Source organism: Drosophila teissieri, chromosome X, assembly GCF_016746235.2.
Source record: "Drosophila teissieri strain GT53w chromosome X, Prin_Dtei_1.1, whole genome shotgun sequence".
Classification (NCBI taxonomy): domain Eukaryota; kingdom Metazoa; phylum Arthropoda; class Insecta; order Diptera; family Drosophilidae; genus Drosophila; species Drosophila teissieri.
Window position 1 is genome coordinate 16,699,192 of NC_053034.1, and position 64,563 is coordinate 16,763,754.

General features: G+C 45.7%; 1 protein-coding gene across 1 annotated transcript; it reads left to right on the top strand.

The window, feature by feature from the left end:
• Nucleotides 1-254: 254 nt before the first annotated feature.
• Nucleotides 255-44,530, top strand: LOC122623840. The gene is made up of 4 exons (XM_043803195.1): nt 255-320; nt 36,461-36,880; nt 37,009-37,317; nt 41,405-44,530. Exons 1-4 carry the CDS (start codon nt 284-286, stop codon nt 44,311-44,313), a joined length of 3,675 nt encoding a protein of 1,224 aa, XP_043659130.1. The 5' UTR covers nt 255-283; the 3' UTR covers nt 44,314-44,530.
• The last annotated feature ends 20,033 nt before the right edge of the window (nt 44,531-64,563 follow it).

A 64,563-nucleotide genomic window follows, 5' to 3' on the forward strand; every position in this document is an offset into this window, starting at 1 on the left:
GAAGCTGTCTGATTAGGATACTAAAAGCTAGAGATTCCAATTGGTGAATGTGTGATTTTTTTTTTAAAACCAAAAACGAGGTTCGTGCAATATAAATACATAATTCAAGGAGAGTAGGTCTAGGAAGAAAGGAAACAATAACTTGAAAAACTTTATAAACGTAGGCCAATTGGAAGTTGGCATCCCAGTTGGAATTGGGAGATCGGCAGGACATTGCCCTTCGCTGGGTTTGTGTGCCTGTGTCTGCGAAGTTTTGAAACACCTTCGGAAACTGGAAACAAAAATGAGAATTAAAATGCCCGCGGTTCGAATTGCACAAGGTAAGTGGGATTGGGATTGGGATTGCTTTAAGTTTGGGGAAAAACTTTTCCAGCAGGGATTTCCCAATTGGGCTTTTTTTTCATTTACCGGCATAGCGCAAACAGCTGATGGATGTTTTTGTCAGGTGCTGATGCAATTTTTATGGGCTAAGAAACTTGGAAATGGATTATTTTTGGGATCGCCTTCGAACTCATATATGTATTTTATTCATACTTCTTAAGACGTCTTTGATTTGTACTTAAGAACCATAACTTTATAGTTAAAGTAAGTGGATAAATATGTGTTTTATTTTCTATGATCTTCAGTTGGGTAATATTTATTAAGACATAAGTGTTATAAAGCTTTATATCTTGAATGTTTCGTTTTAAAGCTCATACAAGAGTAAATATTCCACGTAGATACCGTTTAAAAAGTTGGACATTTCTATAGAACACATCTATGCCTCTATGCCTTCCACCTGCCAGACAATGAGGATGTGTTAGCCGTGTGCCGTGTGGTCAGGCCATATCAGTAGGCCATGTCACGCCTCCGCCGTACACCCGCACCCATCTTATTTGCCATATGGAAGTTCTCCTTATTGTTTTTTTTTGTCGCTTTTTGTATCTAGTCGAGTTATCGCCGCGATATCGCCATACCTAAATCAGAACTCGCCTAGGTGTGTTTTGCAATGATTTCTCAGATTTGAGGTTTTTTTTTACGTTATTACTCGCTGTACTTTCCGGCAATTGGTGCTCGGAAAGATTTGCTTTAATTTTTATATTCCGCCTGGTCATTCCGTGAAATTTCCGTACGAGTTTTTTGCGATTTCTCGGACGTTGGTCGAGTGTGGAGACGGAAAACGGCTTAGTTCAAAGGGAAATCAGGGCCGTAAAGTCATAAAGCTTGTATAGCGGGCCGCATTCATATGGCTTGGCCATATCATTGTTATAATATGGATTGTCCCGAGCCATAAAGTCATAACGTTTCTGCTTTTTTTTTTTGCTTTCGCTCGTTTTTTGGGGCCCGGTTGGCCCGTTTTTTTGCACAGATTTTCCATTTGCCGAATGAGCAAGCAGTGTTATCAATCTTATCTAGATAGCGACACAGAGCGAGTGGACAGTGACGCACTTGACTCGGCCAGTTGCCCACTCCCCAGTTATATAGGTATCCACAGTTTTTGTTGTTCTTCAAGAGCCCCTCTCGATCCCATCCCCATGTCGTCAAACAATTTTAATTGCTCGCAAAGTTGTTTGCTGTTCTGGGGTTTTTTTCTTTTTTTTTTCTTTTTTTTTCCTCCTCTTCGTTTTCGGTCTATTTGTCTTACAAATCAAAACCAACAAAGCGGGGTGGCTCTGCCGCCCTTCTTTTCCAGGTAACACCACCTATAGAGAGTGATAAGAGCAGGTCTAACTGCTGACGATCGGAGCTTGGACTTGTTTCCAGATGGAGAGCATCGGACTTGGAGTGGTGGTACCCATCCTTATCGATATCTGTTGTCCCCAAAATTGCTGTTGTTAGGCCTCTTTTGTGCCCCCTCCCCGCCCCGCCAATATCCATTCTATCATAATTAATTGCTACAATTTCAATTTCGATTCAATTCGAATCGGTTTTTTTTTTGTTTTTTGTATTCTACACCCCAACCATTACGATTCTTCTTTTGCGCTTGTTGACATTTTTCGTGGCAGTGGGAATCTTTTTGATCTCCGCCAGCAACAAAAACAACATTATGAGTTTTACAGCATTTCGTCATGCCGCCCATGGGCGGTGCACGTCTTATCGGAAACATGGGTTAAAGGGGGGGGTGCTGTAGGGTGGGACAATGGGCCTGATGAGTAATTTCCGAGAACAAGTCGCAATGTTCATGTACAACAAGTTATTGAGAGTGCCTAAAGTGGGTGGGAGCTGACAAAAAAAAACCAAAACCAACCAGAGGGGTGAAAAGTCGGGAGATCTTCAAAACTTGACAGACAGTCTAATTGGAGTTGGTTTCTGGGCCATGCCATAAGTGTATTTCCAATTCGAGCATGTAAATAAACTTGGACAAGTAAAAGTAAAAGCATTGAACCCAACAGAATAACTAACTAATCAATGAATTGATGGCAATTGCAATATTCGATTAAACAATACAATTTCAGCTGTCGGCCAGTTAATACCTGCATATCCTGCAGACCGTTGAGCTTGGTTGCACAAACATCCTGGCGCGGACACGGGGTTCGATTCAGCATTCATTCATATATGGTCAGCGGTAATCGAGCGGCACGCTTTTTGGGTCTACCAATTGCACCTGCCCTGCCCGCCTGCCCACGTGCCCACACTTAACCCGCTGTTAACCCTTAACCCCTCGTTGACCGACCGACCGACCAACCGACCGGGAGCTTGATAATTTACGTTTCATCGATGGGTGGACATCTCACGGCCGTCCTGCTGCCTGCCGCCTGCCGCCTGCCCTTGTTTTCCTTTGCTCCTTTTTCTTTTTTGCCATACCAATTTTAGCTTTTGGCCTTTTTTGTACCTGGGTTTTCTTTTAATTTGATTATCGACCAAACAGTGTCCATTAAATGAGCGACCGACCGACCAGGCGACCGCTGCCACTGCCGCTGCCGCCTTTTTTGTTATCCTGCTCCTGTTCGCCATGGCAACGTCCTCCTCGCGTTTTCAGCCGTTTGCAATTGTTATAACAAATAACAGCGGTGCCCCTGCCACCGATACCCCCGCCCCGGAAACCGCCCACTCCCCGAGGGTCCTGCACCCGCAGTGTCAACGTGTCGTCATGTGGACGTCAAACTTTTGTCCAGCTGCGGCCAAAACAGTTTTGGATGTTGGCTCCCAAAGGGGGTATGGGTATGGGCATGGGTATGGGTAGGGGTAGGGGGAAAATGACCCCGGGCTGAATGCCAACTCTCTGGTGTTTATGTATAATTAAACTGCTCGCTGATATGAGAATATATGCTGGAAACTACTACCCAAAACCTTAAAGTTGTATCTGTAAAACAGAAGGCAAACGAATCAGACCATTTCTTCTAAGGTTCTTACATTCTATTATTCTTATTTTCCATTTATAATTTTATAATTGATTTGGGATACGGATTTTGATTTATGTCATACACAGTTTGGGTTATCATTTTGAGCTTTCCCTTCTTTTCTTGCGGTGTAGCAAACTGCTGCATTTGAATGCGCGCGGGGGGGCAAGGACATGGCGGATATAAATTGAAACTGGCCCGTTCTGGGCTGCTCAGCGGGAGAGACGCCAGCGTCGCTCACATGGTCCAGACACCAGTGCCCCCCTCCCCCCACATATGAAACCCCCACCGAAGCCAACTGGAAACGAAGCCCACTGAAAACTGCTGCCCCCTGCTAAAGCCCCTTTGTGAGCCCTTTTCCCTACTGCCACTGGCAGCATAATCAGCCACAACAGCGCTCAGCGAGTTACTTCCGCTGCGGCGAGTCTGAGAATCAGACGGCGACTGAAACTGGAAATGGAAACTCTGATCCGCAGGACTTGGTCCAAACTGTCTCGCTAGGTGCATCCGTTTTGGCCAGCCCTGCACTGCATGGCATACTGGCAGAGTCCTGAGAGTCCTGAGAGTCCTGTATGTGTGTCCTCGCTGCCCTGGGAAGCTGGGAGTCCTCCCTCTTTGTGCATTCATATTTCACTGAATTGTTTTGCACCCGCCTTTGTTTTCCACTCGCTTTTCGGCTTTTGTTCGCTTTTTGTTTGCCGACTTTTTTAATTTTTAAAGTTTTTCACCGGCACATAAAGCGCGCATGAAGTGAATAAGTGTGAATGCTTTCGTTATTATTCGCTGACTTTCAGTAACCAGTTTTGCATTTCGGACTTGGGTTTTACACTTTACAATCAGGCCATAAAGTTGTGATTGAAATCGAATAAGTATTTACTACTTTGTTTTTGTTTTCTTTATCTTGGATCTTGTAGTAATTTTGTATACCCACACTTCACCATTTCGTTGAGGCAAAATAATCTAAAAGCAAATATTTCAAAATGTTGACATTGTGCTGCAAATTGCAAGCTTTAATTCTCCCTAATTCACGTATAATTATTTTATTTGGCCAGCCAACTTGGCGTATACTTAACCTCTAGCAAGAGCAAACAAGCGAAAAAAAAAAAGAAACCTTGAGAAACGGGGAATCCCAGAAAATGACTTAAAACAGAAGCTAACAAGTTAATGAATCTTTTACTCTTTTGCCTGCGTTTGTTTTGACGCGCATTTTCTTCGGAATTTTTCTCGATTTTTTGTGTGCCGGTTTTTCTCTTATATTTTACTTGTTTTTTTTTTTTTTTTACTTTTTTATGATGTCCCGCCCCGCACTTTGGCAAACTTTTCACTTTCAATGGCGAACGGAGGGTGGCTGGCTGGCTGGCTGGTGCGGCGGAACTTGGCACCTTTGTCATAGTTAAAGCGCCACCCTCCAATTTTCCCCCCTTTTTGTGTCTCTGCAAACACGATTTCTTTTCCTCTCTTTTCTTTCGTTTGCTTTGCGTTTTTTGTTTGTTTTTTTTTTTCCTTTTGCTTTTTTTCTATTTAACGCGTAGCCGGCGAGCAAAACAAACCGCAAAATGTTCGAAGGCGAACATCTGACTGTGAGTGATGATGGGGTGGAGTATCCTGCCACGCCCCCGCCGCCCTACGCCGCCCCCTTTTCTGCCTGCGCACGCGCTACAAATTTGCCTAGGCGCGAACGAAAATTTCAATGGGTTTTCCTCCTCGGCTTGTTTTGTGTTTACTATTTTGCCAGCCAGCAGCACATCTGCTCGCCCATCCCCGTGCAGCACGTGCCAAAAGCGAACCGGAAATGCGGAAGATCCCCCCAGCTGAAGAAAAGCGGGTAAAAACCGAAAAAATGATTGCTGGATAAAAAATAAAATAATTATTTCGCATAAATTAGGCCAAGATCAAATAACTCAGCTGCGCAAAAGATGGGCGGGGTCTGCTCGACGATGGGAAGCTGCAGCGTGATTAGTTTCGGGCCGTGGCAGTCATTTATTAAGATCCACGGGCTTGGCAGCGCCTACGCAGTGTCAAAGAAACCCAAAGACACCCAAAGAAATCTAAAGAGATCCAAAGAAGCCTGAAGAGACCCAAGGAAATCTGAAGAAATCTGAACAAATCCAAAGAAACCCGAAGAAACCCAAAGACCACAGAGGAAGGAAGCGCGAAGAAGCCTCCAAAGCTCTATGTTGACGGTCTTTTGTCTTTACATTTCCCCTCCCCCATCCATCCCCCCCTTAAATAGGTTCGGCATGGGGTCTTGGTCTGCGTCGTTTCTTTGTTTTTAATTGAGCCAAGCAATTATTATTTTGCTGGCTCAGCGCACTAGCTCATTCATTGATCCGTTTGCTCATTCATTGCGTTTATAAATAGCTCGGGCGACCAACGAGCAGATTGGAAATGCAAAGCCCACGCAATCCGTTGGATTGCCGGACCTCCAAAACCTCGAAACCTCCATTCCATTCCGATCCCCCGAGAAGTCGAACCCAGTCGGTGCACACACCCATCTATAAGGCGGAGTACAGTGCGTCCCCCAATTGTGCTTCTCTCTTAGGTTACAACAACAGTAAAATATTAAGAAACTATTTGTAAGCCATGCCATGCACTTATTGCACTTCAAAGTAATATTAAATATATAAAGTAATATTTAATTACCTCGAATTACTAGCATAGGTTAATAATTTGATAGCACACTGTAGCCTCAGATATTGGTAACAATTTTCGGATTTGGATTTGGGATCTCGGATTTTGGATTCTACACCGTGGGCCATGTGGGTGTTTTGGCAGCGAATTCAATAAAAACTTCACAGCCAATGAGCTGGAGATAGAGATGAAGATGGAGATGGAGATGGGGATGCTGGCTGGCTGGCTGGGTTGCTGTTGTTTCTGGATGATTTTGGCATGTGACCAACTCCTCCTCGATGATTGCTGTCGTCTCCAGGTTGTGGGTGTGGGTGCGGCCAAAAGGCTTGGACGAATATGTGTACCTCCAGATGGATGGTTGGATGGATGGATGGATGGATGGTTGGATGAATCTTGGTCTCCTCCCCTGCCCCCTCCCCCGTCCCTGATTTCGTGTTTCGCCCCGGCATAATTTAATTCAATGATTACCGATTTAAAACGAAACCAAGATGCGAATCCCAATCCAAAATCCGTATATGCGTTGCCCCGGCACAAATAAATAAATCAATCAAAGGCCTCTGAGCGTAAAGATTGAGGTCCCCAGAGGGATTTCAAAACGGGGGGGGCGGTAGGGGCCCCACCTCAAATGCATGCGATGGTTCTTTAGGTCCACGGCACTCCCCATTTCCGTTTGCCAGCGATTTATATCAGCGCTTGGATGGATGCCCCATTCCCCAATCTCCAATCCCCAATCCCGTTTCCCCCATCATCTCTCTCTCCCAGCGCCCCACGCATCTTATCAGCATAATTATTATCATTAAGATGCCATTGTCACATTGCATTGCACACCTTAAAGTGGAGCTGGCTCCAGAGTCATCGAAGGGGATATGCAGCTGGGATGGCTGCGATGCGTTGGACGATGTTGGATGATATCCCTCCCCCGGGAGTGGAAAAAATGGAAAGAACTTGTGAGGGAGGAGCCGTGGAGTATTGACTTTTACCTGTGGGTGGAAGTGGGATGTGCGGAGATTTTCATATAAAGTGCTCGCCTTATTTCTGGGGTTAATAAAGCTGTAGTCTTTAAAAGTATTACAACTTTATTTTACCATGTTGATAAAAGGATGGTTTTTTTATTACCAATAAGCAAGTAAAATCCTTGTTTGTAGATCTTTAAACTTCCAACTATTCCTTTCCCCATCTTCAAGTGCAGCTTCATTGTTTTATTTTCCATGGGCACGCGTGCGTTTTGCTGCGTTTCGATTGCCTCGTTTCTCGTTTCTCGATTTTCGATTCGCTTGCTCGCCATTCGCTGTGCCTCCCCACCTCTTCCCCAACTCTTTCCCGGCCCTCTTTGCAGGCCCCCATCTACCACTTCTACACCGTTTTCCAGCCCACTCTCTATTGGTGTGCGTAAGTGGCTCTCTGCAGTGTCCAATCAACGGTTTCTGCACAGAAAACAATGTTTCAAACTTGTAAATATTACATTTTAAAAGATTTGTTTCAAAATGGAATGACATATATTTTCATTGGATCTTAACGAAAAACATGTAAATATTTAAAGTATAATAGATCATTATATATTGTGCTAAATTTGCTATAGTTTATAACACAAACACCATCCTAAGTCCAGAACTGCAAAGGGGAATCCTTGTATAATATTAAACCTATAGCATAAGTTTGAAGACAATCATATTCTTTCTCTGTAGATTCTCTCCTCGATCCCCAAAGACGCGCTCTGATCTTTGCTATCCGTTCGCTTTGCTCTGCTTCGCTTTGCTGGCTTTTGCTTTTGTTGACGCCTCCCCTTTTTTTATTTATTCATTCAGTTTCCAGTTACAATTCTGCTGATAACTTATTTACTGGGGGCTTTGGGGCTTTGGCGTTGGCTTTGGCTGTGGCTCTGGCTTTTTTTTGACCGTTTTCGTACCGGTTCGGGCCCGATTCGCCTTCGTGTCGATCGGTGGCGTCTTCGTTGGCGATCGGGTGTGTGAGCGAGCGAGCGAGGGAGATGGAGAATATCGGTTGGGGGAACAACAAACCCAACAACAACAGGTTTACTAGTACCTTACCCCGTTTTTAATACCCTCGTGCTGCCTTATCTGCAACTGTATTACGATATTTGTTATTGTCTTGACTGCGAAAAGCTAAAACTGCTTCACACCTGTCTGTTTGTCGATCGCCGCTGTCCCCCTCTCACGCTCTCCTCGTCTCCCCGTCTGCCTATCTCTCTCGCTCACGGTATATCCCTCTCTCTCTCTAGAGATCTGCCCACTCTTTCTCCATTTGGCGTGTGCGTCTGTGTCGTTGGACTTTTTGATTGGCCAGACCTTGATAAAGCCAACGTAAAATGGGAAAAAAAACGTATATATAAAACTCGGGCCAAGCCCAGCGGTCTCTCGTCCTCTGTCCCGCTCACTCCCACCTACTGCCCGGTCGCCCCATCTCTTTCTGGGCTTGGCCACAGCATCGTCATCGTCTGCGATTTTCGATTGAGATTTTGCGATTTTGCCTGCTGTTGCGACTGCGACTGCGACTGCGCAGCTTGCTCTGCTCTGCCCTGCTCCACGCACACTAAAAAAACACGCTCGAAAGTCAAAGCGCCATTTTCGTATGCCTACAACAAATACGTATTACAATAAACAGTTTATATGTATGTATAGAAAACTACATCTTTAAGTTCCAGTCACAGCTTGAAGTCCCAAAACTTGATTGGCTGAAGAAGTAAAGGGTTAAAGTGCTCGACTGGTCATGATCGCAATTCAAAGGAGTCGGCCTGGGTCCAAAAACCCCCATGGAACTTGCCTGTATTTAAATATATACTTGTGAACTTATACAAGAAATGCATATTTTTCAATTGCTTCTGTACAGCAACTTGAATTCCTTGTAATTGCTGTTAGAAAAAAATATGAGTTGTGCTGACCTCGGGAAGTCGGAGGTTCCTAATTGAATTCCCCGTTGGACTGTTGGTGAGTTGTTGCCAACTTAGCCGCCGGTTCTGGCCAGTTTCCAAGACTGGAGAGCTCGGGCAACAAAGTGCAAGGGCCTCTTCCTTCTGTGAGCATAGCATATGGGAAACTTCCTGCAGGACGAAAGCACACAGTTCCTTGTGTGCGTGTGCGTGTGCGTATGAGTGATGTGCCTGCATGTGTGGAGGGAATTTATGCATCAACAAACACACAGACAGTGCCATGGGTACGGCTACAGATACAGATTCAGTGAAAGATGGAAAGCCAAGGGAAGCGGAGGAGCGCAAATGATGAAGGTGGTGGATCCTTTTGGTCTCTTCGTCCTTTTGCAGCCTCATTTGAAGGGAGAAGCGGCGGAGGCGGAGGCGGGGGCAGCGCCATTGTTGGGCGCAAGTTGCGCATAATTGAAACATAAAACGCTTGGACACCAATTCACAAAAGGCCAAAAGCACCCAGCACCACCGCCGCCCCCCCTTTTTTGCACCGCCCACTTTTGCATTGTGCGAGGCCAAAGAAAAGAGACAATTGTGTGTAAGAAAATGCAAGCAGAGGATCCAACTCACTCTATTTACATACACATATGTATATGTATGCATTTATCCCCATGTGTGCATGTGCATGTGCGTGTGTGCATGGGTGCCCAGAATGTGTGTGATTTATGGTGTTGTTGCTGTTGTTTTGAACGATTTGTTGTAAATTGAAGAGTGCCAAACCGCATATTTGAATATGGCAGCTGTGACTGGCTTAGAAGGCAAGACCCGCTGGTGGGTTAAGTGAGGGCATGCAAGGGTTAAGGGAAAGAGTGCAGAGCAAACAGCTAATGGCTAACAAGAAACTCAAGAAATGGAAACAAGAAAGCTTCGCCTTTCAATAACTTTAAAGTAAATACCAAGAAATATAATGTGGTACTGTTTTAAATTATTTTTGGAGAATAATATTCCAACTTCCCATCAAGGAACCAGGGAATGGCCAACGTGTATCGCCTAGAAGAGCAGAGGGATGTGTCAGCAGATTGGTGCGATTCATGGCTTACAGTGCCCTCTTGACCTCCAGTTTAACTGCCGAAAAAACGAAGCCCGCTGATGGCACAAGATTGAAAATAGAGGAGGTGCAAGCGGAAGTCGAAGGCAGTTGAAACAGAAACTGCAGCAGAAACCGAAACAGCAACAGCAACAGAAGCTGGGCTAAGACCCACGGCAGAAGAACACATGTACAACCAGAAAGACACTGAGCATTTTTGTGCTCTTATTTCAGAAGCTTTTATGATTTTAGACTAACTGAACGTCTCAGCTAGGTGCATAGTTAAGTCAGCTGAATACATAAATGCAGAGCATTAAAAATATTTAATTAAATAATCCCTGTTTCAAATGGAGCCGCAAAAATCCTAATTAAAATCGGGTCATTAATTTCTTGCTGTGCAGTGGATTCGCCGCTCCAGTCGAACGTTTTCGCTACTTTCATTTGTTCGCAATTTGTGTCCTGCCCTGCGGTGTCCTGCTCCTCCCGATTCCCCTCCTCTCCCCCTCCCCTCCGTGGCAGCCCCCTTTCAGCTGCCAGTTGCGGTTAAGTTCTCCAAATTGCAGTCAGCAGTCTGGCCATAAACCCCCTTTTTTGGGTTGGCAATCGGTGGGGTAACATGGACAGCAAATACATAACATCCTCGGCTGCAGCGGAGGCTGTGGTGGAAGTCTGGTCCTGAGTCTGAGTCTGAGTCTCGGATCCTGGATCCAGGATACTGGAGACTGTCCAATAAGTGGCAAAAACGACGCGTGCTATCTAGTCATCTGCAGATGGAGTTGGGCGTTCGATGGGCGAGCTGTTTTCAGAATGGCAACGGGAATGGGAATGGAAATGGAGTCCTGCAGTCCGGAGTCGATGTCTCTCCGCCAGACAACGTCCAAGGTCCATTTTTGTGAGGATATAAGTTTGGGTAGCAAAAGAGGAGACTCGACTCGACTCGACTCGACTCCAACACGAATCACTCAGCCGCAGCGCATAAAGTTCAAGTTGGGCGATTCCCGGAGAACCGTTGCCAGGCAGCCGGCAAGAAAGGATGAGGAACGTACAAGGATGAGGATATGGAGCTGTGTCCTACGTAGCTGGATACCAAAAACCTCCTAGCCGGCAAATAAAATCAACAAAATTCAACTTTTTATTGTTGCCCTGGGGAGGAAGGATTCGAAGGACTCGCCTGCAGTTCCAAGCCCAAGCACATATGTATCTGTATCCTTTCAGGAGGAGAGTGCAGGAGCAGCGGCTGCAAATATATGTATGTATGTGCATCTGGAACGTGTACTATCAACGTCATCGGCCACATTTGGACGGCGTCTGTCCCTGGCGGGTTTCTCGGTTTCTCCGCCAGCAGTTGCAGAACCACCGAGCCACCGAACAACCGAGCCACCCTGGACGATGGCAACCATCCTGAACCACCCACTTTGCCTCATCTTCATCGGCATTGCACATCGTTTAAGTGTAGCATCCGGCTGTCCGAGTTCGACTTCAACTTCCACTTCCACTTGTAGTTCGAGTCCGAACGAGAGGACCTGCGCTGCTCCAATCTAGAAGCAAACACCCAACCTCGCAACCATCCAGCCACCCAACCACCGAAAGGACCCCCAAAAGCAGCCCACTGAAAAACCCCCCTACAAGCAAACATAACCCGACATTGGGGCGCTATTGATTTTGGCCAGAGTTGTGTGCTGTCCACAAGGGATGCGAATAACGCCCCCGGGGTTGGGACCCAAAAAACCCGGCGACTAGTGGCGATTGAGTTTGAGTTTCAGATGGCATTGGAATTGGAACTGGACGAATGGGCTTGAGCGGTCAGTGGGGATGTGTGCTATATATACGTATGTATATACATGTGTATACATGCATATATGCGAATGTGAGTCCGGTTTGGGACTCCGCCCATTCGGCAATTTCGGTAAATGTAAGTCCATGTCTTGAGTGGTTTGGCAAACGAAGTAATGTGCTCAGGAATTCAGTGTGCATAACTCAAAGAACATTTCAAATATTACATTTGAAGCAACAAAAAGGTATAAATGATATTAAAGATGTCAGCTTGAATACTTCTATTTAACTCATGCAGAGAATTCCAAGTTAATAGAATCGATTACCATAATCACCCAGGGATGCAAAATTCGTTTCGTTGGCATTCGCGTTTTGCCAGATAGTAACCGCAATGCAACCTATAAATAAAGGTGCCCGTGGCATCGCCCGTGCCCTGAAGCCATTTAATTGCCGGCAGACGGAACTCCTGACCATTCGACCTGTGGCTGGCGGAGATTAGCTCTTCCTCGCCATTGCCATCGTCATCGTCATCGCCAGCGGCTAATAGCCAAGCCATAAAACAATACCAGAAGGCAAATCGAGGTGGGGATCGTGTAACCAGCAATGTAACTGAGACCCTGGACCACGGGCCACATGCGAGTGCATCTTACCTTATTTCTTCAATCCTCCCGAGAGCTACCAAGTGGCAATGTTGCAACTTGCAAGGGAGTCAAGACAACTTTGACTTATTGCTGCGACAGATACAATTACAAACGATCGGCTATATGGCCTGGCCTGCGGGTCTTGCGGTCAATGAATGAATTGCTGGCTGGCTGGATGGCTGGCTGGCTGGCTGGTTGCATGAATGAATGAATGAATGGTCCACGCTCCACTCCCGAAACCCATCCCTTTACCAGACCTTCCAAGACTACAGACTACAGACTACAGACTACAGACTTCAGACTTGAGGCTTGAGGCTTCAGACCTCAGGGCCAAAGTTTTCTCACCTTTGTCTATGCGATCGATCGGAAGCGATGCCAATCGCGATTTGTTATCACGGCTAACGATGGACTGCATAGAGCGAAAACAGATTGAGAAACCCTACATATATATACACCACTATAGATCTATATATACATATATATATATCCATATCCGAGTTGTCGGATCATCGAACTCTTTATTTTCTTCATTTTTGTTTTTGTTTTTTTTTTATTTTGCGGTGGGGATGCGGAATCTTCAGCTCTTGGCCATTGTCTCACCTGGAGTCTGGGGCTCAGCTTATTGCGGTTAACCGAAAGTTGTCTATAAATTATTAAAATTGTCTCATTATTCATATGGAATACAATAGATTTCATTTACGTTTCATTTTATTGCAACAAACAAACAAACAGCAGAGCGGCAAGAGCAACGAGAGCCGCAAGAACCGCAAAACCGGTCCCAGCGACTCAGAACTCTAAGGTGAACTAAAACTTAAGCCCAAACCCAAACTCAAACCCATATCCAAACCCATACCAATACTCATACCCAAACCGAAGCAAAGCAAGCCAACGCGATCTGAACCAGACCAGGTCCAATTGCCTTTGTTTTGCTGGGTTGTTGCTTGTTGTTGTTGTTCGCTTTTGTTTTTGCTTTTTAGGGGCCAACTGGGGGCTTGAGATCTTGGCCAGGCGGCCACTTCAGACCTGACACTGAATGCGTGGGAGAATCTTAATGACACACACCTGAGCTTCGAGCCCTCCAGATGCCAAAGCCTTTCTCGCCCTGTGGTCCGAGTAAAAGTTTGCCCCCATACCCAGTTTCGCATTCATAGGCAGGGAGTTGTAGATATTATAAGGATACTTTGCACAAATTGCATTTTGCCTATTTTCGGACTGAAATTAAACCTCTTACTAATTCGGAAATTTCTCCCACTTCTCTCTATTTACAGGTGAGTTTCTCTCGTTGGAAAACTGCCCAGTTTACCATCATTTTCATGGATGTGGATGTGCATGTGGATGTCATGGGGATAAGTATTGGGTGTATGGGGTCCTTGGCCGCGGTCGCTGTGTCAGTTGTTTTGGCATTTCAATCAGATGAGCCTGAACATGGCCCCATTACATGGGCAGCGCGTGTAATCGTCTGGTCTGGACCAAGTCACTCGGCTCTTGGTCTTTGGGCCCTGCTGCTTGTTGCCTCTAATTATGTAAGTCCAGAAACCAAAACCCAAACCCCAAAAGCCGAAAGCCAACAGCCAAAAGCCAAAAGCTAAAAGCCGGGACTCGTTAGCTTGTTGGCCGGGTCGGTGTGTTTGAATCCCGATGACATCTCAATACCATGGACGAATGGAGGAGCAGCCATGTCAAAACCTCAGAGGGCGCATTGTCAATGTCCGAGGTGGATGTCAGGTAGTTTAGTTGCTCGTGTTCCTGATTCTGATTCTGTAGCTTTTGGCTTTGGCTTTCCCTGCTGCTGGGAACCTATCGGAATTTTCGTGCAGCGAAACGCAGGATTTTCCAGAACAACTTTGATGCATCGTCGCTTAATTAGCATCGGAAAAGTTGTGGCCAGTGGGCGCGAAGGGGGATCGGATGGGTTGGAATGGGCTAGAATGGGCTGGAATGGGCGGTGGGTACTACACCTAATTAGTGGCCTTGACTGGCTGACTGATGGATGGATGGGTGGATGGATAGATGGATAGATGGATGGACTGCATCCACAAATGAAGCAACGTTGAATGGCATTCAACTTGCCCCGAAAGTCTTCAACCAGCAATTTGAAAGTACACACGCACAAAATAAATAGTTTTTGAACAGTATTATTATTATTCAAAGCACACAAATATCGTTTTAACATCTGAAATTATTTGAAATGTTCTTGTTTTTATTAATAACTTATTAAAAGGTTTCCCAATCTCAAGAATATGTGTCGCTCATTTTTGCCTGTGCATTTTATTTGTCATCGGCTGACTTACACCGCACTCAAGCAGCTGGAAAATGCCGGGGAAAAGCAGTGACACTCGGGGAAATGGGCGGGAGTTGCGGTAATGTTGCGTGCATGTCTTACACAATCCAAATCCCAATGACGCCGTACGCAAATTTTCCAGCGACGAGTCGACGAGGGCGAAAACTAAGTGAAACAAATCGCAGCTGCATCGCAGCTACCTGCATGCCACACACACACACATACACACTAACACACACGGAACCGCCACCCACTGCACCACCCAACCATCCCCCCAAACTTGCCCCCCAAAATTATTGGAAGGTGTCAATGCAGGGCGAGAAGTTGTCAGCCGGCTGAATGGGGGCTGTCATGGGTTAAGCTTGTGCGGCTGGCGGTTGCGGAGTGTGCAGTGTGGAGTGTGTAGTTTCGCAAATGTGCAAAATATATACGAGTATGTGCCAAATTGTCGGTGGGTGTGTGTGTGCTTGTGTGTGTATCTCGGTGTGTTCATGGGCCACAAAAGCCAAACCAACACCAAATCCAAATCCAAAGCCCCATAAATACACACGCTTCAGTTGGGGCGGCTTACTGTTGGCCAGTAATTTATGCTGACTTGGCTTAAGTTTGGCTTAATGTTTAATGCGTGTGGGGCTGGCCAATCCATATATAATTCAATTATTCATAGCTTGTCAATTAAGCTGTTAAGTTGCTCAGTCGACAAATAACACAATTACTCAGTCAGATGAATTACGACTTTGCTGCACAGTGAAATATTTTAATCAGCCAATTTACAGTATTCTAGATCGAGAAATAGGCTTTCTATTCCTAGTTTTTCAAAATCATAAGGCTGAAAGGGTGATAAGTAACAGGCACATATTCCTTAGTTAGTGTATCGATAGCCACATCGGTTACTGTAAAATCCCTTGCCATTCCTAATTCAAGCCTCTTGCGGTGCACAATGGACCGTGGAACTTAACCCACTCACCCTGCCATTTCAACCATTGTCCTGTGGCCGCTTTCAAAGCTCAAATCCGATTGATACCCGCGGCGAGGATGAGCCACAAACTCTTTGTCCTGTTCGTCCTGTGGGTGGGTTTTCGGTTTCGGTTTCGGGTGTGTGTATACCCAACTGTGGCATGTCCAACTTGCGGCAAGTGCGTGTAAATGCAAATGTTTCCAATGCTCAGCCGAAAATTGGATTGACAGCGAAAAGGAGGCGGAGAATGCGAAGAAACTGGAAATTGGGTGCTTGGAGTCATCCTCCAACTCCATCTCCTCCTCCATCTTCTCTACCATCTCCATCTCCTTCCCGTTGGACTTAGTTAAATGCGCTATGTTCGTCCAGACCGCAGACGTGTCCCTATTTGCTATCCCTGCCCCATTCAACTGCAAATCCTTAATACAAATTGCAAAAGTAACCACGACCAGAGGGCTCAGCTTTTGGTCTGTTCAACATTGGTTGATGTTTTGCTGTTGTAACTATTGCCTCTGCGGTTGACTCTCAAGTCGGTTGGTCGGGCATTCAATGAATTCAATTGCCGACGACGACCGCAGACGGCAAGAGTCGTCGCCGTTGGATGGACCTGGGCCTGGACCCAACCAAATGGCACTGGGTAAAAATAAACTAAAATAAAATAAAATAAAATGAAAAATCAAATACAACGTAGCGTAGACCCATGGCGGCAGAGAGCGCAGCGACAAAATCGAAACAACAAACTAAACTAACACGACGCCATCCAAGCTGCACTTTCAATGTTACCCTGAGCAATCTGCCAGTTTATGAGGCACTGCAGAAAAATAGCACGTTTTTTTAACATTTTGCATAAGTAATAACTTGGATATATCTTGTAACTTGTTCTTAACTTTATCTTTACTGAAAATCTGAATAGGAACTTTCAAATTTTAGAGGCAAGGATAAAAAAACAGAAAAATCGGAGGTTTTTTTTTGCATTTCTTGTCTACTTGAAAGGACTTTTCCTTGGCAATCCCTGACAGATTTCTGTCAGTGTCCTCGATCGCTACTTTGTTTATTCTACAATGCGGTGCCGTCTTGCATTGCGTCACAGGCCGACAAGCGACGCACTGGGCGACTCTGTGATGCATCTGAATCTGTATCCAAATACGTATCCGAGTTGCATCTGCACTTGTGCCTGAGCACATGATGCAGTCTCTTAATCGTGCAACTCGAGACGTCACATTTTATTTTCGGCCACATTGATATGCAAGTGACGACAGCGGCAGCGATGGTAACGGCAATGGCAACAGCTACAGCAACAGCAACAGAAATGTTGCTGTGGCAGCAGCAACGTCACAGCAGCAACACTGCAGCAACAGATACAGCAACATCAACGTCGGCGGGTGGCAGCAGGTGCCCGAAGATATGCAGATGTACGAAAAGTATCTGCAACATGACTTTCAAACGTAATACAAACAGCTCATCCATATGGATGCCCTATGGCTGGCACCTAGGTCGCTCTGTCCGCTTGTCCGACAGTTTGTCCGTTTGTCCGTATGTCCGTATGCCCGTCCGCTTGTCCGTCCGCTTGTAAACCCCTTCGACAGTCGGTCGATCACGCGGAGCAGAGTGCGCATCGTTTCAAGTACGAGTATCTTTCAGTTACAAGGCTTTCGGCTCCGGCTCAAGTGTCGACTTCAACTTTCAACTTTGCATCCATGCGAATTTGAATTTATTTGAGTTGTTTATTTATTCCCTTTTCGGGTGTCTCGGCTCTGAACATTTTTATGATTTGTAGGTTAGACTGCTTAAGTCCGCAATAATCCGTTAGTGTGCCGCCAGATGCCAGTTGCTAGTTGCCAGTTGCCATTTGCCTCTTGCCTGTTGACTGTTGACTGTTCACTGTTGCCGACTGTCCGTTTGTTGTGTATGTTGCATGCTATATGCTATATGCTATATGCTATATGTTGCCCGTGGCATGTTGCAGGTTGCTCGTGGGTCGCACGTCACTTGGGCCTTTGTTTGCTGCCGTTCGAATTGAAGGAATTGAAGGCTTCAAGTGCAGCTCTTTTGGCCAGAAGCTGCACAAACACTAAAAGATGAGAGAGTGTGCCACATTTTCGATTCTCACGTTGTGTGACCTTCAGTCCGCGGGCCGCCCCCTTGCCCCCTTGCGACAGGTTCCCATGACACCTGCCATGCCCTGCCCTCACACTTTCGGCTGACATTCATCAATCAGCTCTCAAAAAAAAAGCAACACAAAAAAGTACAGGAGAAAAATACAAAAACAGAAACACTCTGGCTTCTTTTCATTCATGGGCACAATGGCCTGCGAGTTGTCAACGGCTCGTTGTTGCTGTTGATGCCGCTGCCGCTGCTGCTGCTGCTGATGATGCTGCTGCTGCTGATGCTGCTGCTGCTAGCTAGATGTTGCTCTTGGACTGGAGACGTTGCTGCTGGCCGAGTACTGAGTACCGAGTACCGTTGTCTCGCCGACTGTGGGAATCTGTTACCCTTTCTCTCAGCGCGACTAAGCAAATACGAAATGGCTTTCTGCAACAACAACAATGAGCGACGACCAACCACAGAGCCACAAAGCTGACATCCAAACACTTTCCAGTATGCACACTGCGCAAATGATACACATTTAATATATATTTGATACATATGCTTGATATAGAACTTACTCCATGTGAGACATCACATTTCTTTTCAATTCATACATTTAGCTACTTGCAACGTAAAGCTATTACGCTCAAATTAAGTAGTTTTCCCATTTCCAAATGTAGAGCACTAGATTTTCAATTAGATTTTCGCGCAGTGTGCTCCAGCCTGCGCCTCGGCCGCAGTCGACGTCGCTGCCTGGACAGAGCGACCGTCAGGTGCATTTGAGTTGAGTTTGCCATTGTTTCAGGCGGCTTTTCGAGGCGCCCCCGCACACTGTCAATGCCTTTGGCCGTCCCAAAAGGGTGAGACCCCATCACCTGCCCACCGCCCGCCTCCTCCTTCATTGCCCTATTCTCCACCCACGGCGGAATCCGCTCGAGAAACGGAGGCAGCCGGAGAAGAAAAGCCAAACCAAACCGAAGCAAACGAAACGAAAAGCAGATGAAAAGAGAGGAAAAGCCGGTGGAAAAAAGTTTGAACGTGTTGTTCGGATTATCCGTGAGATAATTTCTTTTTCTCTTCGACTGGTTACTGGGTACTGGGTACCCACCGAAAAATAAAAGACGGGCTAAAAAAATAGCTGTCTTGTTCGCATTTGCTGCCTGTCAACGCCTCCCTTTGATCCCCCTGTTTATTCGCCCAGTGTATAAGTACACATACATACATATGTGTATGTATGTATGTGTGTTTGTCATGTGCAGGCCATAGCCATTATTCCTAATTTCGCTTTAAATCAGATCTAGCTACATGCTCTCAACGAACTCTCCACCAACGCCGCCTGACATTCCCCAAAATCCCGATTGCCTGGCGCTTGCCACCAGCAACTTGCCGCCGCCAGCAACTGGCACAACTGGCAACTGGCAACTCGCAACCAGCGACTCGTCCCCAAAAAGTTTGGGAAGACAGCTCTTAGGGCCATTTCATTGTCCGTTGTCCATTGTCCGATTCAATGCTGCTGCTGTGCTCTTGATGTTGCTGCTGCTGCATCTGCTGCTGCTAATGTTGCTGCCGTTTCCATTTAGTATTTGTTATGGCTTTTCTCTTAATTTGAGGTCGTGAGAATCATGGCTAATTAATTGTCCAACCAACACATACACATATGCAAAGGCACACACACACACACATGTGGTTGCATTGTGCACCATTGTGCTTTTGTATTGGCCAGGACTTCGCATTGACAACTTTATGAAATGGCAAAGTTTGTGGTCCTTTTCGTGGGCAAAGGTTTCGCCATATTGTTGCCAGTTTAGTGTGGCTCATAATGGAAATCTTGTTTGAATGTCCTGCAAATATATATAGCCCTTCTTAGATTCGCTGATATGCCTCATTGCTGCCGCAGTGCTTCCAATGTTGCTATTGTTGCTGCTGCTGCTTTTGCTGCTTTTGCTGCTGCTGTTGCTCATGTTGATGGCGTGTTATTTAAATATATTTAAAGCAGGTAGAGGAGCTCGACACAAAATTACAGTTAGACGAATTGGGGGAAAATTCCTCAGCCGAAAGCTGCAACAACAAGGGTAAAACAAAGTAGCTAGGGTAAATGTGTTGCAGTTGCTGCTGCTGCTCTTGCTGCTTCTGCTGCTGCTGCTTTTGAAGTTGCTGGTGTGCCCTTTCTGTGTTGCTGCTTCCGCATCGATTTTCACATTGGCCACTGTTGCTGCCGCTGCTGCTGCTGCTGCCACTGCCACTTCTTCTGCAGCCTCTTCCTTTGGTTCATTACAATTTATTTTTATGTGTAATGCAATTATTGTTGTTGCTGCCGCTTGAATGTTTATTCGCGCTACTTTGGCGGGGGCGTTTTAGAGGGCGGCGGAGGGGGAGGGGGTTGGGGCCTAGCGGTGGGCGGGGCACTTCGCCGAGGTCTTTGTTACACTCTCGGACATGACAACAAAGACACGACCACGACACGTTGCGAATTTGCCATGAACATTGCAGTGGCTGCAAGTTGCTGCTGCTGCTGCAGTTGCAGTTGCCGTTGCCGTTGCTGCGGGGAAGCTGCTATTTGCAGCAAGAGTGGGAGGTGGAGGTGGAGGCAGTGGGTGGCTGGGCGGTTGGTTGGTTGGTTACTTGGCTGGGTGGTGTACTGACCTGGCGTTGCACTAAATACAAACACACACTTACGGACACGGACACATCTGGCGCTGAAGATCGCGCGATTTCTTAATATGAGAATATTCCCACCATTGTCTCTTTCGCTGATGAGGCTCCAGAGCTCCTCTATTTCTTCTGTTTTCCGTTTTTTTTTTGTATTTTGTTTTTGTTTTTTTTTGGGGTGACTGACTTGGCGGGCTCTGGAGTGGGTTGTCCACTTCGATTGCATGCGAGGATCGGTGGCGGCTCCAAGCGGAGCAGCCCTCTCCTCTTGGCCCATTTAGCACCAGCTACAGCTACCACTATCTACCCACGAGCTGCTGTTTACCGCTGGCGCTGCTTTAATTCCAGTTATGCGAACTTCTTTTGTCTTTTCCCAAGTGCAGTGTGAAAAGATTCCGCATTTGGCATTCACATGGAATCGGTGGCGCGGCCCTTTACTCTGGGGGTCATTACTGGTCACCAGTTGTAGTTGCAGTTGCAGTTGCAGTTGCAGTTGTTGTTGTTGTTTGTCGGTGGGTGAAAGAACGGTTCTTGCGTGCAGCACACGTGGCAGTTCCCACCTCTCCACTAATTTATTTGCTCTGGAATCTGCTGGCCGTGTGTATGTGTTCCTTCCCTAACCCCTACTCACATTTTAATTAATAATTTATGCATGGATTTTCTCTTTGCAGGTGAGTCTAACGGTAATGGCAGCACCACTGACACCACTGGCACCGCCAGCACCACTTGCACCACATTGTGCGTCCACCGAATGTTCCCAGGCAACGCGATCAGTCCGAAAGTTAGAGGAACCAGTGAGTAATGAGCAAGTGCTGCTAATTGGCAGTGATTCAAGTAGCAGCTTATGGAACACAAATCAATTCTTTAGTGTAGGAGTAATACCAAAGCTTTCTATTAATCGGTATCACTCAAGTCTTGATCATAAACCCAAGTTATTGAACGACTTACGATCCTTAGTGCTTTGGATTTAAAACTAGTCTTTACCGATTTGCCAAGGAAAAATGCCAGTGATCATTTGAAATCACTGTGGGTTACCTTAAAGGGAAACTCATTTTATTTTCCCCATCGCCTCGTCTGCGATCCTCGATAGTTGATAGTTGATCGCTGATAGTCGATCGGCGATGGGCGATCGGCGATCGCAATTGTGCAAATCGAGACCAGAAACCCCAGCTTAGCCCTCACACCAACGGCAGTGAAGCTGCTCGATCTCGTTTTGCGATCGAACAATGGGGCTGCACCTGCAATCGATCGAACAATTCATCAGGCGGGGATTAACAAAGATTTTCCCACAATTTCCCAGCAAAGTACCATCGAAATGCCCAGTGGCAGGAACAAGTATAAAATTTCATTATCGCGCACTTGCAAGACGGAAGGGCAAGGGAAATCGAACAAAATAAAGAGCGGGCCTTAGGCTTATCCCATTACACTAAGCGCATATGCAGGAGTCCTGTGTCTGCACTCCTGGGGCTGGGGTATTCACTTTTGAATCCTGAATTCGGAGTTCGGAATTCTGGGTTCCTGTGTCCTGCATCCTGAGGCCCGAGAAACACTTGTTGGCCGCTTCATGTTTCAGCAGAAAAGGCGGCAGACAAAGCAGCGCCGGTGGAAAATGCGAAAAGATCCTGGGACAATGTCCTTCGCGCAGCTACGCTGCCACTTGATTAGCTGCTACATGGCAAGAAAATCTGTATTATATTCTATAAAGAAATTATATTAAATTCCAAGGAAATACGTTGATTTAAGTCGCTTGATATAGGATGAGATTAATGCAAATATTAATGCCACCAGTTTAGGCAGGTTAAGTACCTTTAAATAAATATCTTTTTTAATTAGATTTATAACAGTCTTCTAAAAGTATAAACTCAATTACAAATTCAGTTTTTGCCAGTGCGTGAATAGCAGACCGCGAATAGCGAAAAAGTTGCAAAAATAGAATCGAAAAACGAAAAACGCCGGCATTATTTGTCATGGGAAAGACGAGCAGGTGACTTGGCTCCTCTTGCGATGCTGCGCAGATCCTGCGAGATCGTCCTGCTTGGGGAGTTGGTAATTGAATTGATCGTGATTCGGATTTGTGGCCATTGTCGATCGATGAGGATGCAGATGTAGCCACGATCATTATGATAGCTGGCTACCTGAAGGCAAAGGCAAAGGCAGGGTAACAAGGACAAGGACCTCGGGTACAGAATTCGAAATATCAGGACGCAGGACGCAGGATTCAGAACCCCGAATTCAAAACTCAGTACAGGGTGGGGAGGGGAGGGGGCAGTTGTAGCGAAATCGCCAGGACAATGAGTGCGCATTTTGCAGGCTGTCCAATATTTGCGACGTGTCATCGATCGAAGGATGCTTGAGAACCTTCCCGCTCTCTCTCTCTTTTTATTGAATGTTTTTTGGTGCGTGAGAAAAAGGATTAAGAAGGACATGCATGTATATGGCAAACTGTCACGTGAAAGAGGTAGATAGATAGATAGAGGTGTGCGAAAAATTGAGGAAAACGGCAGTGAGGAGGGTTCTGCTGCGGCTTTTGGCCAACATGAAGAAGAGAAGGGCCAGCTGGCTGGCGACTGTGGGAATTTCTGGGAGCGAGCATCGGTGTCTGATTTTGATCCATTTCAGGCTAATCAAAGCGTTCGAGCTGCGGAGCACCCCGCGTTTTCCACCGATTTTCCCCGCACCCCGCACCCCGTCCCCTTTGCTTTTTCCTGGCCAATTTCCCGACTGGATCCCGCTGCCCACTGCGGCATTGTCTGCAAGTTCAGTTCGATAAGCATCAAGTTCTCACGAACTTTTATTGTCCTCAAGACGACGGCGAAGACGCTGGCAACCTGGAATTGCAACTGGCAAGCTGCACGACCACCACCTCCCCACCTCTGCCCACCAGCCACCCACCACCCACTCGCCGCCCCCTTTTTGCAGGCAGAGCGACATTTTGCAAGCAATTAATGCCAAATTTAGACAAGCCTGTGCGCTCTTTCTTTTTAGCCAAACAAATGGCTGTGTTCAAAATAATAGTGGCAGTTGCTGTTTTGCGAGGGAAATAAGAACTCGAAACTAATCACAAACTTTGGAAATTTTTTACTTTTTTACCTTTACACATCATTTTCAAAACATTAATCAGTTAACGCCTGCTAAAGAAATCGAGATCCTTTGGGGTGTTTAAAGGCTGCTTTGGTTCCTGTTTCCGGAAGTTAACATCTGCCAGTCGAGCAACGCCCATCAGTCCAAAGAACGTGGCCAAGCTCTTGATTCCATAGTTATCCAGACGTTTTGGGCACTTTTTCGATTGGACCAGCAGAAAAACACCAATGCCTAGTAGACCCATTCCATTGGCCAAGCGACAGTTCACACAGCCAAATTCGTTTCTCAGCCAAGAAGATAGTTTTTCAATCATTTTGGAATGTTTTTAACTCGTGTTTGGACGCTAGAAAGGGATTATCGCAGCCCACTTGTTAGAAACTGAATGTAATCACTAGATTTTGAACTTAACTGCAAATAACTGTAAGCATTTTATTATCATGTTCGAGGAACGCACTCTTCAACTGTATGGAGCGAAATTTTCCACCTCAATCAGGCGTGAAATATGAGCTAAAACCTCTAAGAAAAGAGGCCGGAAGTGAGTACGCCCCACTCACGCATGACAACAGACTGCTTTCGTTGTATTTTATTTCTCATTGGCTTTTTTAGGTTTTTTTTTTAAGGCGGCCCAGTTAAATATATTTCGTGGCTCCCTGACCCAATTGCCGGCCTTACCTTGACTGAATCATCCAGCCGGAGACGGCGATAAGACCCCGGACCTTCGACCAAGCCCAAAATTGCCGAAAACCAAGAAGCAAACAAACTGAAAAGGGGGCAATACCAGAAAAGAGGAGACGAGACGCATGCGCGCAGCAATCGCTAATAAATTCACTCATATGCGGGACATGTGGAAATTCAAACTAATTAAATTGTAAAACGAAATTAGCTTAGATAATTTGTAGAGTGCGATGCGGCTTAACCCTTTGCACATCGCCATCGCCACTGCCATTGCACTGGGCCCGCATACGCGACTGACATAGTGCACATAATAATGCATCAGATCGGCCAGGCAGGCAATTCGATATGCCATTGCACACTCGCATCTACGAGTAACGTCGATTATCAGTTGCAAATAATGTGATTAATGATGTCGGCCTCGAATTGGGTGAGATTTTTAAGGGTTATTGGATAGGAACGCTTGAAAACGTGGGACTTTATTTTAAATACGCCTTAAATGAGCTGTTAGAATGAATATAGTTTCTATATTAGCTCTAATTTGTTATTTGCACTGCATTCGATTTTATTTAATGCTCACATTAGAGCATCCCATACCCATGGCGCCACTTGTCGTGGGATTAACCCACTAGATCCTGCCTTAACCCCCCACTGCCCGGCGGCATTTGCGGTTTGATGATGGCCGATGTCGGTGTGGTCTTAACCCTGTGCGATTTATTTATGATTACGTCTCTGAGTGCGTGCCTGGTGCTTGTTTTGACTGGTGGTCACATCCTTCTAAATACATATATATACACATCCCTGAATATCCATCTGTGCAACTGCTACTGTGGGCGTTTGTCCTATTGTCCTGTCCCTTTAGGACAATCCTGAAATGGTCAGCCAACTCGCCAGGTTGCCTGTGTTTGCTCTGAAAACATTTACTCCTGTTGTCCTCGATTTTATTGCGGATAAATCACCTCGTTGAGCAAGGGATATTTGTGGGTGTTGTAGGCAATGACACGCCCATTAGTCTATTAGAAGATGCGGCAATGTTGCAAAGGACCTCTGCAGGCTACCAGCTGTTGTACACGATCTATTTGAATCTAATTGTTAGATGACTTTCTAGTTAACTAAGGGGATTTTCTTATTCACTATCTTTGATTTTTTAACTAAACATGTGTTTTAAAATATTATAATAGATGAACTATCTTGCTTTACATTAGAAAACAGGTCTGATTTCTTGTTTACAACTGATAGTAATAAAACTTATAGGCTCACCAACTTGGGCTGATTCGGAAGCATCGCATAAATCGAAGTCTCTGATTACTCCATAAAATCGATAGCGTAGACCATTCGCAGTGGCATATAGCCACCGCATTCCTCGTTTCTGAGGCTTTTGGTCGTCGGTCGTGCTTTCTATCGGCTTTGGGATATATACTTATACTTGTAGTCAGTCGTTCGATATGCGAGACACGTACGGTGGGAACAGCCGCATTGAGGCTGCGGTTCAGTCTGTAAATCCGAAATGGGCAACAACACCTACGGCAGCAGCAGCAAACCATTCAGTTTACGGCCCCTTTTGACCAGGTCCAAAAAGTCGAGGCCAAAAGATGGGCACGTCCACATCCACATCCACGTCGACGTCCATGTTCCCTGGCCATGGCCGGCGACCAAGAGATCTCCGTTCGCTGATGGAGATGGAGATGTCACTTGAGTAATTGTCGTCATACGCTCGCCGCTCAGCTTATTTTCCTATTTTCATTACCTGCCACACAAAGGCCGTCAGCGAAGAAAGTTTTCGATGTATGCGTTTACAGAGAGAGAAAATGGTACAAAATGCAGTTCCCGTTTTTAAAAGTAACTACTAAATCTTCCAGCCAAAAATATGAGAAATATAAGAAAGGTATTCTTGTTGTATTTTGCTATGTTTTTGTTTACATTTTATATTTTCATTTCATATTATTTTCTCTGTGTATTTTCACCCTGCACCTTGGACATTGGACATTGGTTGGCCTGAAATGCGCCTTTGTAGTTGCACAATCTGCGTGTCAATGATGACGCTGCTCCCCAGAGAAACCCCAAGTTCCAGTTCCTCCTCCTCCTTCCTTCTCTTCTTCATCTTCTCCTGCTTCTGCTTCTGCTTCTTCTCCTCCTCCGATCTCCAATCGTTTGGCATGTCCAAGATGCGAGTCTGTCCAACGTGCAGCTATTTAGTGGCTTTGTCCCTCGCCCCCGCAATTCCATATCTCGGCATTCGCATCTGGGCAGCGCCTTTGTGTATCCGTATCTGTATCTGTATCTGTAACGCTGCGTGTTTTGTATCTGATGCCCCTTGCTATACCACATATACATACATATCTACGATGTGTGTATGTGTGTGTGTGTGGGTCTGAGCGGTCTTTTGGGACCGAAGCGACCTGTGTCCACGTCCGCCGACAACATTTCATCATCGTCGTGATGATCGTGAAAGGAGCACCTCGAACAATAATTGTCACTGCTACAAAAGTAATCATAATTTCGGAGTTTCTCCCTCACACTCTTTCACCTTTTTTTTTTTCGTTTTCGTTTTCGTTTTTTTTTTTTTTTGTGGGTCCATTATGCAGAGTGACGTGTTTCACCTTACTTTTGAGAATTAGCAAATGTCTCCCAGGTCCACTCAACCGTTGCCCAAACAAAGGTCGAAAATATTGGAAAATATATATAGATAGATGCCGGGTAGCTGATTGATTTGGCCGACCAACATGATGCGTGAAGATGACAAATCCAATCATAACAACAAAGGAGTCCTGCGAGTTGCTCGAGGAGGACATCAGCAGGTTGAGGGTCAAGAATGCGATGGTCGGGAAGAGATAACGAACAGTTGCACCCGAAACTGATCGAAGAAAGTGGATTTGGGCTACAAGAAAGTGCAAGTTTTCTGGGAATTTCGTTTTCATTTTTCATGTTGGAAAATCTAATTTAATTCGATTTTTTAATTCCAAAGCAGAAAAGATTACAATATAATTAAAGTATTAATTAAAATCCAGAACTGCACTTTCGATATGGTTGCAAAAAAACTTTCTCAGGAAAAGTATGTGAATAGCTCAGCAAAGAAAACAAACACGTTTCATTTTAAAACATTTTTTTCTTTGACTTGAATTTATGCTCGTTAGCTTTTTGAGTTTTCCAAGTTTTTTAGCTAATCCGCTAGCAAAACCGTTACGAACCGATCAAATTTCCATATTCATTCCACGCTTTTTTGCTAAATAGAATTCCAAGTGCTTGCCGCAGGATTTCTATCTGCAACACGCAGAAAGCAGCCAAGCCAGAAAACCAAAAAATCCGAGAAAAAACTGAAAGGAGCAAAGCCCCGAAAACCGGTCACCCTTCCTGTGTGCCATAAATTTTCCGTTAAAAACGAATGCATTTCCAGTGAGATTTGCTCATTTAAACCGAGGCTGGCCCAGGAAAACGTGAATATCAAGGGAAAATTATCCAAAAGACTGACAGCCAACAGTAGAATACAAAAAATTAAATGCAAAGGTACAAAAAAATCCACGCATCCGTGGAGGGGAGACGACAATTGCCCGTCTTAGGGTGAGAGACCCAGACCCACGAAACCCAAGACCATCTTCATCTTCCTTTTTATCATTGTTTGAATTGAATTAAAAAAGCGACGGTAATCAATGCGAAGCTGCGCCGGCTGCTTCGTCCTTGTCCAGGACCCTCTATCTAAATCAGGCGAAAAAAAAACCTTTGCCTGCCTCACATGTGACACAAACGCCACCCCACCCCTCGCGATTCATATCTTGGGAAAATCTTGGCCACCACCACCCAAAAAAAAAAAAGAAGCGAAAAAAGGAAACCCAAGGCGCACACACACACACACAGAAAAAAAACAATAAGGACACGCACGAGGGGCATAAAAAATTAATATCGGGGAAGGAAAAAAATTTGCATAGAACAAAAAATGCCGTTACACATACACACGACGCACACACACACAAACACACACACGGAGGCTACCTGGACCTGGACTCCTCGGGCAGGACTCACCGAATTTCGCAACTCCCCGCAGATCTTTAGGGGGTTGCAAAATCGTACGGCAAGGGACGAGAAAAAACATCACACTACCCCGGGCACAAAGGAAATCGAAGGAAACACAAAAGGAAACTTTAAGGAAAGCAGGCGGCGATCGGTAAAAATTGCATAAAAAATAATTGCAAGGCGACAGGACGCGGGCTGGATGTCCTGTGCCTGGATCTACTCCCCTCCTCCCCGCCCCGTTTTGATTAAAGCGCACAAAGGACAGGGACCAGTTTGGTTCTCCTTCTGCTTAGCGTTCCAGGACATTAGCAGCATCCTTTTACAAGGCAGCTCGCATCTGCGCAGGCGCCGCCGCGTCTTCGTCTCCTGCCGAGGGGTAAATCAAATGCGCGCGCAAAAAAACCAGGGTTCGTTATATGCCACGGTATGGTTTGGTAAAAAGAAAAAAAACAACAAAACAAGAAAACAACAAAAAACAACACACATGAGGAACAAAAAAAATGCGTTTACCCTCGTGACAATGGGAAAGGATTAAGCAACGAGGCAGAAGAAGAGAATCTTAGAGCATGTTACGCATCCGCCTGTCCATCTCCATCTCCATCTCCATGTTCATCTCCATCTCCCTGTTCATTTTCATCTCCTTCCCCGAATCCCCGCTATTATTAGATATATGTATTCACAGGGGGAAGGGGGGGGTTCTGAGATCACTGAGATCGGGGCTGGTCGCCACACTTATTGCGCAGCTTCCGCGATCTGAACTCCAGAGAGAGAACTGCGCACATCCCATGCTGGGATAAACGATGCCGAGATTTGGAGAATAGGAGAGAGAGTTCAAGGAACTCCGACTCCGACTCCGACTTGCAGGATCTGTGGAGCATTGTCTCCATAAATAGCTCACCGATCCGAAAGCGGAACTCGAGCATCCCCCCTGCTACACCAATGTCCCTGTTTCATGAGCGAACTAAATCTGATCTCCCTGCTAAACCCGGGATATCCAAGAAGGAAAAACTATCTAAAACTAGCAACATCATCGTATGATATTACAGAACCCTATCTGCCCACTAAACTCATTGCGAGCACTTCGCACTGATGTCAGCAGCAGAACCAGTGTCTTAATTAAGAAAAGGCATAGCCAATAAGAACCAAGTGCTCCTTAGAGATATGACAGTTTTACTAGCTTTAAAAACTTTAAAATGTATATTAACAAACATTATCAAAATCTTTCGCTTGTTAAGAAAGTTGCATGTTAACGGATATAGCCTATAATCTATAATCAAATAATCTATTCATTTAATTAGCCTACAGAGTTACTCTTCGGTTTTCATATATAATTGTTAATTGTTAGATTGCAGAAAGAATTTTCCCACATGTTTCAAATGTGTGTTTAGTTAACCCAAAGTTGATACTTAAACTATTTTCCATGCTGAATTTTAGTTCAGTTTCAGTTTTAGAGAACGATTTTACTGCGACATTTGCTAGTTCTATCTTTGGCTGGGATCCCCGGACCAGAGTGGCTAACTCCCAGGGAGATCCTGCCATTGGTCAGTTGCGCGCTGGCCAACAACTCGTTCGCTCTGTCCACACCCCCCTCCCGCTACTCCCCCCCATCCCCCCGGCGGTTCCACTCCTTATGCCCATGACATAGTTATAGTTTCACTCCTTCGCCGCCGCTTTAGCCCTCTGCTGCGCGTAACAGCTCAATTTGGGCAGCGATTAGCGGCGGACAGTCGATAGTTTTCCCTTATCCATGTGAGTAGAGAGATTTTTCCTGCAGAGGCGGGGGGTGGGGGGTTCTACGGGGGAGCAGTGGCAGTCGCCGTCGCTGCCGCGGTCGGCGTCGACGCTGGCAGCGACGGACAGTCGCCCGGAGATGAATTCATCCCCCTAGTGCCCATACATTTCGCCTTTGGTCCACTCGCAACTCGAACATGTGCGAGGGAGAGGCACAGAGGGCAAGAGTGCGAGAAGGAGAGAGGGCGACGGGCCAGCAACCCCTGCACGCGTGTGTGCGTGTGTGTGTGTGTGCGTAGTGGTGACTACACACGTTTTTTTCCTATATGGTTTTTTTTTAGCCCCCGACCCTCGAGGGTCAAAAAGGGAACGCAGAGCGGTGTGTGTGCGCGCTGTGTGTGAGTAAAAAACGCTGTCTCTGCCGACGTCGACGGCGACGGCACAGCCTCAGCGGCAGGACTGAACGGAACGTACGACGACCGTCGACCCTCGAGCGTCCCAGGAAGCCAACTAGTTGTCAGTCCACGTGAAGCCTCCGAGGGGTCAACAACACACTGCACACGACCTCAAATAGAATCAGAGTCAGATCCTTCGGCCGACAAACACGTCGATTTACCACAAACACTACCTCGCATTCCCCACAGTCACTCGAAACGGTTTAACCGATACGCAACCGATACCGAACCGTTACCGAACCGTTACCGTTACCGTTATACTGTTACCGCTTCGTGTCTTGTGAAAGTGCTCGACTATAAGAAAAACACAAGAAAAACATTCTGAGACAACCACACGCAGGACAATTGGATTACCTACGATCGTGTGTGTCTGTCACAACAATCTTTTTGTGCCTTTCGCCTTTTTTTTTTGAATACAAAAACTATTTTTTTTTAAATCCAAAAACCACAAAAACAACCAAAACTTGTGATGTGTTAAAAGTTTAAAACGTACAACAACAAATACAACCAAACACAAGACACCACAATATTTTTTTTTTCACAAACATCAAGATGTACAACAAAATGCTGTCGATCAGTGAGGATCATGGATTCCGTTCGCTGAGCCGTAAGTTTAAATCTTCCCAACCCAAGAAAAGAAAAAGCTCCTTAGTGTAATTTACTTTGAGTGACCATATCCAAAAAATCGCTGTTATATCATAATCAAGAGCACCCACAAATATTTCCCAATAAGCAATTGCCCAGAGGCGTGTATCTTGGACGGAGATAACCGCAGCATTTCTCGGAACTTCCCAGAAATTCCTACAACAGCTCTTCCTGTTCTGCTCTATTCTGTTCTGTGTAGTTCTGTTTAGTTCAGTTGAGTTGAGTTCTGTTCTGGTGCGGTACTTCTTTTTACCATGGTGTTCATGGGTGTCTCTTTAATCATTCGCCGTTGTCGCTCTATGTTGTCCCCCAAATAGATACAAAACAACAAAAAACAAAAAACCAGGCAAATGTGCGGACAATTTTTGATAAGCGCGCTGTACTGGGAAGAACAAGCAGAACAACAATAAGCCAACGCCCGCACCCACACACACACACCCAGTGGTGTAGAGGGGGCAACCTACTTACCTACCTATATGGATCGCAGCTATATTTACATATGTCCGTCGTGACTGTCGTTGACTTTCGGGAAATAAAACAAACTTCTCTATATCGCCTCTCTGCACCTTGCTCACAATACAAATACAAATACGAATACGAATACAAATATTTTAGCGACAAAAAACAACGACCTGAAAATGAAAAGTAAAACTTACAAGCCAGCCAGCCAGCCAGCCAGCTAGCCACATATGTCTTATCAAAAGAAGTGAGCAGAGAGCAAGGCAACAATGGGAACATTTCATTGGCTCTAAGCAAATAGAGCGGGTCTTTTGCCCTGCATCGGTCCACCTTAAACTTACATTTCGATTACAAACGGATGTGCAAACAACGCAGCACTTCAAAAGGCCAATTGGATTTCAGCTAACCGGAAGTACAGTTGCACTTAAACGTGGCTTAGCGGGATTCTTAGCATAGAACTAGATTAAATGCTCGAACCTTGAATAGTTGCAAGGAAATGTACTATATTTATCTAATTAGTTATATGTGGCATAAACTGGGCTCTTCAGTTGCTTTAAATATAAAAATTCAATACTATCATGCATTGCGGTTTTACACCTGGCTGTATTTAAACATTAATTGCTATGTATTTGTGTTGCACTTTCGGTTGAATGCTCTTTTTTATTATTTTGTGTTGTTGTGCACATACCTTGTGCCCATACCTTGTGCCCATTTCCTTTGGCTTATCAGTCGCCATGTGTGTCCAGCTTTAACACACAGACAGACGCACACGTGGACTATGCGAGTATGTTAATGCCCGATTCCAGGCCGCGACCATATTTGCATATGGCTCATTCACTCAACCTGGCGGGGTAACTGTGGGCTCGTACCGTCCGTTTGTCCGCCCGTCCGTCCGTTCGTCCGTCCGTCTGTCCGTCCGTTTGTCCGTTTGTACGGGTCTGTGGTCTCTGGTCTCCGGTTTACGGTCGGGGTTCCATTTGTTTGCTCATTTGTTTGTCCAGATATCCAGTCGCTTACCTTGCCGCCATATGCGGGTGTTATCAGCTTCAGCGCTAGCTTTTGGCTAACCGCTTCTTCTTTCCCTTTTTGCTCCCCCTGAAACCCCTTGCAACCCCCGGGAAGCCAGCGGAACCCCCCGAGCCACCAGAACCACCAGAAAGCAAACTCTATTGGGGCACAGTAGGCAAATAAAACCAAATTTTGTATGCTAAAACACTTTGCGAAGGCGACCGCTGGTGGTGATAAGGCTTCGGGGCTTCGATACTTGTGGGCATTGTTGCGCCCCCGCACAACAGAAATCATTGTAATTCCAGGCGGTACAATATATGTACACATACATATGCATGCTATAAAGCACTAGTATGAGTATGTGTGTGCGACATACCGCTCTGTTTGTTATAGTTTCAGCTGCTAAACACCTTTCCACGTATCCGTATCGCTATGTTATCCACACATAATTTGTTTAAACAAATTAAGTCGGGGGCCGCTTGACTTCAGTTGATTTTCAGTTTTTCAGCTGCTGACGTCGCTTTGTCACTGTCAGCCAAAAAAAAAAAAAAAACACACACACACAAAATAAAAAATAAAAATCAACCGCCTGTTGGACACAACACTTACATATTTATATATATATACTTGCTACAACTACTACGCTCACGCTTACTGTTATCGCCTGCCACAGAATTTTAAGTTTGTTTAACCCTTTTCTTTTTTGTTGTTGTTGTTGTTAAACTTTTAAATGAGTTGGCCAAAAAAACAATACAACAAGTCGAAAGAACAAAAAAATAAGCGAGCGTTGTCTTTAAATATTTACTTAGCATTTTCGGGGCGTTCGTTATTATTATTTTTTCTGCTCTGTTTTTTATTTAACAACCCGTCAACGAAGTGGAGCACTCGGAGTCATTGTAATTGGATAACCATTCAGCTGTCTTTAGCTTTCGATTTCGCAAATGAATGGCGATATATTATATATTTATACATACAGTCGTTTTCCTCGTCTTCTGCCTTATACTTTAATAGTAATAGCAACTGTGATTCCTTTAAAGAGGAGCCAGTTTCGCTGTTTTCCACCATTTTCGCCACCGATAGTTGGTCCAGTTTTTCGTGGCTGACGCCATTTTTCATCGGGCTCCTGTGTCCTTCGTCCTGCGTCCTGCGAAAGCGAGCACCTAAACACAGCCGACGAGGACGACCGTGTGGCGCTCTCTCTGCCTGGTTTTTATGGCAGCCACACAGATGGAGCAGCCACCCATAACCTTTGGGCCATAAAACCAAATCCTTCGAATCCTTCGACTCCTTCGACTCCTTGCCACTGCACATGTGTGTGTGTGTGTGCCTCTGCCAGGATGGGGGCATAAATTAGCACAATCAACGTATTGTTTTCGGCCTGCCACGCCCCCGCGTGCCCACGTCCACACGCCCCTTCCTGGGCAGTCAATAACACGAGAACGTTATAAATAACAAAAATACAAGAAGCCGAACGAATTTCATATTTTCTTGTCCTGATAATTTGCGCCAAACTTCTATTAATATGTTAATTCTTAATTGTCCCACTTGTGCTAACCCCCATGGCTACATACTACATATATATATATATCTATATATAGTATTGTCTGGGGGGGTAATATTAATGGCCGCAGGCTTGCATTAAATGGCCAGGAGTGCTTTGGGCCAAAGTCGCAGCTCGTAAATATTTGACTTAAGCTGTGCGGTTAACAAATCGACGCACTTCAATTTATTTTCTTGGGCATTTTTGGCTGCAGAGGGGGAAAACGTCTGAATTAATTACGCATATATGCAAGAGGGTAAGAGATGCCAATGACATCACACCAGCTAATAAATTCTGATTCCTGATTCCCGATTCCGAAAGGCAGCGAAAATGTGGCACTTTATCCGGCGATCGATCGGAAATGCATAGCAAATTACGCGCTGATTGGGTGGGTAGTAAAATAGTAAAATAGTAAAACCCCTAGACGTAGTTTATGAAAATAAAATATGAAATATTAACACAATAATCCTGTCTTTTGTCTACCTATATATATATATATATTGACTATTTGATCTGCTTAAATCGCATTCGATTTGGTCACTGCCCGAAAGGGTTAATGCAATTTATGACTTTACGGTCTCGCTAAGCTGGCACTTTTATGAAATCTATTTGGCAAGGACTCTGTTGACACTTGTCAGCCGGACTGACACATTTGACAGCTTCACACCCTTTCACCTTTCTCTGCTGTTATCCTTTTCTTTTTTTTTTTTTGCTGTTGTTTTGCCCCCTAAGCATTATGATTAACCCTCTTCAGCTGGCGCAATATTGTGCATGCTGTCAATAAGTTTTCCTTTTCATAAATAATCGTAACTTGCAGTCTGTGCTCCTCTGCTTGCTGTCTTTGCTAATCTGTGAGCAAACATCTAATCTAATCGCTTAGGCAAATACCAACGGGCAACGCCCCCGGCCATTTCTTTTGCTCGACCACGCCCCCTTTGGCGGCGAGACAGCAGGTAAAAGAGCAGCTCACCTTTACACTTACCTGTTCCCAGTGTTTCGTATTTCGTTTCTTTTTTTGGGTCTGGCCAATGGCATGCCGGCCAATCAATAAATAAAACACTAATAATCAGCCGGAAAATGCCCGAACAAAAAAAGGTCAAATGGCGGAGGGTGGAGGGAAAAACATATTTTTTTGGGAGGGAAAATAGCATATATGGCAAAAAAATAAACGCGAAAATTGAGCGTAGCCCACCCAGGCAATCAGCAGAAATTAGAGGCGACATCGTGTGCTCACATGTGTGTACATCAGCCTCACCCTCACCCTCACCCTAGTCCTTGTCCTTATCCTCGTCCTCATCCTCATTCTCGTCCTCGTCGCAGGACAATCAATTGATAAAAAAGCGTAGCTCCTGGCAGGACAATTGGAAGGGCGGGCAACATATCCCCGCTTAGGGCGCATTAGCCATTGTTGTTTGGACCCGGGCAAACCGCAAATTGTTCGAACTGCCCCCGGAATGGACATAAAAAATATATAGAAAACAAGTGGCAAAGCGACAGGGAGTCAATAATTCATAGATCTATTTCCTAATTGACAACTGTGGGCGCGGAGTTTGGCTGTAATTGCGGATGATGTCTTCGATTAAATTGGATGGATAAAAAAAGAGCAGGGAAAATGTGCCAAATAAATAATGCTATTTGTGTACTGATTATAGTTTTTGATCTACTAAAAAATATGGTAAAAAAACAAGAGTATTACTTGTGTGATTATAGTTGGCGAAGAAGGAATGCCAAGTGAAGGAGTGGCAAAAGTTTCGCTTGACCGAAAACTTGTGCATTTTCGATTTCAACTTTTTTCCCCCGAGTGTCCTGCGGGCATCAAGGAGTCCCCTTGCGTTTTGCTTTTATTTTTTTTCGTACCATATTTCTGCTATATATTTCACTAACACTGCAGCACAAAACCTTTCTGGTCAATCAAGTCCCGTCGATGGAATCGAAAACAAAAGTTGAACTGCCCTCGGGGCGCTTAAGTTTCGCTGCCTGTTCTATACTCCTATACTTACTTATTATATGTATGTTATGCACTGGTGTTGCTAATTTCTGGGCCAGATAAGCCATGACAACCGCAGATACTATTCCCGTTTCAATGTGTGGCAAAAAGCAGTTGAATTAATTGCAGAGCTACTGGAATTTATGGTCATGCACACAATCAATCCACCACCATCCACACCACCACCAAAAACCATAGCCAAAAACCAAAGCCAAAGTCCCAAATTCAGAGCTGGGAATCGGAATCTCCCATGTATGCAAATACTGGCGGTTTGTGGGGGTGGGCGTTGGGTTGTTGGGCTATTTTTATTGTTTTGTTCCCTGGCATTTGGCAAATAAATTAAAGTGCACAGAGATTGGCATTCGCGGCATGAGCCTCACTCCGCCGGAACGAGCATATTTGCTTATCTGTCCAAATGTAAATAGGGGATTTTCACTTGCCACACTGAGAACAATTAATGAAGCCCTCCGGCGGCATGCCGAACTCAACTTAGTGGGCCAACATAATGTACACAGGGCGGGAATATTTATGAACTGAACTTAACTGAACTGTCGCTTTTATCTTGCAGATTCCGACTCCACAGAGAACGATGCCGTGGCCACACAGGACATCCTCACGTGCGGCGCCTGCCAGAAGGCGTTCGCCCTCTCGGACATTGTCAAGTTCATCCAGCACAAGGTGCTGCAGTGCAACAAGGAGAACTACGGCCAGTGCGCCACCCAGAATCCGCAGATGGATCGCGACGCGGAGGAAGGTCGCCCGCTCAGCCTCGTCAATCGCCGCCCCTCGATCTCCGCCCCCATAACCGGTCGCAAGTCCGCTCCAGCGTCGGCGGCAGCGGCAGTTGCAGCGGCAGCAGCAGCGGCGGCAGCAGCGGCGGCGGCGGCCAGCAGTACGGCCAGCGGTTCCAGGATACACACACCACCACCGAGTCCGGCGGACCTTTTGGCCGACGGAGCCAGCAGCACACCCAAGCGCTTAGTAGACGGTGAGTTTTCAACCAACACTACTACTACTACTACTACTACTACTACTACTCCTACTACTACTACTAGAGGTAGATTTGTTTCTCGCTGTGTACTAATAAGCTGACCCCTTATTGAATGCCCCTTGCAGAGAACGACAATACCACGCCCAAGGACAGCGAGACGGGCGCCACCACCCTCGATTCGAATGCCGCCCCCTCCAGTCCAGCGGCCATCGAGCGCCAATCCTCCGGCGACAGCAGCTGCGACTTGGAGGAGCAGCAGGAGCAGCAGGATAAGCAGAAGCAGCAGGCGAAGGTCAAGCAGGAGCCCTACGACGACGAGAATCAGAATCTGAATCAGGAAGTCGACGATGAGGATGAGGAGCTGGAGGAGCGCTCGCTGGCCAAGCGGCCCAAAATGGAGCTGGTCGATGCCGAGGCCAACACAGTCCACACAGGTGAGTCCCACTCCCCAACTCCTCGAACTCCTGTCCAGGGTAGCCATACCAGGGTAGCCATACTTGCCCATCCTGCGCAAATAGCATGGCGCATATTTGGGTGGCAAAATTAAAATTCCCTCCAAAGCAGCAGCAGCAGCAGCAGCGGCAGCGTTGAATAAAAAATGTGTTTGATGTGATGATCGGGCCGCGGGCCCTCGGCGATAAGCTGCAGCTGCATTAAATCAAAAGCAAGAGCAAGAGCAAAAAACCAAACCAAACCAAACCGAAAACCAAAAACCCCTGCTTCTTCTTCGGGGGCATTGGGCTAAGAAAAAAGCACACATAAATAATAATACGGGGAAAAAAGCGCGGACACTGCGGGCTGCGGACTGCGGACTGTGGACTGTGGACAACGGGATATGGAATATGGAATATGGAATATGGAGTCCGGACAGCGGACTGTGCGGACTTCAAAGCGCAGCTCTCAATGCTGATAAACTGCAGCGGCTGTGCCAGTGGCAGTGGCAGTGGCAGCAGGACGAAAAAGGACACTCGGAGAGCGCGACAATCGAAGCCCCCGTCTCTGTACTTCTCTCTCTCTCTCTCTCTTTCCCTGGCCTTTGACTTTGACATTTCAATGCAAATGATGATGAAAAGCCAAAGACAGCAATACAACAACAAAAAAATCAAGCAGGACTATGGCAACGGTTAAGGGTAACCAGGCAGGCAGGCAGGCAGGCAGGACAATAAAGCCGCAGCTCTGAAGCGCTGAAGCGCTGAAACTCCGAAGCTCGGCACTTCGGAAGCTGCCCTCGAGGGTAATTTGAATGCCTCAAAAACAGCAGCTAAGGAATGCCAAAGGGGGTGAAAGGCCACTTGACTGGACAAAGGACATCGCACTGGACTTGACACACGCACAAAAGCGGACCAAAACAACAGCAACAACAGCCAGGGATATTTGCGGGAATAAAAAACGAAATTAAAATCAAAATAAAATAAATATAATCAAGAGAATTCCCTCGACTTGCTGAACTTACTGAAAGAGGTGCTGTTGTTGTTGAATGCCTAGGTCAGCAGAGAGGTCAGCATATGAAGGTCGCGTGTCAGGCAGCCGAAAAGCGATTGACTCACAACATCAAATTGGCCTTAAAAAATTGGTATGAATCCCGATATATCCCGATACACAGAGACAATGGAGGGGCGAGGGGAAGGGCACAAGCTACACATACGCCATTTAACCCTTGAACTTTTGCGCTTTTGACACGAACAGCTAACAGCAAACAGCGAACAGCGAACAACAAAAGTCACTGACAATACGGCAAAAAGTTGTTTGACTCTGACAATGCCAACTGACAAGTCACACAGATATGCACAGATATATAGATACACAGATACAGATACATTTACAGATACAGATACATCTGGCAATACAGATACACAGATACATCGCACTGAGCTGCGTTAATTACGCATTGTTCTGCCTTTTTTCTCTTTTTTTTTGTTTTTTTGTGTTTTTTTCTGTTCTGTACTTTACTTCACGGGGCTGTCCAACCTAACTCCTTCCTTTTGGGCCATTGTTGGCCATTTGGTAATTATAAATACGCCATGGCAACCAACCAACCAGGCAGCCAGCAGCCATCAGCCAGCCCCAGTTGAATAAAAGAAAGCCAAGCCAACTGTCAACAAAATGGATATTTGTTGCAAAAATGTAAATGCAACATGTCCTTGCCACAGGACTTTTCACCTGTCAGCGCGTCGTGTTAATTATCAATTTCGAGGCTCAGCGTGTCGCGACCGCAGCGACAATGAAACCCCATCAAGGGTTAAGGGGCTAAGGGCTAAGGGCTAAGGGTTAAGGGTTAAGGGGTTAAGGGTCACAGTTCAGGTGGACGTGGGCTTAAGGCTCAGACCGCAATTATTGACTCATGCTGGCACTGAGCCAAAAAGACAAAAACCAAAAACGGGAAAAAAAGCAGAAGGGAAATGTCGAGCGGAGAAAGCACAGAGTGTAAAAAACACGAGCGAATGGTCGAGTGGTCGAAATCAATGCCTTCTTCCAATAATGCCCTCGCTTCATGCAACTCCACGTCCTGCGGAGGATTAGAAGTCGCCAGTGCCACGACCCCTTCTGTGTGTCCTTTATGCGCGGCAAGAGCCGGAAAAGGACTCACACACAGACCGACCGACTGGCTTAGGATGCTGACAGTTGGCGAAGCTGCAACAATTATCCCATTACGCGCGCAACCCTTTTTGTTCTGATCGCCACCCGCTGGCTTTGAAAAATCACTCATACGCACCGTGCGCCGACTGCACTTCCTGGCGGTCAATTTGGCATTTCCGGTGCCAGGATATCCGCGCTCTTTGTCTGCCTGCGGTGCAGAGCGAAAAAAGTATGTGAGCTTTTGCGGAAAATCAATTTTAATTGTATGCAGATTAGCAAATGATTTTGAAAATGAAAATCAAAAAAATATCGAAAGAGAGCAGCTGAAAATTGTGCGCACATGACATGAATATATAATTATTTCGAAATTTTCCCGGCCTAATAACCTTATTTTTGCATTAATAATGAAACCCTTTTCCGCATTTTTTTGCTGCTAAAGAGTAAATAATATTTAAATTTATTTTCCGTGTCGAAACTTCCCGCATTCGACAGCTGACAGAATCAGAACGTGCCAAGCCCGCGCCTTTTGTGTTTTACCCGCTCGTCTCGTCTCTTCCCTTTTATTTGTTTTCATTTTTTTGTTGTTTTTTGTTTTTTGTATCTAAATGATTATATTGAAGCGCGTGCGCATCGCGAGCTGTGCGATCAAGGATCAGACAAATAATGCCTGATGTTTTTGGACAACTTTTACCTCTTTTTTTGGTCGGCGATCGCACAACCCTTTCCCTTTCCTATTCCGCTGGCAGCATTCAAGGGTTGCTCCTTGTGTTGCCTCACGGGGATGCGATGCGGCATTGTGAACGTATTATCTGTCAGATTCATTTGCATTTCCTGTGGCATGCGGGCCAGCGATCCCTGATCTCAGGATCCTGATCCTGATCCTTTTGCCAAAGGGTCGCGGCGAGAGCATGTTAAACACGACTCACCTTTGACAGCGCCAGGAAGCTGTTTCAGTTCACTTCTCTGTGTGCCCCCTGCCGCCAGCACAACTTTAATGTGGATTCCCATAAAAAAGGAGAGATAGAAAAAAAAGGAAAAGTGTGGAGAATGCGTGTCCTGTCTCGTGCCTTTCCATTTCCATTCATTTTTATGGATAATTTTCGGAAAAATGGAAAAACGCTCATTCCGTGCGCTTTAAAGGTGTCATTTAAATGCAGAGTGCGTCCTCATCACTCGGGGGTAGTTCGTTCGCCATAGTTTCGATGGCATTAACACCTTGTTGTCCTCGCTGGCGGTGGCGGTGGCGGTGGCGACATGTGGCCAGATCCTTAGCCCCCTGCGCCTTGGCTTTCAATTTTTATTTATTAGAAAATTGTCGTTTTTAGTGGCGACGCAAAAAAAAATTGAAAAACGAACAGGAAAAGTGTCTTCTTTGCGCATTTTTCATAAATTTTCCAATTTTACATCTGTTGCGCGGGGCGGCACATGTGTCGCAGGACATGGGACACAGGACACGGGACACAGGACGCAGGACATTTGGTGGGTGGTTTTTAGGGCTGCCATTTCCGCCATGGCAAATTAACAAATGTCGCGACAAAACCGCAGCAAACTAAAGGACACACATGTGTGTGTCGCCAGTGTGTGTGTGTGCCCCTTGCATGGGGCAATATCCTACGCTATATTGGCAATCTCCGCACCGGAGTTTCATGCGTGTTCTGCCGCATTTTGGCATGCCAACCGCGCGCGCGCTGCAAAATCAATAAATAAATAAATACTGCTGGCTAGGTTCCGCGCCTCCGCAAAATGCTCATTAATAATTAATAACGAACGAGCGAAATTGCCAGGCAACCGAAAATGTGCACGTTGCAACTTCCAGCTAAGCTGGTAATGCAATTTAAACTGCTCGCACATTAAAGCTGCTCAATAGGCTGGTTTATTAATTTACTCCTACAATATGTGCACCATTTACTAAATTCGTTTCTGTTTCTTTTGTTGTACTTGCAGAACCCAGCAACTACACGTGCTCCACGTGCAAAACCCGCTACACCTCCGCCTGGCGCCTCATCCAGCACGTCCAGCACTCGCACGGCGTCAAGATCTACGTGGAGAGTCCCGGCGGTGGCGCCACCCTGACGGTGGCCACGCCCGCCGCCCTCAACAACAGCGCCCTGGCTCTGGCCGCCGCCGCCGCCGCAGCAGCCTCCGCCAACGCCTCCGGTCTGGCGAGTCCACAGCCAGCGGTCAGTCCCAATCCCGCAGTTACATCGGCGGCCAAGAGGAGCAGTCCGCTGGGAGCGGCGGGTTCGGCCATTCTGTCCACCTCGGTTAGCTCCACCTGCTCCAACTCGCTGGTGAACACCAGCGGTGGCAGCATCAGCAACACCAGCAGCCTTGGCTCGCCGCAACAGCAACAGCAGCAGTTGCAACTGCAGCAACAGCAGCAGCAGCAGCAGCAGCAGCAGGCACAGCAGCAACAGCAGCGCGTGCAGCAGCAGCAGAGGGAGAATCTGGCCTCCGCCATGGCCGCCGGCATGCGTCACCATCCGCTGCTGCCGCCGCCAGAGGCCATGCACGCCAATCCCTTCCAGCTGCTGCGCATGCCACTGCCGCCAGCTTTGGCCCAGGCCGGAAATGTAGTTCCTACGGTGGCGCCGCTCTTCGGACGCCCCTCGCCCGCCGACCACTACCGCATGGAGCAGCTGGTCAGCGAGCAGTTCCGCCACCATGGCTTCAACCTGGCCGCCGCCGCTGCCGCCGCTCAGGCGCAGTTCAATGCCAATGGTCAGGTGGTCGGTGGCGTGGTCTCCGCATCGGTTGAGCCACGTCCGCCGTCGTCGAGCAGCAGCGGCAGCCAGCGGGGATCCGTGCCCCCAGCAGCCCTGCCGCCACCATCTCTGAGCTCCCAGCAGCAGCAGCAGCAACAGCAACAGCAGCAATCGTTGCAGCAGCAGCAGCAGCAAGGCGCCCAGCAGCAACTCCAGTCCGCACAGCAGCAGCAGCAGCAGCAGTCGCAGCAGCAATCGCAGCAGCAGCAGCAGATCACACCCGGTCTGGTGGGCGGAGCAGGTGGCTCGCTGAAACTGGAACCCCAGCAGATGGATTTTTACTCGCAGCGATTGCGTCAGCTTGCGGGCACAACAAGCCCTGGAGCTGGCAGCACTGTTAACTCGAGCTCGCCGAGTCCTCGACAGAAGCAATCGCCGCATTTCGCGAGCCCCTCGCCCTCGCAGCAGCAGCAACAGCAATTGGCCACCATCCCGCGACCCCATTCCCTCACTCCGCCCGAGAAGCTGGGCGATGCCAGCTCCGAGAATGGCAGCTTGGGACTAATCCTGGCCAGCACGCCGCGTTCGGCGAGCACGCCACCCTCGAAGACGGGCGATGTGTCCATGCAGGAGCCAATTGCCCACTGCTACTCGTGCAGCTACTGCGACAAGAAGTTCCGCTTCGAGAACAATCTGATCATCCACCAGAGGACCCACAGCGGCGAGAAGCCGTACAAGTGCACCGCCTGCGACTTCGAGTGCTCCCACATCCAGAAGCTGATGAAGCACATGCGGGTGCACCGCAGTCCGGCGGATGAGCAGGACAACCCGGATAACCAGGACGATGGCAGCAATGCCGACTCGCTGGAAACCAATGAGGCCGACAACGACGAGGATCCCAATCCCGATGAGTCCGAGGAGGAGTTGGGCGATGGGGATAACGATCCCGATGGCGATGGTGACCTCGATGGCGAGGATGAGGACGAGGACGAGCTGGAGGAGTGCGAGGACATGGACTACAAGGCAGAGGACCTCAGCGTTAGCAATCGCATCGATGGCAAGAGCCAGAGCCCCAAGACGACCAGCTCGGGCGCCACTTCGCTGGTCGGTGAATTGATGGACAAGTTCGGTCTGTCCAACATTGCCCAGTACAGTGAAGCCTACAAGCAGGCGCTCCAGGAGTCCGGCCGCAAGGAAGCCGCCGCCGCCGCCGCAGCCGCCGCTGCAGCAGCCGACAACAACAATCGCGGTGGCGCCGGTGCTCCATTGAGTGACAAGCTGAATGGTCTGCCGGTGGCCGCACTGCGTCTGCGGGATGAGTTCGCCAAGAACTGCAACATGTTCCAGCAGCCGCAGGATGCCGGTGCTCCGTCGCAAGTGCCGCTCTTCAATCCATTCCCCAATCCCTTCGAGCTGAGCAAGCGGATGAAGATGGACGGCGGCGACTGGTGGGGCATGTCGCAGGCCCTCCACCGGAATGAGGCGCTGTTCGAGAACCTGAAGCTGAAGCCTCTGGGCCTGGGTGGCGCCAACTCGCTGATCCAGGGACCGCTGCTCAAGAAGGAGAGTCGCCAGCGCAACGACACCTGCGAGTTCTGCGGCAAGGTGTTCAAGAACTGCTCCAATCTGACGGTGCACCGCAGAAGCCACACCGGCGAGAAGCCGTACAAGTGCGAACTCTGCTCCTACGCCTGCGCCCAGAGCTCCAAGCTGACGCGGCACATGAAGACCCACGGCCGGACCGGCAAGGATGTGTACCGCTGCCGCTTCTGCGACATGCCCTTCAGTGTGCCCTCGACGCTGGAGAAGCACATGCGCAAGTGCGTGGTCAACCAGGGCAAGGCGGCGGCGGCTGCCAATGCGGTGGCCGCCGCTCAGGCGGCACAGGCTGCAGCGCAGCACATCCAGGCCGCCGCCCAGCAGGCGCAGGCGGTGCAGGCTCAGGCGGTGCAGGCCCAGGCGGCGCAGCAGTCGCAACAGCAGCAGCAGCAGCAGCAACTGTCGCCCATGGGCGTCGTCGGCTATCCGCCGCAGTTCGTCAGCGGTCACAATCTCTCACTGCCGGGCAGCGTGAGCGGCGACAATGACTCGAATGCCTCCTCCAGCTTGACCGGCGTGCATCCCATCTCGCTCAAGGAGGAGGCATGACTTTTTGGTGGTTTTCCCGTGCCGCTGGCGCCACCACCGCCACTGCAGCAGCATCAGCCGCATCAGTCGCATCAGCAGCATCAGCAGCACTCGCAGCAGCAGCAGCAACAGACCAGTCGCAGTCGCATCATGTCGCGCATCTTCTAAAGGTGTCTAAACGATTTAGAAAGCAAGCAGCAAAAAACACACCAGCCCCCTGTAAATATGACTTTTTTGAAAAAAGCCCCCATCCAGCTCCTTCCAGGCGACGAAAAAAAACGACCAGAGGCATTTAATACCAAAGCAATAACCGTTATGTAATATAATTTTAAAGATTCGAACCTTACTTACTTTTTTTTTTTTGAAACGAAAACGAAAACAAAAACACACCACCTTTTTTTTCCAACATTTTTTTTCGTGCTTGTAATTTATATATATAAATATATATATAGTATATAATATAAATATACGTAAATGTATTAATATAATCGATTAGTGAGTAATCGTGTGGACACACATTTTCCAGTGTATTTTCTAGGACTAAGTAAGCGAATGAGAAAGGATTTGTATAAAATGAATAGGAGAAACCTACTAAATCTAAACGTAAAAAGAAAAAAAAAAACATGCAAAAAATTCTGCTCCCAGTGAGCCACAAAAATAAGCAAAATTATACTCTAAACTTAATGGCATTACTATATGAATATTACCAATATGGGCGAGTGAATGAATGAATATTTTTTTCATCGATGTACATTTTTTAGTAAATCTAGACCCCTAGCACTAAAGACGAACACTTGTAAAAATCCTAAATCTAATTCTAATCATGATTATCGATCGTATATGTATTCGTTTTATTCGAGTTCCCCCTTTGATTTTATTTCCTTTCCTCTCCTCTCCTTCCCTTTCCTACTCCTATTTTTTTTGCCTAGACATAATTCTATTATTAAATGTAATTTAAATGAGAAAAACGAAAAATAATCAAATTTTTTTACATACATAAATAAATATAAATGTAAAACACAAATTTTTTTTAAACAATTTTAGTCTAAGCTGACAAGGAGAATCATGCATAAACTTTGAGGCAGGAGCAAATTGAAATTGAGAAAAGATGAAGATGCAAATTTGTACGTAAAACTTCAAGTGAATTATAAGAAATAGAAGAAAGCAATTAACGAGAAAATACCGAAACAACAACAACAACAAAACAAACAAAACGACAACAACTAGATTTAGAAGACTGAAGAACTGAGAACGAAAATTGTTTTCTTGCTAACAAACAAAAAACAAGAGAAAAACAAGAAAAAAAAACAAAAACAAAAAAGACAGAAAGAAAGTAAATGACGACAGAGAGAGCTGGAAAACGGACAATGAAAAGGCGGAAAAAAAGGACACGAGAAAGTGCATTTTTTTATAAATAGTTTTTTTGCTGTTGATTTTCGTTATTTGATTCAAACTAAAAAATTAAAAAAAAAGATTGAAATCCAAAATTTTGATTAATATTTAATTGTTTGTTTTTGTAGTAAAAATACATTTTTGTGAGCAAAATTCAAAGGCGCAACATTAGTTTAAACCTTGTTTTGTTTCGAGTCCCCAAAAATCCCACCTGGAAATCCCCCTACTAAAGCAGTTGAGAATTTTCCAAATTGCCTTAATACCGGCGATTTCCACAGTTTCCATCGACGAAGTTTACCGTGCATAATTTATCGAATTCGACATGTACTAAATTTAAGAATGAGGTTTTAATGCATTGTGTTTAACATATATAGAACATATATATAGAAAGCGAAAACTGAATAAACAAAAATCCATGAAAATTCAAAAAAAAAACAACACACACACGAGTTATGTTTTATTTGGCAACATTTTTGGTTTCAATACTGATTTCTTCCACGAAAAGCAGAGCAAACGGCGAACGGAAACCGAAACGAAACGAAAACGAAGCGAAGCGAAGCAAACTAAAACTATCATTAAATCTTAGAAAATTAAATGTAGCTATAAACAAAAAGGAACCTTTATACTAAACAAAATTAAACCAGGACATTGTCTCATTTGGCCGAGAGCAATAGCAAGGAGCGAATTAAAGGAAAACAAGAAAATGGGAAAAAAACAACAAAAACAAAAATATTTTTCAAATGTGTGTAATTTTTTGAAAGTAACAATAACGAGAATACGAAAAGGAAAACAAAAAACACAAATTTAAAAATTAATAATTAAATGATAGTTGTCTGTGTTACGAAAATACAAAAAATATAAAAATACAATTGAAAAACTGTAAGCGAGCAAGCGAAAGCGACTTTTATTTTCCCATAAACGGTTTTATAGCAGCGTGGCACCTACGGCGCAGCCCAAAAGTAGGCAACCCATTGAGATCGCAAACGATCGTGCGGCGAAAAAAGTGTTGCCTACATGCGAGGGGTGGTGAAACCCAACGCCAGGTGGCGCTCTCACTTCCGCTGGCTAAATGGGTGGAAACTTGAAGAAACGATGTAGGGAGGAAAAAGAGAGCGACAGAGAGAGAGCGCCCAGCACATGTCCACCATTGGCCACCCACCGCCCCCCGCTGCCCCAACCCCACGTGACCACTCGACCAGCCGCTGACCAATCCAAGCACCACCGACCGCCCCAATTGTCATGTGCGGAAACTTCAATTGGCATCTGGCATCTGGCGTCTAGCATCTGAAAGCGAGACCGAACCTCACACATGCGACGCCGCCAGCGCAGTCGCCGTCGACTGCGGCAGCAACCCTCCACCCACCACGCACACACACACACACACCACCCAACCACCCACCCACCATCGCCCACTGGGCAGTTCGAACTAGCGCGCGGTCGAACAAGTTCGACGCCTCTGGCGCTGCGCTGGTTGCAAACGGACATCGAGCGCAAGGACTTGTGCCTCCCTTCAGCTGGAAAAACTAGTGTAATAGTTATGTTTCTGAGAGAATCTAAGAATAAGCCTTTATTGAGCAACATACAATAATCTTTATTCGGAGAAAGTTAATACCTAATTAACATAGCTGTTAAGGGGAAAAATAGCAGCAGATGTAGTTTATTTATAGTGTATGGATCACAACAACACAAGTTAAAACACAGATACAGTCAACATTTTGGCTTTTGGCTTTTAGATCTACGTTCGTCAACTTCAAACGAATAGATACCATACCGATTGTTTTTTATAGGTAACTATAGTTAACCACATTTTCATATTTTTGTGGGCCTAGTACATATATTAAACCGAAAAATCATGAAAGGATTACAAAATGCTCACTTTGGTGGTACTAGATTTTTGATACTATTCGATCATAATCAGTAGCAGGTTTCTACTGAAAATGAGGTATCTTAAGCCAAAAAGTCATTCAATTTGCACAACAAAATGTTTATTTTATGGCCAAATGATTGATTTTTGGTAGACTGAAATTTCAGCCAGGAAGATTGAAATTTCAATAAATTAAAAAAGATCTAGGCATGACAATTAATACTTTGCCTTGATAAAATTATCGCACAAATAAAACAACATTTTAAGTAAAGCTTTTTATTTAGTTTTTATATTACAATAGGATTTTAAAACTTTTCGTCCTTATAAATTTACTTTGATAAGCACAGCATATATACTGCTCACATACGTAGCTGCGATTTACTAATGTTATATAATAATATACCAATAGAGTAAACTAGCCCTCCTGCACTTTGCTCTGCTCTGCTCCAGATCGGACCACAAGTATCCACTCCGCGTTATATACCCAATAGTCACCATTGGACCGCCTTTGGGCGCAGGAGAGGCGTGCCGCGGTTGAAGGTGGGCAATTAATAACAGGGTCCTGCCGAATGTGTGGACCCCACTTGGTGCGCATTATTCATTCTCCATTTGCAAGAGGTCCTGCGTTCTTCGTCCTTGGTTGGGGTTTTGGTCCATTCCTTTCCTTGCCTTGCCTTTTCTTTGCTTTCCAAAAACTCGAAGCGGATACAAGGACTGCGATTCGGTCTGTGGCTTTACTTTCGGGCGGGTTGAGGGGGTGGCGGGGTGTTGGGGTGTTGGGGTCTGGTGGCGTTAAGGGCAGGAATTTCTGGGGGGGGGGACATTGGGGAAAATGAAGCTGGAAGGATGTGAAGGCGACATTTGTTCGTGCAGCGACTAATTCAAGTATGTGTGTGTGTATGGTACACATGGCGGGTAGCTCACACACATGCGACCATCTCTTTCTCGCTTTTCCCCGGCACAAGGGTGAAACTTTTACAGTTAGCTGGCAGAGATTCTTTTCTGATGATAAATTAATTTATTATGTTCGAATTGACGCACTCGCTACCAACAGCTACCAATGTGAGCGGATGTAGCCTGTATTTGTATCTGTGACCGGAGTCTGCCAGGATATGCATGCATATACACATGTACACCAAGTATGTGTGTATATGCATGCATATCCTATATACACATGTACACCAAGTATGTGTGTGTGCCTTTCAACCCCTTCGAGTGTGCACAATTACAAAAACAACTACAGGAATAATGAACAACACCATCTGACCACTTGAATAATTTCAAAGTGGCGGGCGGCAGAGGGGCCTCTGGTGCCGGGTGATGTTTTAATTGAAACCCTGGCCGGGAATGGCTGCCGCAGCCCAAGGAAAAACCACCCAAAATCCACCCACAGCCATCGTGGATGCGAAGGGGTTTTTTGGGCGCCGTTAAGCAAACATGGCGTCCTCCACGGGGGCCACGCAGATCTTGCGAGATCCCCAGCCTTATAATATACATACATACATATATCTATTTATATATATATATGTATATATGGAGTACAACTTTTACACTTCTTTGCGCTTTGTTTTTTATCATTTAGACGACGCTTTTCTCATTCTGCACGTTACCAAAACAATAAAAAGGCTCCGTCTCTGTTTCTGGCTTGCCAATGCCAATGGAATGATACCACAAACTTCTCGCACAGACGCGATTCGTGGGGGCGCCGGGGGAGGGGGTTTGGTCAGAGGGGGGCGGGGTGAGGGAGGGGATGAGTGGTGGGTGTCTCACCCGGAAAGCAAAGAAAGTCAAAGAACAAATGTCTATGGCTCCAAAGTCAGAGCACATTCATATTCGCCAGTTACTACACAGGTTGCGACTGATCAACTTTGCTTAACCCTTTTCTCCGATTTATCTAAAATAATATTGGAATTTCCAAAAACAGAAACTCGATTCTTTAGATATTTATTATTTATTTGTAAAATATTTTAATATAAAATCTATATATTTTCCATTTTGATTGTGCTTAATAATGCATGCACATTTCAAACGAACCAATACACCCGGATTTCCAGGATATGCGGACAAACCGTAAAGGATGCACGCGCATTGCCGCCACAAGCAAAAGGCAACCGAAAACGGGAATGGAAACCGAAACTGAATCCGAATCCGAATCTGAATCTGAAGCGCAGACTACGGCGGCTTTTTCGTAGCCATTCCATTCGTTTCCTTTCCGCAGCTCCATTTTACACCGAAAGAAATGGGAACAAACATTAATGATCACATTTATCACATTTCACGCGTGATAATAAGTTAAATTGTTTCAGGATCTTATAAAAAGTGTGTGTATGGAAGTGCCACAAATATATTCATAAAAACAATAAAGTTTTGCTTTTTATTTCAGGTGTAGTGCTCGGGCACTGGGCAATGGAACCCGGCCTCAGCCTCATCGGACCCCCCTATCCCCCTTTCCCGGCAGGACACACACATTATGTACCCGTGCACATGCATGTGTGAGTGAGTGTCCTGGCGCTGGATATCGTGCTCTAGAGACCAAATGGAAACTTAAGCCTTTCTTTTGTGCCAGCTAAGGACTCTCATACTGTCCATGAACCTTTGTGGCGTCATAAAGCGGGGGGAGGGGCTGCAGGAGGGGGGCTGGAGGGGATGGGGTGGATGGAGTGCAAGAGCGGATGGTCGAGGTCCTTTCAATGCATCCTTTTTGGTGCGAGCGAATTTCGTGTGTAAGTGAGTGTATGTGTGGAGTGCAAGTGCACATTGTCTTTGCATGTGTGAGAGTATGTATGTATGTATGTATGTATGTGTGCGGGAGTGCCAGTGTGCGTGTGTGAGTGTGTGTGTGCGAGTGTGTGGACACACGGCAGGACACCAGGCACGCTCGTTCGCGCACTCGCTGGTTCGTTAATAAGAGCCCCAAAGCGCAGCTCCGGCGGCATCCTGCGTTGTCCTCAGGGAAAGCGCTGGCCCCCGACATCCTGGTGGTATCCTGGTGTCCTGGTACGCCCGCCTCCTCCCCCCGGGGATGCACAGCCACGCCCCCAGCGACCGAACACAGGCGCTGGCTAACTTGCGCCACTGCCCACACACACACACAACCACACACCTGCACGGAAAAAAGGATACAGAGCACAGAACTCCGCCAATATATTACACATTACATAATATTAATACTAAAACTAAATGCTGAAGGATAAAAACAAAAACCCACATTTGTAACTACTTAAAACAGGCAAGATTCATGTTGTTAATGACTTAATTTAATAGCTATTTTATATATGTAGTTACAACTATTTGTTTACTCTTATGCAGCTTAACATCGTGGTTTCCACCAAAAATGCCTGAATCGCAATAGTTAAGTTAGTTTTTTTTTTTAATTAATATTTATTAAGTGAAGAATCCGTATAATATATATAATATTGTATCTCAACAACACAGGGTGGATAAATATTAAATTTAGTTAACTAGTTAACACATATTTTCTGCACATGTAGGAATGCGAACGAAGGAACTCAGTGTGAGTGTAAAAAAAGAGAAATAATGAATAAAAGAATCATTAAGCCGGCGTGTGTGCGAGTGAGGGAGGGATGCGGGCGGGGGATGGGGGGCGGGGGGTCGGGAAACCCCCGCTGGAAAACCTGGCCAGTGGAGAGTGCAACTTTGCCGCTCGCCGCGCGTCGCCCGCTCTATTCACCTCTTGCATGGCTGACATTCAATGACTTTTCTAACTTTTCACTGGGTTGTTTGCATTCTTTAAGCCGTCCTCTTGCCCCCCTGGAAACCCCCGCGGAACCCCCTTTGTAACCCCCCTTTTCAACCAGCTCCACCGCCACTGTGTTTTTGTTGTTGTGCCTGGGACTCTTTCAAACAAAAACGCGAATGCGAATGCAATCCCGAGTTGGCTTTGCCTTTGTAGTCCGCCCATTTTCCCGCTTCTCTTATTTGGAAAATCCATTTGTCCACCTGGCCCACACACACACACGCCCTCTTAGCACACACACACACATATATAGCTGCGTAAACACCTGGACCAAACTTTGTTGCACAATTATAGAGCTGAAAAAGCCAAGATAGATGGGCAGGCAAATTAAAAAAGTCTATGTAAATAAAATGGAAACTGGCAAATAAAACGTAGTGTCACCGTGAAAATGGTGAAAATTGTGGAAAAAAGTAACGTGTTTTTTTTGGTTTCTGCTGCTGGCTCTTTAATTAAACTCTAATTGCGTGATTAGTGAGAATTTAGATGGTGCGTGCCTATGACAATTGCCCCGGGGTAAATACAGCAGCAACTCAACCCTTTTGGGAACTCTGCACTCGAGCACATGCTGAAATTTTTATGACAACCAAAGTTTGTCAGTTGCGATGCACTGCGATAAGAAATGCTATCAAATGTTCTCAAAAAAAGAAGAAAATATTATTCCAATATTACACTTAAATCAATTCATTTGTTAACAACCCTTCAACTTTACACCATTACTGGGCAACTTAATAACATTTGCATATACTTTCCTAAAAAGAAAGTAATTCTTTTCCCACGTGCACAATTTGCATGGCTTCACGTTTGTTTCTTTTTCTATTTTTTTGACGCGCTCACCTGAGAGCAAAATCAACCCAAACACGAGCTCTAATTAAATTCCACACTCGGCTTAACCCCCTGATGCTTCCTGTTCCTGATAGTGATGATGATGATGGTGATGATGATGATGATGCTGTGCATGCGAGTGTATTCCCTAAATGTCTAAATGGCCTGGCCAAAGGTCAACAAGTCGGAGCTGCGAAATCCCCCGAAAGTGATGTCGAAAAATAACTAGTTTTCCAGCTCATTTGGAGAGTGATCTGTGATCTGTGGCCCAGCTTCCGAGATCAGTGGGGTTAATTGCTCTGATCTCTGACCCGACAGCTTCCCCTTTTTTGCGCAACGAGATGAGGATGCTATTGAAATGAGAAAAATACAAAAAAAACCAGTAAATAGATACAAAAATTTGCCACTTTCCCCATTAAAAGCACAAAGTACATTCAAATGAGCCGCACAGACACACAGCAACCCCTGGAGCAGGATGAAGGACCAAAAGGACCAGAAGTACCAAAAGGACCAAACAGACCAGAGAGCCAAAGGACCTAAGGACCACAGGACCTACATGGACCGGTTCTTTGCTGCTGCGGTTGGATGCCTTTTTGCGCTAATGTCGCACTATTTATTAGCCTTAGGATTAATCAATTTTATTTGGTCACCGTCTTAATGAAATCAGCAGGGCAAAAATGGGGGGATTTTTGCGGATTTCGGTTTTCGGTTTTCGGATTTCGGATCTCGGATGGAAGCCATTTCAATCTGCTTTTTTGGGCTGCCCAGGGGGCATATACTCGTATGCCCCATGTGTCTCCTGTTTGTTTGTATTGCTCACGCAATCGCACTGCCCTGAGATATTGTATCTTCGCACACCCACCCACACACACACACTCCTATAAACACCTACACGCTCACCACACACCCACAAACAGAGGCATAGGCAGGATGCCCGTTAAAAGGATATTTTGTTAACTTCTAGTAACTAAAGGCCATTTTGTATAGCATTCCTTACTAAGTTAAGCTCATAAGATATTATATTATTTTAAATTATTTATTTAATTGTTTAAACATTTTTTTATAACTTTCTTAAGATTATATTGCACCCCCCTTTTGGGGCGCCCATGTCGATGGCCCCCAAACACATTCCCATTCACATAGGGAAAGAGCTCAGAAGTTGCCAATTTGCCTTTTTGAATTTACGCATAGCTAAAAGTATCCTTTCGCTAACCACAAATATTTACCCAGCTCAAGGCCCAGCTCCTGCGGTTGCCTCTCTGCCAGCCAGACGCGAATGCGGATGCGAGTGCGGATGCGGATGAGGATGCGGATGTGGAGATGTCCTGTTCCTTGGCCTACGGGCAACTTGCAACTCGCCCGCCGGCTGACTGGCTGCGTGGTAATTTTCAAAATCTGTCGGACCATCATTTTCAATCTCTCCCCCGGCGAACGGGCCAGAACTTATTTTTCCATCACCAAGTTTTTGGACCAATGCTCATATTTACACATCCTTGCCCGCCTGCGAGTGTGTGCGTGCTAGTGTAGCTGTGTGTGTGTGTGGAAGGGACTTTTGAAATGAGATTAAAAACGGCAAATTCCTGGCTGAGGGCTGCCGGCTCCTGGCTAAGAGTAATGAATGCGGTTTCTGCCCAAGTCAAATTTTAGAAAGTGTTTTATTTGACTAGGTCTGCGATGCGCCCCTCGGCACAAAAACACAAACACACACAGCCATACACACACACAGCCAGACGAACCACACACTCTCAAACCAAAAACCCAAAAACCCTTACACACACATACATACATATGCACCCACACTTGGCCAGACGGAAATTGGAAAATTCGCTGGAAGTTGCAAAAAATGCGGCTAAGAACTTACTACGCGAAGGCGAAAGTGAGACACTTTAATTAGACGCCCTCAACTGGGAAGCTAAACAGCCATATTTAAATATAAATAAATAATATTTTAAATATATAATATTTGAAAAGGGTAAACAAATGCATGCCAAAACTGAGAGCTAAGTTGATTTTACCAAGTTTGCTTAGATTGTAAAGCAGAAGTTGACCCATTTTTACTATCAACTGCAAACCTACTACCATTCCATGCTTTATTGTGAACTATTCCACAAATTGTGCTATTATTTATCAGCTATTAAAAAAAAGCAAATAACAGAATTCTATATCTTTGAAATCTAAGCTGCCCCGGGCGCACAAAGTTCATGAACGCTTATCGGGATGCGGCGGCCTATAATCGAAAACATTGAAACATTTTGTAGGCATTTATGCAGCTCATAATGATTTACGACGCGATTTCGAGGCACCGGCGACACGAGCACGTACATGCCACAAGCTGCTTCCCGGATTTCGTGTTGCTGCCTCTACATATTTTGTATACCATATTTTTTTTGGTTTTTGGGCAAGGTCGCGAGTGGTAACCTTTAATCTCGGCGTGCGTGCCTCCCAGTTTTTTGGTGGCCAAACTGCGAGCTGCGAACTGCGAACTCCGAGCTCCTAGAGTTCCTGTTCCGATCGCGAGTCCTTTTCTATGCCGATTTGTATGGCCAGGCAGCTGAAGACGTGAAATGTTTTCGAAACAATCGCCTGTCCGCCATGACAGACCCACTACTCCCTTGGAAACTTGGAAATGTTCGCTTGGAGCAGGGGTATGTCCCGTTTGGAAACAAGTTTCCGTCAGGGGGTTGCAAAGGCATCGAATGTCCTGCCATCGCATGCAAAGCTGTAGCTCGGCAAATTACCAAAGGCCAACATGCCGGATGACCAGCGGCCAACCCACCACACCCTTGGAACTCCCAACTACCCCGCACCCGCCCCGGAATCCCCCCGATTGAGCGAAATTATTGAGCCAGCAGGACTACGAGAGCCGGAGCAAGGACACCACACCACCCCACGCCCAGCGCTTCCTTGGCCCGTTGTGTGTAAATATTTTGAGGCACGCGTGTGTTCCTTGCTCTCATTATAAAGTTGGGCCATTCAACCCCGGCAACAACTGCGATTGCTATTGCGAATGCAAACTACATCATTTTCATTAATGCGTAGCATTTAATAATTTACAAATAGCCAACTGAACTCCAGTTTAAGCTTTGACTTCGCTGTTGTTTTCCCATACAGCTGGTTTTCTTCCTTCCTTCTGCTTCTTCATTTCAGCGCATTAAAAGTCCCATTGAATGATATTTTCTTTATCAATGAAGTAATACAAAATGAAGCACAATGGTTTGGTTTTTATTATTGCATCGAGTTCTGTTCAGTTTAGCATTTCCACGTAGGACAATGAATTATTATATTTTATTGTTATGATAATTGTCTTCTTTTTGCAACTCTAACATAAGTGAAACTCTAATTCTAACTCAACTCAACAAACTATAACAAACTCTAACAAATAAAAGTGGAAAATAGTACCATATATCTATAATAAAAATATTCTAACCTTTTATAACCATTCATTTTTGAGTTCTAATTAATTAATTATTTTTTTAAACTATGCATTTATTTATTTTTTTTTTTAATTACTAGTAACGTCCACAAGAGAGAATGCTTTAGTCGAGTTCCCCGACTATCAGATACCCGTTACTCAGCTGGTGGAATTGCAAGCGAGAACTTTTCAAATTGTTCTGGCTATTGATAGAAATACAAAAACACAAGAATTAAATGAAAAAAAAAGAAATCATTTCTCAAAAGTGTGAGTGTGGCAGTTTTAGGCGGTTTGTGGGCGTTAGAGTGGGCGTGGCAGTATTTGAAAACTCTGAAAGCTGAATGCTTAATCTCAACATTCTAGTCTTTATAGTTTCTGAGATCGAGGCGTTCATACGGACAAACGAACGGACAGACGGACTCAGTTATCAATCCTGATCAAGAATATATACTTTATAAGGTCGGAAACGCTTCTTTCTGCCTGCTAATTTTTATTCAACGAATTAAGTATAACCTTTTACTATACGAGGAATGGGGATTACTTAAATTACTTAACTGCTTCAATTAATTTAAAGCAGTTGCTCAGAAACTCTGTTAGTTTTAGATGCCCATATAAAAAATAAATATCCGTTTTAAAAGTACATAAATCGTTTGGTCAACTTCATACACTTCCGCTGAACTATAAATAATTCAATTTCTTTGATCAAACTCACTGTGCAACATATACAAGTTAAGAAAACTACACATTTCTTAGGAGTACGACATCTATTCCCGGATTACCAGGTCCAGAGGGCAAGTCTATTAATTGATTAAATAATCGGAACAATTGCCTCGTAAGCCCCCAAATGAGATGCGTACATGGGCGAGCCGGCGTGGCTAAGTCGCTTTCTAATTATTGGTAATCCCGAGGCCAACGGACATCTTGGAACCCATTCAACTGGGTTGAATCTACTCGTAGTAGTGGGCGAGAGCGAGAGCGAGATAGCAAACGGCGGTAGAGTGAGGCGGAGCATAATGGCGGCAGCGGGTGGATTTCTGGATTGCTGCATTTACGGCTCGATGGTCCGCTGTCCGTATGTCCGTATGTCCATGTGGCCGCATATCCCTTTTGTCCGCGCATCCCAGTGTCCCTGTATCCCCCGTATCCCCGTGTCTCAATGTCTCAGTGTCCCCGTGTCCGATTGTCCACGAAGGATGGCCATAGCGCCGGTGGTGTTTACTTGCCGGCAGCATTAACCCTTTTCCAGCTCACGAGCACACACACACACCATGGAGAAGTCGCTGCCTTTGTGTGGGTCACCCACTCAGTGCGCCTGCCTGTCCGCCATCACAAGGACTCGCAGTGGCGCGGGGAGAGGGAAGCGGAGGGGGAAGGGGGTTAAAACACAGGCAAAGGACCCATACTCATTAAAAGATTCTGACCATTTGAAAGCGAATTTAACCTTTTGTCTTCCCAGGCATCCGTTATATGTATGTGTGTATGTGTGTGTATCCTGGCGCATCCTTTCGTGTGTGCGTGGCTTTTTTGCCTTCTAATTGTCACTTGATGGCATGCATGCGGCTGTATGAGTGTGTGTGTGGGTGTGTGTGAGTGTGCAGTGGGTGTAAATTAATTGGAGACTACTTGAAAAATATTTAAATAACGCATGTGTGTCGTCTGCGCGTGTTGGCGGGGAAGAAGAAAAAGTATTCCAAACAAATCACAAACAGATATTTCGGCATTCATTGTTTTTAGGTCTAGACTCTAGACAACATTTGCCACTTCCTCTCTATCCCAGCCCAACTATCAACCCATCAACATCAACATCAACCCATCTCATCTGCCCCACCCAACGCGCATCACTTTGATGCCCCGGGTAGTCCCTCCTCAAGGATTGTCAAATATCCTTGCTTCTGCCAGGATTATGAAGCCAACACATCCCCAAGTCACATTCCGCGGGCCCTAAAATGTATGCTATGGCATTTTGCTAATCAAACTACAATCAAAACGCAATACAATATTGTTAGCTTGGGAAAATGGTGCATTACTAAAAAGCTAAATGCCAGTCGGTAACTGATGTTCAAAGCTAATGCTGCATAAAATGAAAGTGAAAAGGTAACAAATGCTTAACCCTTTGATGGCCAGCTACGCAAAGAAAGTTGTAACAATTGAAAATGTAAATTTGAAATTGTGATTTACAACCCATTGTTCGATTCGAATTAAAAACTAGCTGAAACTTAATCCGATTATGTAAATAACCCACCAAGCTCGCATTTCTCCCGTCGATATATCACTTCCATAAGTTACATGAGTTCCGGCTCCGATTCCCGTATCCTTTCTAACCCCTTCTACTTGACTATATAGTCATCTCGCTTGCTCTTCCCACGGCGAGTCCTTCGATTCATGAAAATAGGGGTTGATCTACGCTAGAGATCGCTCGCAACCCCTAAGTTGTAGGGAAGTGCGAGCGATTGGCCGCCGGAGATTCTGATCAGATCGGGGAGTTGCCTGCCGCGTGACCTCTGCCCTTCGCATGGGGCACAATATTCGGGACGTGACTGTCACAAAAGGCAGCGTGCAGGACTGCGGCATTCTAGGATCCCTTCTCAGTTGCAGACATTCCCTCGACGAACTAGGCAGCTGCCTAGGCTGCTGGCTTAAACTGGATTTACCAATCTATTGCGGATAGAGATTGATGGGTATCAATTACGTCGAGTTATTTAAGTAGTGAAGAACTATAAGAGGTATATTCTTTTTAAGGTCTTTGAAGATATTTAAATGAGGTGTATTAAGTAATTTAATTGCTTCACAATATGCAATATTTTGAAGCACTTAAAAAAGAGGGATTCATGAACACTTTCCTGTTGCTAATCAAATACAAAATGGGTGCAATGATAAATTAAAACCAAATTGAGCTAAGTAAATCTGACTTATAAAGTTAACTTCAAAATGAAACCAGGTTCTCCGTTGCTCTGCCAAGATGCAACCCCTAGTTGAGCATTGCTGTCTTAGCCCATCGACACCTCAATCACTTTGAACTCTGTGCCGCTGCTAATCAAGATGACCAGTGGCAGAGATCTCGACCCGGGATCCTGGGGTACCAAGGGCCAAGATGACCAGCGACCGGAGATCAGGAGCAACCCTTGCTCCTGAAACGGGTTGCTCAAGAAGCCACCGAGGAAGGGAGGGGGTCCTTCGCAAAGGTCCTTGAGATGGCAGGCGACACACTTCGGCCACTCAACTGGGCAGTGGTCAAGGGACCGGGGCCAAGTGGCGAAACCCCAATTAGGCGCATTTTCATTAGTGTGTCGGAAAATGCAAATGATTGATCGCATTTCCCCGGGGGGAAAAACCAAAGACAACTGACAGCGAAATCAGCGCTGAAATTAATCATGTTTGTTTGTCAAAAAAAATGGAAAACTTTTGCTGGCACTGCCAAAGGAATGGAAGGACTCGCCAGGACTATTTGGAAAAGTGGCCGACGGTGTCGGGTTTCCAGTGCTGTCAGTGTTGTTATTGCCTTTTTATAGGCCATAAAAAAGCATGAAAATTGCACACTCGCCGGCTGCCCATTTGCCCATTTGTCCATTTGCCAGATGGGCCACTTGACGTCCGCGAATTCCCGCCGGGAGTTGGGCCTCCAACTTTTGTGGGCCATAACTCTGCGAGTAATTGACAGATTGCAATTAGAAATCGATGCAAAGAGCCCAGTGGCCAACATAGCAAAAAGTATCAGGTTTCCATTCGCACCTTTTTTGTTTGTTTGTTTCTAGGGGTGAGCCAGTTGGGGGGATTTTTCCTTTTGGAAAACTTCTTTGGAGTCAACTGGAAACGAGTTGATTTGGCTTATGGATGCCGGTTGAAGCTGGGTCAGTTTGGAACTGTCGGAGAAGGCGCCCTCCTCCGGGAATTGCCAAGTGCTGCCTGCTGTTTGGACACTCACTCGGAAAATATTCAATAATGTGCTTAGGTAATCGATACGTCAGGTTTCGTGAATATTCACGAAAATCCCACTGAAGCACGTCAAATATGAATGTACTACAGCAACATTAACTGAAAGTGCAATACATTGCATTGTGCTGTCTTTCCTCAAATAGTGCATTTAATGCATTAATCGATTTATAAGTTACAAGTTATAATGCACAGCACACCCCACCGAAAGTCTTTGTATCAATTCACTTTCGCTACATATGCTTCTTGGCCAATAGGTTGGAAATGTGTATATCGAATTTCAGTTAATCACAAAATGAGCCCAATATCCCCAATAACCAGGACATTCAATGGCCTGGAATCAACCCCCCCTCCCCCCTCTTCACAATATGCGGGGAATAGAGCCCAGAAATTGGGAATGGACGTGGGGCAGGGACTATTCAAATAAGTGAATGATAGATGGCCACGGGGCAGGGATATACATACATGCATACATATACAAATGCTTGTTGCCGCAAAAAGCCTTAACAGTGGCCATAAAATACCCCATGTTTCGAATGGGAAAACCCCAGCCACCAGAAGTGACAGAGCAACCCTCTCTACACAGCAAGCTTATGCATGTGTATGTGTATAGTAGTAAGGAGTAAGGAGTAAGGGTCTATCCCTCGTCCAAATGCTCGAAGTGACCGGCCGAATCGTAAAAATGTAAGACGCAAACGAGCTCAAGAATAAAAACACATTAGATACAAGCAAATATCCTTTCCGCAGTCGCATGTCCTTTGCACACACACACACACACACACAAACACACACAGACACACACAGCCACACAAACACTGGCGCGCACATACAAATTTATCTCCATTTGACCCTCTTCAAAGTGCTTTTTATAGTCATTTAGTGTTTTGGCCCTCCCGTCAAGTACTTTTATTACACACGTATAAATCCAATTCGGCATTCGGCGGCATACATGTAGGGTCCAAGGATCCAAGGATCCAAGGACTCAAGGATCCCCGTTAGGTTGGCGGCTGTTTCGGTCGCTGTGTGTGCAAAAAGGTACGACGAAACGAAACGAAACGAGACGAGAGTCCAACTAATGAAACGGAACCAAGAGTCGGCAAAGGACCCAGGACACAGGACCAAGGACGAAGGACCAGAGACCAGCGAACAGGGACCATGGAACCCAGGGACTTTCCTTGGACCGCGGCGCCCAAAAGGACCACAAAACACATGCATACACAATGCCCACGGCAACAACAGAAACAGCAACAATTTGGTTGTCAAAACTACACCCGGAAAAGGCAACCCACACGCATGCACTGCGAGAAAAGCCCCATTGTGTCAAATATATACACTTTAATATATTAATAAGGAAATATGTACTAGGAAATCAAATATCAAGATATTTCAATGAGCATCGAAATAAATACCATAAAGATAAATATATCTAAATACATGTTACTATTTCTTAGTTCATTTATCAATTGGCATCTTGGGCAGCTAAACTTTTTTGCCGGTGCACATATGCAAAGCAGATGCCAAGGTCCTTTGCCCAGGTCCTTGTGCCACCCAGCGAGTCCTTTTTAAAATTTTAAACCATGTAAAAGGTCCTGCAGCGTCCTGCGCGGCGGCCATTCGGCAGTATCCAACTCCCAACTCCCGGCTGCCAGTTCCAACTTGCCAACCCCCCCCCAACCCCCGAAGGTCCAAGGATGGGCATTCGAATATGTATCGCCCGACAGGATCTATAGTCCTGCATGTGTGTGTGCGTGTGTGTGGGTGAGTTTATGGCCGTGTATGTTGGTAAAATGTTATGGTATTGGGGCTGGGATATCTGTTTGTTTGCTTGTCGCTCGATTGGCGTTTGTGTGCGTGTGTCCTGTGTCCTTCGTCCTGTGTCCCGTGTCCTGTGCTGTCCTGTCCGGCCTTTCCGCCTTCTTTCCCCCTTTTTTCCGACCCCTTTGCCTTCGCCTTCCCCACGCCCGCGATGCGCAGTTTTCCAACCCAACTTCACCGCATCTGCAAATGTTGTTGTCCTTTGGGTTGTTATTATTTTAAATTTCTGTTTTCGGTTGTTGTTTTTTTTCTGCATTTTACTGTCCTCTGTTTTTTGCCCCCGCCTTTTGCATATGGTCCTTTTCCTTTTTGGGCCATCGCCATTTTGGCTCGCTTTTTTGTCATACTTCTTGTAACTTCTTGTAACTTTGCGGGAATTTTGTATCTGCTCATATGTTAAAAACAATATTTTCTTTAGTAAAACACACTAAAATTAATGCTAATTTAAACTCACTTCGATTTAAAGATGTTAAGTAATTCAAATAGGTATTTTTTATTTAAATTATAACTAGCTATTTTATTCCCAACTGAAATTTTACCTTTGAAACGATACCTTTTAGCAAATCAAAAGAGCCAAGTCTATGATATGATTTGCGCTGTCCAACAGAAAACCCATTTTCGAAAAGGAAGCCGCAGGAATGCGACCCACCCACAATTTTCCAACCACTTTGCACAGCAACAAAAAAAAAGAAAGGAAAAAAAAGAAAAGGAAAAACGAGAACAGACAAAAAATGAAAAGCCTTTAAAAAACAATACACGAGCTGTAACAGGGCCATTAATTTCCCAATTTACAGTCTATTCGCAAGCCGTTGCCAAAATTGTTTAAGGTTTTAAAACCCACACACACACACACACACTCATGCATGAAGATACTGATAGATGTGTGGGTGGTGCGAAGGGGTGTGAGTGTGAGTGTGGGCCAGTGGCCATATGTCCATTTCGGAGAGGAATTTCCATCCAACGAGGTGTGCGGTGCGTGTGTGTGGGTTGTGGCAAGTGGGTAGTGGCAAGTGGGAAGTGGGTTGTCTTCTTCAAGGACCGCCAGCGAATGGGGTGGTAAATGCTGCCCAAGGGACTTGTAGCTGGATACCAACAAAGTTTTTCAAAAAATAAACGAAACGCAGAAGAACATGCGAAGGAGAAGCCGCCAGGAGCAGCAGCAAGGACATTCGGCCAGGTGGACACACGCCAATGCCCTGCTCCATTAAAAGCAAACCAAGGAATGTCGCCAAAAGCTACAATTCTCTCTATCTTAATAATGCATTGATCTTCATAGTACAACTTTTTTGATATGGTTTTCCATATATGTTACACAAGTATCAAGTTTATGAAAGTAGCGTGCTCGTGGGTCTGGCAAACTGAAGCTCCTGACCGAAGGCAGCTGAAACGCAAAAGAAACGCCACCACATGGTTTTATTATATTGTGAATGTGATTACCTTAAGGATATGCAATAAGCACACACACACACACACATATACACACGCCCAAGAGGCAAGGATCCGGGAAGTGGGAAGTGGGAACTGGGAACTGGGAACTGGGAACTGGGAATGATGTGTGGAGATAACCAGCGTCGGCGAAGCAACCCATTTCGAGGCTGGACAGGCGACGACCCATCTACCATCGCCATTGCCATCTGCAGCCCATCCGGAGCCCCATCCAGCGACCATCCTCCATATCCTCGCTATCCTGGGCATGCAATGGGATGCCCAGCAGTCAGTCGTAAAAGCCAGCCGAAAGTGGGGGCGTTGGTTGGGTGGCCGGGTGGCTGGTTAGTTGGGTGGGGCTCTGAATGGAACGGCGGAGCCACAAAGATACGCGAGATACGGATGCAGAAAAAGTATCTCACAGATACAGATACCGTGCTGAGCGCTGCACGAGCATTTTCAATTAGTGCAGCCAACGAGGGGCCTTCGCAGATTTACAGAGATCTCAACTGCATAGAATATCTCACAGATTGCTAGGACTTTTATAAAAATCAATCATATTGTTCAAAACCTGAGATATGTATTTATTAGAAACATGTTTGGGATGCCCCATAGAAAATTAACGATATTAACAATTGCTTGTCTATCTGGAGTGCTGCATTAAATGCATTTGGATATTTGCATAATTTTTAGTCTACTTTACGCAAGTCCTTGAAGCTGCCCTCGCTGACGTCGAGTCATGTGCATGGAATGAGTTGCAGTTGATGCGGAATATGAAAAAAAAGAAGAAAAAAAGAATGGGTGAAATGGTAGAGGATGTGAGGATATGAGGAAGATGTATGCAGATGTCATGTGGACCGTGTGCAGCACGTAGCATCTGTGGACCGTGGACCACCTTGGCGAGTCCTGCGAGTCCTGTCAACCGTTTTTGCAGCCTTTCTGCACGTTCATCCTGCCAACTGCAACTGTGCGAGTCCTGACAAGGGGGCAAGGGGCAGGGGGTAATGCGTAATGGCTAGGAGACGGGGTAAAAACCGAGGCAAACCGAAAATCGAGGATAAGAACGGATAATCTAATGTCGCAAGGATCTGCCACTCACGGCGAGTCATCGTCATCGCAACACACACACACATGCACACTCGCAGCCTATAAATAACTGCAAATAAATCAAAATCTATCAATGCGAACAATTCGATGTGTTACAATTGACTTCGCCGATCAAAGCCGTCCTGCCTCTGGCTTTGCTGCATTTTCGTCCTGCGTCCTTTCCATTCGCTTTTCATTTTTTTTTTTTTTTGCCATACCTTTTGTGTGGAGTGCGCGACCAGAGAGTATCCTTTGTGTCAATATTATTAGCAGCAGCCGAGCCAAGCAATCGAAAGGATAATGGCCGAAAGGGTGACAGGGCACTGGGTTACGATATGCACCGCAAAAAATCGATGATTGCCTTTCAAAAGTCAACGAGCCTATATTGGAAAGTTGTATGATTTCAATAATCATATGTGAAAGACTTTCCTACTTTCCTAATTGGTATCAATCGCAAGTTTTGAGTAGATTTGTAGTATATTTCAGTTAAATTCTGTCTTATCAAAATTACCTGAAATATGTATATTCTATGAACTATTTTTTTTGGTCCAAGTAACCCATGGACTTTTCTCGCTGTGCAGGCTGCGTGGCTTTCGAGTTTCCACCACTCCCGTGCGTCCGCAGTGAGTGTGCGAAATTTTACAGTAATTTAAAGGAGAGAAAAAAAATGTTTCTCCAATTTAATCAATATTACACAACCCATTCGAGAGATACACGCACACCAGGCGTATCTGATATCGATGCGCTTCCTAATGGACACTGCGCTCT

What these genes read in the sequence shown, in the direction of transcription:
- LOC122623840 (XM_043803195.1), top strand. Translation starts at nt 284, where the DNA reads ATGAGAATTAAAATGCCCGCGGTTCGAATTGCACAAG. An exon ending in ACCCAAGCGCTTAGTAGACG is followed by an intron (nt 36,881 to 37,008) that starts GTGAGTTTTCAA and finishes TGCCCCTTGCAG; the next exon opens with AGAACGACAATACCACGCCC. An exon ending in GGCCAACACAGTCCACACAG is followed by an intron (nt 37,318 to 41,404) that starts GTGAGTCCCACT and finishes TTGTACTTGCAG; the next exon opens with AACCCAGCAACTACACGTGC.